At 41.6% G+C, this 72,089-nt stretch overlaps 3 protein-coding genes across 3 annotated transcripts; all 3 read right to left on the bottom strand.

Moving 5' to 3' along the window:
* Nucleotides 1-21,933: 21,933 nt before the first annotated feature.
* acadl (acyl-CoA dehydrogenase long chain) lies at nucleotides 21,934-27,550 on the bottom strand. Its single transcript, XM_028571937.1, has 11 exons — nucleotides 27,154-27,550; nucleotides 26,117-26,293; nucleotides 25,541-25,678; nucleotides 25,271-25,435; nucleotides 25,098-25,164; nucleotides 24,819-24,983; nucleotides 24,176-24,277; nucleotides 23,450-23,563; nucleotides 22,873-23,000; nucleotides 22,704-22,790; nucleotides 21,934-22,625 (listed from the first exon to the last, which is right to left on the bottom strand). The coding sequence occupies exons 1-11, from the start codon at nucleotides 27,240-27,242 to the stop codon at nucleotides 22,532-22,534; spliced, it is 1,326 nt and encodes a 441-aa protein (XP_028427738.1). The 5' UTR covers nucleotides 27,243-27,550; the 3' UTR covers nucleotides 21,934-22,531.
* A 2,205-nt stretch (nucleotides 27,551-29,755) lies between these two features.
* mylz3 (myosin, light polypeptide 3, skeletal muscle) lies at nucleotides 29,756-33,260 on the bottom strand. The gene is made up of 6 exons (XM_028571735.1): nucleotides 33,153-33,260; nucleotides 32,608-32,662; nucleotides 31,018-31,161; nucleotides 30,568-30,738; nucleotides 30,382-30,459; nucleotides 29,756-30,285 (listed from the first exon to the last, which is right to left on the bottom strand). The coding sequence occupies exons 1-6, from the start codon at nucleotides 33,231-33,233 to the stop codon at nucleotides 30,257-30,259; spliced, it is 558 nt and encodes a 185-aa protein (XP_028427536.1). The 5' UTR covers nucleotides 33,234-33,260; the 3' UTR covers nucleotides 29,756-30,256.
* A 3,675-nt stretch (nucleotides 33,261-36,935) lies between these two features.
* lancl1 (LanC antibiotic synthetase component C-like 1 (bacterial)) lies at nucleotides 36,936-46,357 on the bottom strand. The gene is made up of 10 exons (XM_028572321.1): nucleotides 46,229-46,357; nucleotides 45,722-45,856; nucleotides 45,506-45,623; nucleotides 42,460-42,670; nucleotides 41,445-41,592; nucleotides 40,855-41,001; nucleotides 40,318-40,500; nucleotides 39,408-39,584; nucleotides 38,034-38,106; nucleotides 36,936-37,722 (listed from the first exon to the last, which is right to left on the bottom strand). Exons 2-10 carry the CDS (start codon nucleotides 45,806-45,808, stop codon nucleotides 37,646-37,648), a joined length of 1,221 nt encoding a protein of 406 aa, XP_028428122.1. The 5' UTR covers nucleotides 45,809-45,856; nucleotides 46,229-46,357; the 3' UTR covers nucleotides 36,936-37,645.
* Nucleotides 46,358-72,089: the final 25,732 nt, after the last annotated feature.

The raw sequence follows: 72,089 nt of genomic DNA, 5'->3' as shown, positions 1-72,089 counted from the left end.
CACTAACTGCTGGACAGTATTAGCGTCCTTTGGCTCACTGTTGTAGTTTTCCATGTTTTTGGTTCACTCTTACCGCTCTATAGTGGTACTGAGGCAAGTGTTGATGCTCAAAACAACAGACTTCTGAATCTCTCCTTTAAGAAGGAAATAAATTGACCCGCTAAAGCAAACCAGTATGACCAGACTGATGTCAAGAGAAACCCCCTGACATGATCGCCAAACCTCACAGAGACCACTGAGGTTGAGGTGAGGCTGAATCATAAAGGAATACACTTCCCAAAACCAATTCAAAAATTAGAGGAAGAGAGGGAAGAGAGCAAGCCAGCCTTGCTGCTGCTTCCATCCCACATCACATCCTCCCTCAGTCCCATCATTAGCTTGTCTTGTTTGGGGGGAGGAGGGGGATGGGGGGGGGGTCATCAGAGCAAGACTGTAATCAACATGTCAGCGACGGGGACTGAATCAGGTTAAAAAAAGAAGAAGAAATTTGTTCCTTTAAAATGGCAGCAGAAAAATAACCCTGCTGTCAAACTGAATTATGAGATCATTTTCAATTTTGACAAACCAAGCATGGCATGGCGTTGCTGTTGGGAGTTTTGGGGGAAAGGAAAAAGAGATGGGAGATAAGGAGAAAGGACAATAAAGGGAAGGTTGGGTGGCACGGGCGGGAGAGAGTGGGAATCCAAGCGCAGAGAGGCGCAGACAGTCCTGTCAACGCCAGCCGCCTTTAGGGAGGCCAGCACTGATTACAGAGCAAGGCTTGGACCGGAGCTGCAGAGCCAGCTAGCACAGTTACTAACATCAAATCTCCCATCAGCCCCTGCTGCCAGAAAGCGGACTCTAGTCGAGCTAACGCCAATCTTCCGCTACCAACTGTCAACAAACACAGCGGCAGGCTGGACTCGCTGTCACCAGATTACACATTTTGTTTTCCCTGCGTTTGAGCAGGACATATGGACAGTTAAACATCAGACACCCACTTGTTAAAGAGTTCAGTGAAACCACCGTAGATGGAACAATGGCACCATTTTAAGATTTTACAGTTTGGAACATGACTTGAAGAAATATTGGACCAAAAAATGCCAACATTTTTCACACGAGTCAAATTTATTCATTCCCGTTTTATTCTCAAGGGTCACAATAAAACCTGATGTCTAATCCCAAATTAAAATGTAGGTCAATCACATTGCTGTATTGAAATTGGGGATGCAGGCTGATCGCTGTAGCTGTTTGACAACTCACTATGATCAGGATTAGCCGAATGGATCATCGTGGGCTGGTGCATAATCTGCGTGGACCTCTTCATCCAGATTTGGATGGGAGATTCATATCTAATTAAAAAAGTCTGGAGCACTCCTCTTTGTTATGTTATGTGAGAGAAACAATCAATGTTGTATCCCTAAGCCCACCAAATCATCCACAACTACAAGAATGAGTCCAATACGAAGCCTGTATAATACGGTTTGTAATGCACCTTTTTTTTTTTTTGCAGTGTGAATGACAACAGATTAAGCATCATCAGCCTCTTCTGGAAAACGATGTATCATCATATTCAAAAAAAGCTGTCTCCCAAACTGTCACCTCATCGGACCCCTCTAAAAGCATGACTCATGTTTTTTTTTTTTTTTTTTTTTTTTTTTAAATGCAGCAGCTTTAGCACAAGCTGGGTTTCACTGAGCGGACACTTTTATTGCAGGTGCTTGAGAACACAACTGCAGGGGCTTCAATGGTTCCTAAAACACAAATGCCATCAAAGCTGTAGTCTTGCATTGCCAGACCTATCTCCACAGCGCTACGGAGGAGGGTCTAGCTAGTCAACACAACATTCATGGATAGCAGGATAGGAGAAAAACGTGCTCTGGTTCATTGGCATTTCTTTAAACCAATCACCTTCATCTCGGGTGGCGCCATGTGCCGGACGCAGCCACGGTGCCTCTGCAAAATAGCCTCGGGAAGGAACTTGTTTTGGTGGAACGTGCGCGTAGGGAGGCGTGCTCTGGAATTAAAAAGACTGTCAAATGTAATAATAAAGATAAATATAATTTGATTGTCAGTTCTAGCTCGGAGGATGTTTCCCGAATCAAGCAGAGTTTAGAATGCCAACACAAAGAAAGCAGAAGGTGAGGGACATCCGGGCCCGAAAATGAGGGACATCCGGCGGAACCTCCGGCGGCACCGGAACTATGACGTAATTGAAAGGTTGTCAATATAGACTATCAAAGCTGTAATTCCAGCTCTGTTTTAGTTTGCCACCATATAACTTGAACTGCTGTGGTTTTATGAGAGAGCGGGGAGCAGTTCATATGAATACAGATATTGATTAAGGTTTAGGGTAAGTGCTTTGGGAAAGTTGAGACAAAAGAGCATGTAGCATCAGAGCAAATACCTTTACAGCATTTATAGAATTAAGAACATTTCTAGGATGGTCTCATCAACAATTTCAATACTGATATTGATTCATTTTGGCTGTTTGTTGGAAATAAATGAGTTGAAAGAACCTCTTTGGGAATCTTTTTTTCTAACATTTTATAGGTTAAACTAGGAGAATAAATTAAATATTGTGGAAGTGCTAATGCACTTCCATAAAGTTGTGTAACTTGGTGACTAGGTGACAGATTAAAAAACAATTGTAATAATTGATGCAGCAGAGGCCAAAATATTGAATCTTTCAGTCCATAGCATGAGTCAAAACTCCAATAAACACTGGATCCTACACTTCCCATAATGCAACTCAAGGCATCTTACATTAGACACCGTCTGTCTGGTAAACACCCACGTCTTTCAAACTCCACGTCGCCGGTTTGTAACATGTTTTCTCAAGAAATTTGAAATCTGAAACCCAAGTTCAAGATAACGCTGGTGACATCAATATCACAGGGGTTATTTTTCTCAGACTTGACAGTTTTAGAAATGAAGGTCTACTCAAAAAGTTCTTGTCAGTTTGCTTCCCGGAAAAAAAGAAATCTCATAAATACTCATGAATTCATGCTTTTTCCTCCTGAGTACAACATGATATAAATGTTAGCCTTACAGCCAGTGCCATGTTAATACTTTCACCCAGACATAGACTTAGTAATCACTCTAACTGGCAAACGCATGTTAATGACTAATGACGGGGTCACCACTGCAGCATCAGCAGGATCACAATCTCTTTCCAGGACAAGGACAATATCCAATTCCACACCACTGCTCTTTTTTGGCTTGAAATTGTAGAAAATACAGTGGCATCCGCTTGTTTTGTTGTTTGCTTTAAACAAATGGTAAATTAGATTTAAGACCATGGAAAATCTAATTAGCCCAAATCCGTGCTGATCCGTCTGTCTGTTGAAAGGTTGACAGCCACTCGTGTGTCTCAGGCTCAGTCAGTAATCATGTAATATTCATGTAATTTCATCAGGTTATTTATGATTATTAGATTAAGTAGCTTCCTTTGGTATGAGATCAATTTGGAGCTCACTTGTTTCGCATTTTGTTATTTTCCCAGAGCTTTCAATTTACTCAATAACTAAAAACTATTCAAAGATGCATGGTGCTGTCAAACTCTTTTACCACTGCTGTTGTTTGATCTGGTTGGGGACTCTGATGTCAGAGGTCACAGGTGAGTGGGTTCACAGTGGCTAGACAGAAGCTGATCCTCTCCATCCCCCGAAAGCCTTCTGCATATAGACACTACAGCATGAAAGCCAAAGTCCTACACCTTGTTCAAGCCCTGGGCACATAACAACAACCTGCTGATCATATCAGTCGCCGGCTCAAACTCTTCAGTTCAGTACAAAACTAAGCCTATATAAGCACTGTTTATACGGTCAACCACTTAACTGCATCAGAATTAGCCAGCATGATGGTTTCTGTGGCTCTCTGAGTCTTTCCGTAAACTTTAAACCTGGACGCAGCCTACTGTACATTACACTGTTATACGACTATGGTGTTTTCACAGCTTCAATGCTTAAAGCTACTGATTTTGCCAGTGACACTGTTGATTCAGTAGACTCAGCCTGAGGAAGAGTAGTTCACAAACTACTGAACCACCTTTAATCTCATGAAGAAATTAAGAAAAAAGTTGCTTTCAATTTAAAATATAGTGTCCTGTTAAAGGGGTCTTTGAGGACTTTGAACCTCCATCTGCTCATTCAGTTATTCACAAAGTGCATAGGCCAAATGTTTAAACGGTAAAAAGACAAATCTGTCCAGCATGTTGTTCATTGCTTCTGTCAAACTTCAGCCCAGGCCAATTTCCAAAATGTCAAGATTACTCTCCAGAAAGAGGGTGACAAAGTTAGACAATTTATTCACAGTCACACTAGAATGACTCTCAACTCCATTCACGTTTTCGGAAAAAAAGAGGCAGTTCACTCTTTAATATTGACAAAATTACCCGACAACCACCGGCCACTCATCATTATTCAGCGAGTGCGACTGTATCAAGGCTTGTGAAAAGCACTTCAGTGCATTAAAACCTCAGTGGTTTGTTAAAGTGCAGCTTTCCTTGTTTGCAACCGCCAAGATCAAATAGCAGGCTTCTCATTTGCCCAAAGTGAGCATCACACCATCTCAATCAGCAGCTTGCAATTCATAACATAACTCAAACACACAACACAACCAATTAACATAAAGTATGCACATGGGAATGTCATACACAGCCGGACCACCACTGGATAAAATATTGACTGTGATGGATGGAAGGTCATCCTTCCTCTCTACCACCCAGAAAGATGGCCTCTCAGGAGTGCATATTGTCTCATTACTTACATTCATATGCATGTATACAATGTGGAGGCGTACACACACACTCTCCCACACTGACAGGCTAAAGATGTGTATGTGTGTGTGTGTGTGTGGGTGTGCTACTCTTGGACAGTAATTCCTCTCTGATATAAGCAGAACAAAGGACATTCCTAAAATGTGAAATATGCCCTAAAGAGGCCTGATTTGAGAAGAAAGAAATAGACAGGAAGTGGAGACACTGTGCGTGCTTGTGTGTGTGTGTTTGTGTGTTTTACAGCAGAAGAAAGGCATAGGGGACTGATGCCACAACTGTGGGGGAATTCAGGGGTGAGAACGCAGTCAACTGTTTTTATGGACTTAAGTAAATTTGCGCCTGTCTGAGGGCGTGTGTATCATGGCGTATATATCAACTGGTTGTGTGCGTATGTGTGTGAACGCTCCAGCTCTCGTGTGCCTGGCTTTACACTAACCACAGGGTGTAGCCGTGGGCTTTGAAGTCGTCCATACACCCTGGGCTGAACTCAAACACAGGCTACTGTACAGTACAAGATCCCATATTACTCCATGGAAAAATCACTACATGCTTTTTACTCACAGGGAACACAGCCCTCTCTATTCCCCTTGGAAAACTTCACTGGGCTGAAAAAGCAGAAAAATAGCACAGAAGGGCACAGCGCAGGGCTGCAGCTAACAAGTATTTACAGTTTTCTATTAATAGATTCAACATTTAGTGTACACAATGTGGGGAAATAGTCTGACCAGCACACCTAAACTCAAAGTTATTTAAGTCACATTATGGAACTAGCAAATGTTTGACACACAATTAATTATCAAAATTAGGAATTGTCATAATTGTAGAACTGAGGGTTTTCAAAGTATGATACACACTACAGTTCTTTGGGGGATGCAAACAGAAATTGTAATGTTCGATGGCACTATTAATAGTACGCTAAATTATCTATTAGCTGTTCCTGTTTGTAATTTAATTTATATTAAAAGGTGCCACATGTATTTCATTACTTTGTGGTATGTCTGAGGTTCTACCATGGACTGTAACATTTTTTGTGGAAAAAATGCCTTGGTTACATTGTTTCAAGCTAGAATAGCGTGGTAAAGAAAGCCTACAGGAAGACTCAGCTCGATTTGTGCCAGTTCTCATTAATATTCATCGAGCTAAGCTGCTTGACTCTGATTGGCTAACAGCAAGCCAATGAGAGCCTGGCTATCAGCATCCTTGACCCAGCGCAACTGGACGAGCTCATGAATAGTAATGAGCTCAGGCAACACAACGTCAAGACAGCAGAGTTCAGCTTTGGAGACAAGAGGACATAAAAATGACAAAATAATGAGTTCTTCTGAGAGCCCATGTTTTTGAATCCTCTATGACCTCCTTGAAGAGGGGTGGGGGTGGTGCGCGATCACCTTAGGCTTGCGTCATGTGGATTCGCCAACAGTGGTGTTGTCATTGCTTAGAATTTCTCATGAGGGCGACAGAAACTACCCACCGTAGCTTTAATCATGGAGATTTTGATTCTAAAGAAAACTTAAAAGCATGATGATTCTCAGGCAAGTTCTGGGCTTATAAGTAGCATCTATTTTTCTAGGATTTTCAAGTAAATATTTGACGTTAATCGCTGCAATCCGTCTACTGTAATTGCCAAACTATACTGGACATGCACCTGTCCCTTTCACCTCAGTATCTTTGCCCTCCCTTCTTCCCCCACCGTTGCTCTTATGTTTGGATTGTATGATGAGTACCTATGTACCTGCAGGGTGTCTGAATGCAGCGAAGAAATAATTCATTAAGTAGAAGAGAGACTCCAAAGGCTAAAGATGTTGCGCTCACGCCTACAGAGTGCACTGAAACAGCAAGCCAAATTAAAGTGAGAATAAAACGATGGATCCAAAGTCCTAAAATAGCTAAATCAAATTTTGGCTTTCCCTTGGTGTTTAAGTTGAGCTGGAGAGTCTTTCATAATATCATGTTTTCAGTGCATCTTTGAAAGGGCAGGTGACCAGCAAGGAAAGGTAAACGGCTGTAATTTGTAGCAGGGATGCACCCGTTTCTGAGCCATTTCCTGTTGATAGGAGTTCTGAGCCTTGGCGTCCACATGCCATCTGCTCTAAATTAGCACCTACACAGGGAGTCAGATGCTGGGGTTTAGAGTCATGAAGCTCCAGCAGGAGGACAGCTAGAGATTACTAAAAAACAACCATAGCAGCAGGTGAATAAGGTGAGCTCTGTCATTAAGATGGAATACTAAATCACTTCCAGTTCTGGCTTTATGTGAGGAAGAATAAGCAAAAAGAATACTTTTCCTCCAGGACTCAATGCAGATGACGCAAGAGCGTTAGCAAGGCTTTTGGTTATTTAGGCTAGGCTACATGATATTTCAGTCCAGATGTTGGATTGTTTCTCCAGAGAAAGAGTGAGAAGCAGCTGATAAGCCCTGTCGAGTTGCTGTGGTGCTCAGGCTTGGATGAGAGAGGACACACGTGTCACTGAGACGTAGTGAAGAGCGGAAGTTTCTGGAAGTCATCAGAGACGGGCAGGGAGGAGGAGGAGAGGGGGAGAGGGGGGGTCAGCTGCACAGAACTTTTACTGCAGCGGAGGAGGATGTCACTCCCAACTCGCATGCACACACGGCCACACACTTAGTGATATCCAATACATACAAAATGCATTCCAATATAGTAAATTAACCCACAAACAAAACACACAAGATGCAAAAAGACGTCAGCAAGGCCCACATCCTGGGCTGGCATATCACTTGGCCCGGCATGCAAACACGCAGCCCGATGCTGCCAAGTGTAAACACCAATAAATTACAAACTCCCGAGTTGGAGTCAACAGCTGTCAAGTCTTATGGGGCAACTCTGTCATTCAGGCAAGGAATGGGAAACCACCCCGTCAGTAAAGCATCCAAAACAAGCAAGCCAACACTTTTTTCCTTCCCCCCTCCTTCCCCCCAAAACAAAACAAAAAATGAATGAGTCATGGTAAGACGCTTGGGAACAGAGATGATGTTGATTTTTGGCTGCTCTGAATGGGAAAAAAACTGCACTACAGAACTACTCCCATGACATATTAATAACAATGTGTTATGTTTTGACATCTTCTTTAAATTGAAAACAACATGTCAACTGCTCCTCAAGGATTATAACAAATAGTTTTGCATGTTTTAGCCAGATAACTGCATTTAACACCTCTATTCTTTTCCCCATTGAAAGCAGCTGTTAATTTCCATTCATTTCTGCACCGTACTAAAATAAACACTTTTTAATAAGCTTTTATGTTAACAGTTACTTCCAACACTTGTGTTCACTATCTTAGTCTAGAAATGTCAGTTGTATTAGCTACTATAAAGAAATCTACTGATTTAGTAAACTATTATACATGAAATGTACTTCTGCTGTGCGGATGGTGTGAAAAATCTACTCGAGCTATAGCTTGCACTTTCTGAGTGGAATAAAAACTTAAAAAGATGATGGAACCTCCTATATTTTCAGCATTATAAACAGACAGATGTGATACACAACAAATGCTGTGTGAACTTGTAAAAAAAGAAGAGGGGGGGGGCGCATCTTGTGTGTGCGATTGTAGGCTACGCAAGGCTTTAATATTATCCAGTCTGTAGCGAACCACGGAACTTGACAGTTTGTACCTTACTAACACCAGCTCTCGAATGTCTATCTAAGGCTTGGGGCCTTCAAAATAGTTTCCACAAATCGGGCTAAAACTCCCTTACACAAAAAAGGGAGGTTAATTCAAACTCTAAGACTCTGCCAATTAATTTTCATATGTACTGGAATTAATAGAAAACAATGGCTGCCTAGAATCACAGTAAATAAACATCCAAAACTGTAGAACTGTGCAGCGTGCGTTTGCAAATGTTCAGCAACAACCTACATTTGTAGTTAACGAGATAAAAAAAAAAAAACTCCAGCATGGTCCTTTACAATTGAACTACAACGAAGCAGGCAAGAAATGAAAAGCATCAGGTGCCAAGCCCAGGCCAGCTGACAGTTGAGTGTTGAGTGTTAATGTGGTCGGCATAACGTAACTTTTCAATCAACTCAAACAGACTGCCTTTTAAACTGCGCTTTAATAGCAAACACAATGTGCAATCCCTCTCCACCTTTTCCTCAGTGGACAGGAAGCATCTCGGCAGCGCTTTCACCTTGAGGTACTCTAAGTGCAGGCTTTTAGTGTAAGTGATACAGCAATATTGTGGTTAGAGTGAGAGGCGAGCCTGGATGGCATGCAGGGGGAGGCAAATAATATGAGCAGGCCTTTAACGCAGATGAGGGAGGCTGGGTGGGAAGGGGTTGGTTGCCTGGGAATCGCTCGCCAGTTTCCATTAAGACAAGAAGAAGGAGTGAAGAATGAAGCTGGAGTTATTAAAGAGCAGCATTCCAGGTATAATGTGCTGACATGGGGTTTGGTGTGGTGAAGCGATAATGGCTTCATGCACTTGAGGGACTCAAGGGTGAGGTCATCCTTCATTAACTTACTTTTACATGCTTGGAGCCAAATGGAGCTCAGGATGTGTCTCTCTGATTATTTCCGTGGCCTCCGTAAAGTCATATTTGCCATTGTGTCCCATGATAAAAAAAAAATGAAAGATCATGCCCAGTAAGGGTGTATTTGTCAGATCATTGTTAAAAGCCTAATGCATTGCTTCAGGCCTGCAATTAAATCACGACTGAAACTTCTCTTTGCCGATTTTCTTATTCGCGTAGAAATATTCAAAATGGGGCACTGAATGGTTTCATCCAGCCAATATTTTTACTGCACAGTTGGCGACGCTGTATAATATTAATGGACAGAGCGTGTGTGACATCACCCATTGGTTTGTGGAGATCTGCTATGAGTCGTCGAGTTTGCCGTTACGGGCGCAGCCGTCCTGGTTGCGGATGTGACGATTTTAGACCAGAGGGTGTAGTGAGGTTGGAGCCCTTACACTCTACGTTACGTTACACACTTTTGCTGGCGATCACATCATAGCCACGCCCTTAAACACCCCCTGCTTTATCGCCGATTTTAAAATCAACGAGATCATTCTGTGTTGCAGAAGACTTAAAACTAGCGATTGAGACCATAAACTCATTATGAAAATGTGAACTGAGGTAGTAATAAATCAAGTGAGAAGTGGGTCACTTTCTCATAGACTTCTACAGACGCCGACCTCCTTTTGCAACCGCGCGTTTCGCCCCCCCCAGCTGGAATTCAGATAGAATGCAGGTTTAAGGCACTTCCGCATTTGCAGCACTTGGCCGAACCGGATGCTTTGTCCATTAATATTATACAGTCTATGTGTGGGCTCCAGGTTTCTGTGGGGCTCCGGAGGCTGCTGCAATTGCTGCAGCGCTACTTTGTTTCCATGACGATGAGATGAGTCACTATGGATACGGCTCCATCAGGAAACAAAGTTAAATTAAGGAGGAAGACCCAATAGCTGCGATGGGGGAGCTTTATTGGCAGAGAGGTGATGCAGTGGGAAATAAAAAGCGTGGATCATGCAGCGGGAAATAAAAAGCGTGGTAAACACACACTTTAAAAGCAGTATCTCATATCTTTTAAAAGGAACCTGTTTTTTTTGTTTTTTTATTAACCTGCACAAATCTGGAACCTTTGAATTCTGACATTAAATCCATGAAGACGACTGAAATCTAAAACTACGCACGGCCAAGATTTCACATTCTTTTCGCGACCCAGAACTTGACAATTTTGCGAAAAAAAATAAATAAACATTCCTCTACAGATTCCACTAACGCCTTCATTTTCGAGGTCTTAAGGAAAACGTCACAAACGAAGCCGTGACACAAAAACAATGAATGGAAATCACACGTGAGGCAGAATCCAATCAATCAAAGCATCGCTAAGTGCCTGCAAAAGGGCTGAGCTGAACCACAGAGAGCTGGAAAAGGTCAAATAACAAAGAATGAAGGGAAGATGAAGGGTCCAAAGTCAGAAACCTTTTGCCTCAAATTGGGCTGACGCCTGACTCCCTGTCATGAGTCATTTGTTGTTGCTGCCCCGGTGGAAGTGATGACACAGCCAGAGTGACAGAAAAACAAACTGTACCCGAGTGCAGGTAAGTTCCATCCGTCAGAAAGGGACACCTAGCAGAGCTGCTGTCAGTGCAGCATCAGCATTTAGGATGCCGCCATCACCGGCTCTGCAGCAGTGACATCGTCTGAAATGCAACTGACTTGAGTGTCACTTTGGCATTACACACATTATGCGAACACACACACACACACACACCACCGAGAGGCAGAAATTCACATACAAAATAAAGCCACATGTAGACAGAATAATGCAGCGCAGGCCAAAGCAGACAGAGCTTTGTGTTTTCATTACTCAGATGTGGATGCAGATTACAGCGTCTTGAATCTGAAGCTCCGTCCCTTTGTGGTTTAGATCACAACTGGCTGTCTGTTGACGGGAATGCCGCCCCTGTGCAGGAAATAGCTGGGCTCGAGATACGGGCTACTGCAGACAAAATGCATTCCGTGTCTCCTGGTTTGAAATGCGTGGAGCTGTGCTGAATTAGTGCTGAGAATATGGGAGGTAAAGGCTGTCGGGAAGGGACTTTATTTTCCTGTTTGCTTCAGCTCCGTGTTGAGTTTTCATCTGATCTGAGATGGAAAAAAGCATACAAGTGGTATCTGAACTTTGGGGACATTTGTCACAGTTATCATCAGGGCAGTAATGTTTTCATTACAGAGTTATTTACACTTTTTTTCCATTATTATCTGTGGCTCAAGTTGGTGATCTGTCATATTACATGTTACAGCCTTGATCTAAGCTTCCCGACAATGCACTTTCATACATAATTCAAAAATGTTGGCTCCCCAATTAGCCTCTGAACCTCTACAGCCATTTTACAGCATGCTTTTTCAACTACATCATACAACTGCACCTACTTAATCCACGAGTCGAGTTGTTTCGCAGTAAGGAGTCTATATATATATATATATATATATATATATATATATATATAATAATCAAGAAATAATCTTATTCTAAATACAGCCTACAAGCATGAAAAGGGACTTCCAGCAGTGACTGCCAAAATATACTCTATTATGTCATCCCAGAGCTGCAAATCCAAGATCCCACACACACACTCACCAACTTGTCAACGTGCAACCACTCCGAAAAACATGCCTGAGATGCGTTCCCACTCAGAAGAGTGGGAGCTAAACTCCCAACAATTCTGAAGTTACTTTTTTTTCATTTGATTAGCCAGACTAGTGGCGATTTTGAACAGCCTACGACATTGCACCGGCAGTGATTAACTCATCTGCCTCTTTGACCAGGCGACGTGAGGGGTCATGCAGAAAAAGGGGTCTATCATTCTAAGGTCTATTGCCCCTGAATAAAAGCTTTAACTTCTTTAGATTCTTTCTTAGCCTTCTCTATGGACGGCCCCTGTTTGGAGAAAGACAAGGGGCAAGGGGAAGAAAGGGGCTAAGGGGTGAAGGGGGGGGGTAGTGTGCCTTGATTAGGCGGTAAAGGTGGCAATCAGCCTGGCAAGCCCTCAGGGCACAAGGAGCTCAGGGATTTTCCTCCCTACCCCGTAGCGACCGTGGCCTACCCCCTGAAGTAGAAAGCAGATGGCGGGGGATTAGCATCTGAATGTGGACATGCAGATCCACGGGGGTCTCCCTCTCCTCCTGCTTCCCCACAGGGTGTAGGTGAGATGTGGAAAAGAAGGCTTGGGAGAGACAAAATCGATAATTGGCGACCCACCGCGTGCGGACGAAAGAACTGCTGGTGGCTTTAAACCGTTGTGATTTTGCGAAGAGAAATGGCTAATTGCCGACTCTGAATATGCGACCTAGTTGTTTTTGCTACCGTCTTTTTATACGGATTTCTGTGCATTTTACTCAACGCTGTAATAAAACACAGAAACCTGCCTGCATAAAAAAAAAAGTAGTAGGAGATAGCAATCAGGGGCTCATGCTCCTGTAGACATGACCCCAGCAGAGATAACATCACACCACATACAGCTTTGAAGTTCTGTGCATGTCTGTAATGTTTGGACTCTCACTGCTTACATGTACAGTCAGAAAAAAAAAAAAAATGCTGGTCTCAACAATGAGCTGCAGCCAAGACTTCTGTATGAAGAATGCGAGGCAGTGTGAATGTAGAGCTAAAACACAAGAGGCCACGTTTGCTGTTCCCAAGAGACAAAGCAACTGAACAGATTTTACGGTACAATCTCTAAAACCTAAACAAAGAACTTTGAATATAAGGAAACTGGGGCCACACTTGCCATGGTATATGGTATGACTTCAATAATAAAGACTATGCATTAGGGGGTGTAAAAGCTTTATTACTATATCCAGAAGTTCCAATGTTTGCCATTATAAAAGGAGTACTTTGCCTTAATGACTTTAAACACACGCCATAGTGGTGTTATTAACTGCAAGGGGAATTATCAGTCATTGTTTTGAAATGTAATTCCAAATTATTACTCTGAGCCAGAGTTTTTTGTTTTTTTTCCAACAGCATGTTTATTCCTTAAGATTTACACTTTTTTTCTGCTGTATAAAATGCTAAATAAAAGTAAAACAGCTAATCATGGCTTGCCAAATTTGTACACATCTATAGATGGGCCAACTCCTTCAGTTTATCCCCGGTTTATCACCAGCTATTGTCAGCATTGAAAAGAAAGACTTTCCTTTTGCCAGAGGCCATTCACAAACATCTGTTGATGCTCCAAAATGAAGCCAATGGCTCCTTTTTTTTTCTACCAGGATTTATGTTCTTTAAATTTAATGAGGTGACTTGAGGCAGAGAAGTCTCCCACCCCCACCTCCACTCGTAGACAGATCCTTGGGGGATATATATGCCCTGTTGTACATGCACATCAACTCTTGTTTCTGCCATTTACTCAACACGATTGATCCCTTAAATGGTGCAAGAGGAGGAATGCTTTTAAAACAGGCACAAACCAACAAGGAGAGATTCCACATCTTTAGTCCCTTCTCTAACCCTCTGCTGTACGGTCAAAGGTTGCGTCCCAATTAGGGGATTCGCAGGTGAAAAGGAAGGTAAAGAAAAGGGAATGAAAGGAAAGTGTGGAAAAAGAAAAGAAGCACAAGGGAAGGGAACACAATAGGGGTAAAGGAGAACAGAAAAACGTGTTTTCTGGGCTCCTGCCTGTATCCTCTTACTACAGAGTGAGGTAGAGTGACACAGAGGGTCTCTACACACTGGTACTCAAAAGGGTCATTCCTTTGAGGGGCTGGTTTCCATGGCAAGGGTTGCCGTGGTGAGGGGAGGCCCTTGATGGTCCCAATGGGGGCAGTAGGCACAGTCAACCCTTGAAAACAACCCAGACAGTCCAGATAGGAGATACTTGTGAATGAGAAATACTCTACGGTGCATTATAAGGGGGGAGAGAAGCAAATTTCATATCTTTATCATTATTACTTTTGTATTATTGTTTCATTTGGAAATGTAAATGGTTTTCTGTCATTAGACTAATCAAACAACTAAGTAATTAAAAAGGTGGTTAACACAACTCGGAAAAGCCAAAGTCGGTACCCTGAGTTTATTATTGGATTAGCCCTTAATTATATCCTACATCTCTCTTCATCTTCCTCCGTCTGTTACATATCTAAGAGCGGATGTTAGATTTGCTGGTAAGTCCCTGTTCAGACGTACTCAGTGGCGGTCACAGTAAAACCCCTTCCTGGAAGCTGGCCAGGGGGGTCCACACACACTCAGCTGCTGTGTTCCAGCGATCCAGTTAAAAAACAGCCTTACAGGAACGTGATGTACCATCAATGTGCATCTGTTTCTACGTTTCACACTGGCTTTACAGAGCTGCTGTGTGTGAAGTTCCTATAAATCTGGGGGGGTGGGGGGTTCCATTCATCCAATACGACCCTGACAAGCAGATGCACACAGGAACAGAGATGGACACATAAGATATGGTCTGGTTTTGTTTAGGAAGCTCCAGGCCCTGAATCATTGGCAGACTTAATATTTACATGACATTAGATTCCTTAACCCTTGTGTTGTCTTCATGTCAACCATGAACTTGTTGTCCTTCCTGGTTCAAATTAAAAAAAAAAAAATTTTTCGCCAATTATTTGACGCTTTCAAAAAGGTTTTTTGTCACTTTTCTCAACACTATTTTAATTCATGATCAATAAACCTAATTTATATGACATTATACATACTTTTTGAGTTAAAAAAAGCAGAAATTATGAATTATTTTGACTAATTAAGATCAGAGGATGCAAAAGCACTACTTTAATTCTTGTGTTTACCAGAGATGTGCTCGTACGTTTCTTGGAAATAAGTCATTCAGCATGAAAAAAGCATAAAACATGACTAATCGACTAAAGAAATCTAAGTTGACTAAGACCAAAACAACCGATTAGTCGACTAATCGACTAAGAGGGAGCAGCCCTAATAACCACAGACTGGTACATATCAAAGTTTGGTCATGATGCTGTTTTGAAACCAATAAAAAAAACTTTTTTCAAATGCTATAAAATTGAATAAAACACAAGTTATCAATTAATTTTACCTGTGAACAATGTTGTATCTAGGTTCCATACAACGTACATGCATGCATCCATGTTATTTTGGGCAATTCGGTTGAAACAAACCCATATTTCTGATATAAAAAACTTTGAAAACGGGTCAAACTTGAACCGTGGGAAACACAAGCGTTACTGGATCATCTGAAAAACACACATTGATATGCAATTGAGAAAAAGAAAAGTTCAAAAAAAAGCATAAAGAAAGATATAGGGTCTGTATGTTCCAACAGTCCAGGGACTTCAACAATGACGCTCATTGATTCCTCCAGTACACTTCACCCGATGTTTTAGCCTACAATTGCTGCCAGTCCTCTGTTTGCAAAAGGATGGGGAGAACACAATCTAGCTGTTTAGCTTGAACATCTGGAAATCATAAAGGCTCGGCGCTTCATAGCTCATAGCCGTTATGCTAGGCTAACTAGAGGTCCCTGGCCCATTCAGGAAGACGCTAAGGCTCATTAGTGGTTTCTTCCCACCGTTGGCTCGGGTCAGGGTCCAAAAAACCAGAACCAGCCTCCAAAGTAACTGCTGTATGTAGTGCTGCCTTTATTACATGAGTTAGGCTACTATTAAGTCTTAAAATAGTTCTGTCTTTGATGGACAAGTGAGAAAAAGATTTTTTCCTCTTTCAAGAACTCACCTGTAGTTCAAAAACAAATTTTTCTCTGAAGTATCCTGACCACCAAAAACACACTGTTGGTGTCCGTCAATAAAAATGCATTTAATGGAAAGTTACTTTACACTTTTGACTGCAAGGTCAATAAAATCCAGCCAAGCTTTAGTGCTTTGCAAACATTAAAACAGATGCGGGACGCAGTTGGCTACACATAGAAACATACACAGTCATAATATTATCCAGAATATGTCAACAGCCCAGTTGCCTGCATTCTTGTGGGGCAATTAGGGGTGTGAAACAGACAACATCAAGTAAAAGCTGGACTATATGTCATAACCCGGCGAAGACAGAGACGCATAAACTTCCTGTAATAGCTCTGTGTGAACATCCAGCAAATGTTTTCCTTGGAATGTGCTTTCGGGCACTTTTCCACACAAACCGATCTAAATAAAGAAAGCTTTCTGGGGGAGGGAAATAAGTTTGAGGAACATAGATCAACATCGTGTGGGTTTGCTGTACTCGAGCCAAGTCAACCTTGTACACACTGTGGTCAGCAGCGTTGTATTCTTTGTCTCTCAGAAATAGACGTCTTCCCTGCTCACTCCTGGACTTCTACAGCCTCTCGTGTACAAACCCGCCATTATTGCGCTGACCTCATGGATTAGCTAACGTTGTTACGACACAACATCGGAAGCGGGAGCGATCAGAGAATATTATAGACGCCAATATCTGTGTGTAAGAATGCCCCGAATGAGTGTCCTCTCTGTCGAAGGGCATCATTCCGTAAGGAATGAAATGTGACAATGGCTGTCAGGGCTCGTTTGGGAGACTAGTTAGCCGTAGATGGAGATGTTACAAGGGCAAACAGGAGGCCTGAATGGTTACAGAGACTGTCCTGTACTGAGGAGGTCACAGAATGGATCTTAGCGCCAGATTAAAGGTTTTTTTAAAAATGCAATAAACTCAACACCTGTGTCCTCGACAATGAACTTCAAGAATCCTAATTTAAGACACACTGGGCTGCATTTTGACAGCTGTTTCAACATCATCTGGAGTCCAGATTGTAGGTGCTGTTTAAATGTGATACAATACAAATAACCACAGCGCTTAGCAGCAGATTTCTGCCACCTTAGCTGCTACCTAACAGCTTTCTCTGCCGGCGAGTAAATGTCCAACCGTCCTCTTTTGTTCCAGCATGTTGGTTTGCCCCGATGTCCCTTTAAGAGCCACATTCTTTTTCAAAGAGCCCTTGAGCAAGACACTGACACCTGGCCTGTTCAGTATTTGAAAGGAGACTTGGAAAAGTGCGTAATCAACTTGATTTCACCTTGGAAAATGGATGATGTTGGTGCACATATGATGGCAGCACAACACCTCAAACTGTCAATTATTTAGGTCCCATTCTTTGATTTACTCCCCATCGACAATGTTATTCTTCTACTGTATTTCCAACAAAAAGCACTGAAGTGTGCCAAGCGGTGTGTGTGGGTCTGCTCCACATGCAGGTCAGTGGGCCGTTTGGTTCCTCTTACGTATGCGAAATAGATTAGGGTTCCTCTCACAGTCAAGACTTAATCATGTGCCAAAGCACAGTTCTGCCAGATCCCATTGGACACTTGTAGTGCAAAAGGCCTCAGACGGTAGGAGCAGCAGGGGACAAAGATGCATCAAGTCCTCAAACACCTGTGACTGTGGCACTAGACCACAACAGTGTTCACCTACGTCACTGATGCTGAACCAGAGTGCACGCAAACACACACTAAAAAGATCCACATCACCACTTAAATACCGCCCCCGAATCCCATCATGGCTATCATTAAACCGAACGCTCTTCTTCGCAAACAAGCAAAACTGACATCAGACCATCAATCCACAAACAAATCCAGAAACTGATCTTTGCCAAACATTGTTCCAATACAAGTCCTTCCCAGGAGGAAGAAAGCACCAGCCAATACGGCGTGTCTTAATTTCAGTGGAGCGCAGAGTGGTTCTGTGGTTTCAGGATTTTGACGGCGCACCTAACCAGAATTGACGTTGGGAAATGTACTTAACGTTGCCGTGTGGTGCAGGGAGGTGGATTGGGTTTCCTAGTGGTTGGAAAAGCAGAAAGTGGCTAAATGTATGGCTCTCTCACACACACACACACACACACACACACACACACACACACACACACACACACACACACACACACACACACACACACACACACACACACACACACACACACACACACACACACACACACACTTATAACTCACATGTACACAGAAGGAGTACACCAGATTTAAATAAGTTGTATTTTTATAGCTTATGCAAGTAAACACACCAACCCAACCTGTTGCTACGAGATTAAGGTCATTTCAATTACTTTATCAGTGATTAGACACAGCCCAATCTGGCCTGAAAGAGGTTGGTCCTAAGAGGAGAAGTAGGTGAAACCTGATGCACATCTCGACTGTAATACACTTTGTCAACCTCCATTTGGCCCAAGCTAAGAAAATCATAATCTACGTACGTATGTATCTACGTGGATTCATGTTTCCAGTTTATGCCTTGGCAGGCCACACTGATATGAATATACTGTACGTGTGGTCATATACAGTATGTACATCTTTCTGCCTCTTTTATGCATTGTGTGAGATGTTAATTTACACCCACCAACCACCAAGTTTAGCCTTAAAGGTCCAATGTGTAGGAATTTCTCCCATCTAGCGTTGAGATCATATATCGTAATCAACTCTCTCTCAAAGTACGTATTACAGCTACGGTAGCCTTCACGCTTCAAAAAGCCGGTCTCTTGCTCTTTTCAATATCATTTTTCTTTTTGGATTTTAGGCGGAGCAGTATGTCCTGTATGTCCCTTACCGGCTAACGTATTTCAATATGGCGCATGAATATGGAGTGTCTACCCCAGTTCATGCGAATGCAAATGTAAAATTTCAAGCCAAAAGTATTACTTGGAATTGATGGTGGTGGTAAATAGTCATGAAAAATGACAAGTTTGTGAACGGACAGCACAGGTTTTGATAATGAACAACTAAACACGTTACACACTGGACCTTTAAATCAATAATCAATAAAAGTCAACATCACGCTGTAAAAGGACTCCTAACTTTAACAGAAAAGGCACTTGGCAAAGGTAGGACACATTTTAAAGGATTTTTTTCATTGGCACATAAGATAATAGTTAATGTACTCTTCAATCATGCCATTAAAACAAATTCCTTCTACTTTGTTATGAAATTAAATTTAAATAAAACAAGCAAACAGGGTGTACACGTTATTTCAACCATAAACCAAGAAGAAAGCTGACTGAATGCAGGAATGAGATGCAAAACATACCTGTTCTCAAGAGAAATCTACTTTCACCGCAACACCTAAATCTCATGAGGTGTGAGTCAAAACTGACCCTATTGTGAACCAAGAGAGACTGCATTCAAATTGTCATTATATACTGTATCTTATGGGTCTTATGAGACAGCAAGCGGAATGTGCCAATACAAAAACTGGAGGGCAGATTCTTTTTCAGAAAAGGAATGTTTTCACATCCAGACATTGGTAATCTACGGCTCCTCCTGCTTCTCCTCACCATGTAGAGGCTGAGAAGGAGGCAGGTTTGAAACAGAATTATGCTTGAAATGGAAGTCTGGACATTGGTAATCATTGTCTATGACTGCAAAATAAATAAATAAATAAATAAATAAATAAATAATATATATATATATATATATATATATATATATATATATATATATATATATATATATATATATATATAAATAAGACATTACAACCCATCAGGGCAGAGTTCCATTATAGCCATTTGGTTATTAGGAGGCTCACTGCTGTCATAACACAGGCTAATAACTGCAATCAATTTAACTTAACTACACAACATGAATGTTATTAAAATGAATGTGTTTAAATATGTACATCCAAGGTAAGCCATGGTACCTTTTGCTGATGCAAGCTGGTAATTGACTGCAAGGGCAATTGGCTGTGGCAGACAAGATGCCAAAAAACAAGCTGGGCTACTCCCATATCCACAAGGCATGACCATGGGCAAGACATGAGCCAATATACTGTATACAATGTACAGAGATGACTACGGTTAAAATAATCTACTCCTCCAAATGTTAAATTCCCTGCCCTTTCTTCACAGGTTAGCCTGCCCCCCCCCACCCCTGTAGGCTACTGCAGTGAATAGCTGAGGGGCAGCGCCGGTTTCAGCACCATACAGGCGTGGACCAGAACAAAAGGCGCAGGCTGCTGCAGCGGAGAGACGCGCACCAGGGACGCAGCAAGCAAAGACAGCAATAAATAACCGCAAATAAAAGACAATTTAACACATTTCTGCACGTGCAAAAACACCGGAATTGTACTCCAAAACCTTCACTAGAAAGCCACGCTAAGTTACAGACGTCATCTCGAGATCCTATTGCATCTTTTTCATATCTCTAAAATTCATACATTACTGTACATCACACCATGACGCGCTCTCTCTCTCACACACACACAACAGCAGCTGAGGATTAGTGGACAGCAATGCCAACATGAATAATATACACTTGACTTTTTTGTCTTTTTTCAAAGTAACTTTCACAGCTGCCGCTGTTCCATTAAAATAGCTGAAACTCTACGCTGATGCTGGTTTGTGCAATTCTAAAGCCTCATTTGCCAGTAAAAGATAAACAAAGAGCTACAGCTCTTACCTGGAGGTTCAGGCTGCTGAGTGAGCGGCACTAATACCCTTGTGTGAGAAGAGAGATGTAGTGACAATGAAAGCGGTATTGGGCCCTCTGATCCCTCCCATCGCAAATTAAGCTACCGTAAATGCAGCAGTGTGGGCGCAACGGAATCCTGTGGCTGCAACATGCATGACAGGGCAATCCCTTCTTGCGGTTTAAATGAAATGTGTGCGCAACGTGTTCTGAGTGCAAATAGGCAACAAATCCATGCACAGAGTTAGTCACAGAAATACTCTGACATGAAGCAGGGCAGAACAGCCAGCAGGTGCCGAGACAGTCACATGTCGAGTCATTTTTAAAGAGCTTTATTCTGCATCTCCATTATGGGCTGCTTTTGCTGAAAAGGGGGAAAAGCAATGTGTCCGCAGTGGAAATGAGTGCAGAGCTGAAGCACCGGGGTGTGGCTGTTGCTGAGGAAACACTGAGAAAGGGGGGGGGGAAGGGGATCAAGTGGATGCGATGCCAAGGAGAGAGTGGGAAGGAGGGGCAGGGAAAGGAAGGAGGGGGAAGACAGAGGAAGAGAACTATAAGGAGAAGATGAGAGAGAGAGAGAGAGAGAGAGAGAGGGGTGGAAGAAGCATCAGTGAGCAGTAGCTGCACTTCTGTCCCCCCCAGGTGAGGCGTGGTGGGAATGCTGTCTGCCACCTCAACTGGTACTGATGGGGGGCTTTCGAGCATCAGGGAGTCAAACTGGCATTTACAGGCACATTCACGCGACCCACAAATATGCAAATACACGGGAATGCAAGGGATTAACATGTCAATGTCAATATTATTTGTATAGCACCTTTAATAAACCCAAAGTGCATAACTGGTATATCTAATTTAAATGTGTTAGTATTGTATGCTGTGTGCCATTTCATCCTATGGAACTAGGAACGATCCGGTCACATTCAACAGTCTGCCTTTTGCCTGCCGTTTGTGCTGCAACGGAATCAAATGGACACCCGGTCAGTTGTTATTTCTCTACCAGCTTTGTCCATGTGTTTACCGCCACCTATTGGTGGAAATAAGACATTGCACAGGGGATGCTTTTTTTCTTTATTTACATTTCATCTCTAACCCTTTCTATCACGTCTCAGCTCAATTCACTCCCTTGCATACTCCTTTAAGGTGATGCAAAATAATAACTCATTTGTAATATCTCTCTCAGATTTTTTCAACGGTGTGCTGACACAATGGATTGCTGACAATAGTGCTTAAATTATTAAAACAAATAATGTGTAAACCTTCAATTCAATATGATTGACTCTGAATAACACTGGCCAGTTAAACATTGTGTACACTTTATTTCAAGTGGACAGCCAACAGTAGGACATTTTTAGTCATGTTTCTGATAAATAAATCTCTCCTGTAATTAAACTGTATATTGGACACAAACTACTTACACTTTCATTTACAACAAATCCTTTTTTTTTTTTAACTGTAATCTATTATTTTTAAATGCAATAAAGACAACACTTCAGTAAGTGGTAAATGGACAGAAAGACATAAAAATAGGTCATGATTTTACTACAGCTGTGAAATACAACATCATATTTCATTTAATGAAGCCTTTGATTTGTTAATCCACAAGTGCACTTTCTCATTTTTTTGTCAACCTGTCAATCAACTAATTTAACTTTTCATTTGTAAAAAGGAAGAAAGTGTAATTTCTTCTCTGAAGTGACAGTCTCGCTTTAATCCTTTGATTGATGTGACGAATTCAAGCATGATTAAACCTTCTGTAATACCTTCCCTGACTTTACTCGACGGTTTCTCTACTTTAACCCAGTTTCGGACACATTTTCAACTACAAAAAAACATCTGTGCAAACCAGCACACATTCCCCAGTGCTACTCCATCACAATAGCGTCCATATTTCTCAAGTCTGGCTGACAATGGTGCGAGCAATGAGCTCTTTCATGATCTCATTGGTGCCTCCATAGATGGGCTGAACACGGGAGTCTACAAACGCCCTGGAAAAGACAAGAGAGACCAGTTCAGCAACTTGTGGATGACTTTCCTCCCAGAAGTTATCCTGTTAAAACACTTACTTGGCGATGGGGTATTCCATCATGTAGCCCCAGCCTCCATGGAGCTGCAGGCACTGAGTGGCCACCGTGTTCTGGAGGTCAGAAGCCCTAGAGAGAACACAAAAGGCAAATAGTGGCAAAATGGCCTGTTTTTTTTTTAGATCAGAAGCTGCAAAAAGCACATTCTCACCAGTACTTGGCCATGGAAGCTGTGGCGGCGTCCAGGCGTTTCTCAGCGTGGAGCAGAAGGCAGTTATCTATGAATGCCCGGCCCACACATATCTGAGTCTTCAGCTCTGCCAGCTTGTGTTGCACAGTCTGCGGAGATGCAATGATATACTGATTCTCTTCAAGACAATCTGATTCTATTCGGTCTAATTGATTCTGTCTATTGTGCACGGAGGCACGTTTGTGTTGCGTGAGAGTATGTGTTGAGAGATGCTTATTTTCTGTATTTTGTGCTGCCTTTGTAAAGCTGCGGAACGGACAGAGTCCAAAACAAATTTCCCTTCGGGGACAATAAAGTATATATTATCTTATCTAAAGGCCAGCACATAAAAACCTAAAAATGAATTAGTTCTAAGTTTTGAGTGGTATGGTTTGTGTGTGTGTGATAAAGACATCAAAAAGCTGAATAAGACTGAGAAGTGGTCCAAAAACCTAAACCTGAAATTCTGAAAATCTTGGCTGCCAGTCACAGCTAAAACAAAACGGGCAAGTACACAAGACTACTTCTTAAAAAAAAAAAAAAACCTTGTTACACAGACCTGTAGATGAGCGATCGTCTTGCCGAAGGCCTTCCTCTGCATCACGTAGTTCCTGGTTTCCTCAAACATGAACTCGCAGCTCGCTATGGCCATGCCGGCAATCACGAGACGCTCCTTCGCCACCAAACGATAAAGGGATTAATCGTTAACTTAAGCAAACCGAAAGCAATTCATTGGTAACTCATATGACAGAGCACCTTGTGTGCAGTATCTAAGTAACTGAACGAACAGAACCAAGTACATGCGAGGGAAGATCAGTATCACTATATTCAAAAACATATTGATTGCCATTATATAAATCTATATTTGTGCTTTTGACACTATTATTACTATTATTATTTTGGGGATAATCACGCTCTCAGGTTTGGAACTACAGTTCCCATATTTGGGGGCTCTGAATAAGGTATTTACAGTTTCTGTTCGCTGTGTACCCAAGGATGTACAGACAACTATCCTTGAATTTCTTTGATACTGAGAAAATAAAAAAAAGAAGTGAAGAATCTCTGGCAAGTTCTGAAATACCTTTTTTTTTTTTTTTTTTTTGGAGGTTTATCATAATGGACATCAGAGATAATGATATTATTGGAAAGTGTAAGTCCCACTGAATCTTAAACTGAACCCCTTTAATTCTCCCAGTTTGAAAAAACCTTGTAATAAAAAAAGAAGGTATGAGAATGCTCGACAGTTCTTAAGTCAGTTCAACCTTTTTCCCTATGTTCCTTTCACCTGAGGAAGTTCGTTCATCAGGTAGTAGAAGCCCTTGTTGATTTGCCCCAAGAGGGCGTCAGCTGGGAGACGCACATCCTCAAAAAACAGTTCAGCTGTATCCTTTGAAAGAAGAAGAAGAAAAAAAAGTTGTAATAAGAATCACCAATGTCAATGTCAATCCTGTGCATGACACAAGATTGACACTAGCGGGATGGTAGAAGACGGATGCAGTGTTTCCTCTATGTTGATTTTGTATTCGCGGCCCGCCATTGGCAAAAGTTCTGCCGCCACGGTATCAGAAATAGGGCAGACGCACAACGAGGTCGCGGTTGCCTTTGAAATGATCCTGCCGACGTATGACGTGAGCGCATTGGCTGACCCTCACACTGCAATTTAACAACAAGTAGAACTATTCAGAGGTTACTGGGCCCGTCCAGTTTAACTCCACATACTGCTGTTGACGTGGTTCATTGTCAAAGCGTTGGCTTTCTTCCGAGTCGACTATTAAACGAACAGCTTGCACCAAAAACGTCACCGCGGTGGGTACGTTCTAATTGGACAACGTTCACCTTGTCAGTTCTGTCAGCTCACCGTCCTGATATCATACATTTGGAAACATTAAAAAAACACAATCTTCCCCCAAGCCATTGAGCTCCAGTACCTGGGCCTTCAGACCGATCTTGTCCAACTTGCGTCCTTTCTGGAAGCCCTTCATGCCATTCTCCACCAGGAACAGACTGATGCCATGCGCCGCCGACTTGGCCTCGCGGTTCGTCACGGCCACTACCACCACCAGGTCGGCCATCCAACCGTTTGTGATGAACACCTTGGAAGGGTGAGGAGCGGGGGAAAAAAAAAAGAAAAAGTTCAAGATGTGAAGTTGAGATGCAATGAAATGACTTGAGTGAATGAGGTTTTTTTTGCTCTTAGGACTCATTACCTTGTTGCCATTGAGGATCCAGTCGCTGCCATCCTTCTTAGCATACGTCTTCACACCTTGAAGATCACTGAGATAGATAATAAATAAAAAAAAAAGATGTCGGGGTCACCAAAGATACACCACATTGGTGCCATGCATGCTGATGTTCCATCTACACTTGAGTTCCGACCTACCTGCCTGCTCCTGGCTCCGTCATGGCGATAGCACTGATGCATTTCCCAGCAGTCATATCGGGTATGAAGCGTTCAATCTGTCCCTTGGTGCCATAGTTAGAGATGTAGGGCATGGCGATGTCGGAGTGTAGGCTGAAACCCGGCCCTGTGCAGTTGGAATACATTCTGGAAGACCAAAACAAAAACTCATTATAACATTTTTTTTTTTAAAAGTTAGTGTTTGATGTCAGATATGACTGGTTGTGTTTTTTTTTTAAAAAGAAAACTCACTGCTCCTCCCACGTGACAGCCACAGAAAAGAGGTCTGCTCCGATGCCACCATGCTCCTCTGGTATCATTACTCCCAGCATGCCTTGCTCACCAGCCTTCTCCCACACCTCCCGGCTCACCTGACCTGCCTTCTCCCACCTAGAACAAGGACAAAGGAATTGTAGTGAATGTCAGACTGACTGACATGTGATGTGCATTCTTCTTAGAAATGGCTCATGATATATTGTCTCTAGAAGTGTATTATTCAGCTTTTGTTTTCATTAAAGAAGGAAAAGAAAATCGCAAGACTTCTAGAATTGCAATAAATGAGAATCGCGATACAAATCGAATCAGCACCCATGTATCGTAAAATAATCGAATCAGGACAAAAGCGCACCGTCCAAGCCCTAGTAATTAATTACATTTTTGCGTCTCTCTGTGGTCGTTTTAAGTGTCTTCGGTGTCGTCTTGTGTCTCTTTGTAGTCGTCTGATTGACTTGGCAACAAGAAATGTTGACAGTGACTTTAAACAGAGGCTGAACCCTGGTAGCCCTGGTAGCCCTGGTAGCCCTGGACCTGTGCCATGCTTCCACTTACTCCTTGTGGTGTGGAATCACTTCCTCTTGATAGAAGCGGCGGACGCTTTGCCTGAAGATATCATGGTCCTCGTTGAAGATCCGGCGGGTCCCGATGTCCATCAGGGTCTTGGTGCTGGAGGTCTCTGGGCGGGTCGAGGGGACTTGCTGCCCGAGCTCCTGGGCCTGACTGTGCAGCCTGGGGAAGAATTACAGAATTCAACAAATCGAAGCCTACTCTTCTTGAAAGCCAACGATTGGCTGATTTGGCAACCCATGACAAGTGCATTCACTTTGGGAAAGCAGTAGCTGATTATGGGAAGTGTAATATTAAGTTTAAGATGCTACCATTAGCTTGGCAGTAGGGCTGAACTAAAGGCATATTCTTATTATCAACTACTTTCTCCGTTAATCGTGAAATGTTTAAAAATTACAGAAAAAAAAATGAAATAAGCTAATTGGAACTTTCCAAAGCCCAGTGTAATGTCATCAAATGTCTTGTTTTGTCCAACCAACAGGTTATTATTAGACAAAGATAATATAAGAAAAACAGCAAATCTTCACAGCTGGAACTTGAAAAATTACTAAAAGATGAATAAGTAGTTTATTTGTACGTACTTCTACCAGAATAATGTTAAAAAAACAAAACAATAAGCGACCATTAAAATGTTGACATTGAATATTACAACCTTTGCTAATCTAGTGTGCTTTTATTTTATTTATTTTTTTACAGTCTCCATTTCCGCCTATTTGTTACAATTTTCAAAATAAAGCTCCATCTATTTAACAGGCTGCTTACCAAGGAAAGTGTGTCAAAGGTTGTTGCGACCTAGAGGCGAACCTCTGCTACAGACAACTACGAGTCGATTACAACAGAAAAAATATACTATTTCCCAATATAATGGACTACAAATACTTCATATAACTAATTCATAAATCAAACTGTGTAGAAATTTCGTATATGCTATAACGTTAGACATTTTTCGATCTTGGTTGGCCATTATTGTATATTTCCACCTCAAAAATTATATTATTATTATTGTATACATAAATTATTACCTTGCAGCAGCTACGGAAACCGCCTGTCCTCGCCCAGAGACATTTTTCAGCCCAGAAAGACAAGCTTTGCTAACTTTTTTAACAAACATTCTCGACAAAGGCAGGCAAAATCCAAACTCACACGTACAAACGTACAAGCACAGACTATAAGGTACAAAGATCGTCTGTGTGAGAATCACAAGGGAGGATGGATTACTGTAGTCGGTCACTGGCTCCTCCTCTGAGCAGTACGTTTTTTACCATAGCCGTATGCTTAACATGTAGCAATTAAACACGTTTTTAGTTCAGTGCGTCGATACTATCGTTTTGTGTTTGTTTGTGTACTATTTTTGTTCAAACAAACTTGAAATGGGACTTTGAAGGAGGAGAAGGTTTGTTCATGACAACAGCACACGTGTGGTACCTCTCGCCGATTCCTTCTCTCTGCGCAGATAGCTTTCTTCTTCTTCTACACCCTGTAGACTCGCTTAACTCCTACCACCTATTGGTAGGATGATCCAATTGTTGCAGACACCCTTGTAGTATTTTAGCCTACAGTAATTATTGTTTTTAACTAACGCTGCTAAAATACATGTACAATTAGTACAAATAATCACATGTCCACATTTAAAATCTATAGGCCTATGAATGAAAAGAAAGTCTGACAGCATGTATTCAGCAATATCATAAAAAATAAAAAAAGAGAAATGGTCTGGCTAATAAGACATAATCAATATAAACAAATAACCATATATTGTTTGGTAAAGAAATAATGTGGTATTTTATCCAACCGAAATAAGAGGGTTTAATCTTTAGATCTTATTTTGGCATAGGCAGACATCTAATAGCCTATGTAACATAATTGAAAATGTTTTAGAATAAAAAATTGAAAAGAAAAACTTTAACTGCCTTTTTTCACAATGTTTGTGGTGGCAGAAAATGATTTAAATACAAATTATTAAAATTACATGATGTGTGTAGAAGTAAGCACACAGCCTCTCTATGCCACAAGGGGGCAACTTTGAACCTGTTTGCCCCAGGCTGTCTTGTGTAAGATATTTGCACAGGTAGGTCAATAGTTACATAGGACGGTCTGGCAAATGCTAATAGTTACATTAGTGTGTGTGTGTGTGTGTGTGTGTGTGTGTGTGTGTGTGTGTGTGGTTGGGGGGTTGATTTCTTGTTCCTTGTACTGTGTGTGCTTCAAAAGGACACAAAAAGTCTAGCTGTAAGTGAGAAATAAGACCTGCAGAGTTGGTCAGCACAGTTTTGTAATTCAACACATGCCTAAATGATTTGCTATATATCTCATACACTCAGGAGATGTTGGACACCTTGTATACTAGACGTATTTTCGACAGGCCCAGACGATATGTGCTGACCAGCTGGACCCCCATCTTCAAACTGCGCTTCAACAGATCACTGGAGCTGGATATCACTGGATATATATATATATATATATATATATATATATATATATATATATATATATAGCAATTGGATCTTTTTAAAAACACTTCAAAAGAAAAGAAAAAAACATTTAATCAGAATAAAAGATTTACAATATCCTAAGTCCTCAGTTTTATCATTATATAGGGAGTTGTGTTGAAGGGAAGGGAGGTTCCAGCCTGGGTGAATGCAACATATGGGGAAATTTGAGACTGTCCTGGCTTCTAAGTAGAGTGAGCAGAGAGCAGTTAAAATAAAATAAAATTGTATATATATTTGTAACACTCGCTTCTTTCTGTCCTGCCGCTCTTCCCTCACAGGTGTCAGCATTCCTCTGCGGTGCAGTAAGGGAGCAATCTGCTGTTTTTAGGATGGGTGACATATCATCCATCACTCTCAAATATAAATCCTGCATACCCTATACACTATATATGGACATACATATATATATATATATATATATATATATATATATATATATATATATATATATATATATATATATATATATATATATATATATATATATATACATATATATATTTCTTTGGGCTATTTGTATTGTAACAGAAACAGCTTAACTTCAACTGTCTTTGTTTTCCTTGTTTGTATCTATTTATGCACTGTACACACCTACAGCACACCCCTGTATGTTTAATGTGTAAAGACCATTATTATGCCCTCAAGTGCCCGCAGCACTAAAAAGGCACAAGGTATTATAAAGGATTCCAGTCATCCTGCACACAATCTCTTCTCCCATCTTCCATCGGGAAGATGTTTGCAGAGCATCCAAACGCGCACAACATGTTTTAGGGTTAGTTTTTACCCCCAGGTAATAAGGTTATTGAACGATAGCACAACAGGAAGGAGGGCTGTGGTCTGAACTTAGTCACTCATGTATATTTTGTTGGATATTTTATAATGTTTTAATGCTATTATGTTTTTAAAATTGTTATTATTGACTGGTGCTGAGAGAGTGCTAAGGCACATTGTGTTTCATTGCTGTGGTACTTCGTACCAATATGCATATGACAATAAACTTGAACTTGAACTTGAACTTGAAGTTCTTATTTGTCTTTGAAAAGTCACACCACTACAATGTACCTATCCTAAAGCATAGCTACAACTGCATGTATGTGGGCAATAACAAAAAAAAATCAACAATCAACCCGGATTGGATGTACGTTGGAAAAGTTTATTCTGAAATGAACAGAGTGACGATAAACAAAAACTTTTCAGGGAAGTGGGAGACTTTTGGCTGTCTATCCACGACCGTTCTCCAGCACCTTTGGCACTGCTGGGCCAGTGATGGCGTGACTGAATGAGGTGGCGGTGGGAGGTGAGGGATCTACCCTCACTTGATGAGCGGTCACCCCTTCTCCCCCGTTCCTCACCCCATTGCGGCAAAGTGGAGACGAGCCCCCGGGTGGAGTAGAGGCCATGCGGTGTGCGGTCTACAATGGAGAGTTGATGGTGGTGTCCCAAGAGAGGAGGGGTTTTGGGACGAAATGGAAAGGAAAACAAAATAAACAACAAGATGGGTTTGCTTCAACATCCCTTGTACATAGTCCTTGTCTTTCCTTGGTTGGTCTTTGTTACAGTGTAGATGTTTAGAACACTGTCAGGCTGTCTGTAGGTGAGCTACAGTTTCTTCAGCACTCCTACTGCTGGCCTCTTACACAGACATGATGTGCTTGACGAAAGCTGGAGAAAGACAAACCCACATGTTTAAATATTTGGCATACATTTCTTTTCTTTTTTTAATAAAAAGACACTGAATGCTGGGAAATCGAAGCTTACCCTCATAGTGGATGCTGCCGTTCTCGTCCTCCTGGCCGGTCATAAGGGCCTCAATCTCTGGCTCAGACATCTTCTCTCCTGTAGACGCACAAGGATCCGTGTCACTCTCTCCACGCGCTCACATACTACACGCGCCAAGCAGACTATATTTGTGCTGCTTCTATATTTGGGGAACTTGAGACTCACCCAGGGTGGACAGCACGATACGCAGCTCAGCGCCCATGACTGTGCCGTTGCCCTCTTTGTCGAAGACGCGGAGACCCTCAACGTAGTCGTCGTAGCTACCCTTTGGCGCGGCGTCGACCTGCTTCAGCATGGGCAGGAAAGCCTCGAAGTTGATCCTCTTGTTGGCCATGTCTTTTGAAAAGAAAATGTCACATGAACGGCATAAGTCAGCACAGACCACGCGTTTGTGTTGATCTCATTCAATGTTTCAGGGTTACAGAAAACCAGCTGTTGACCACAGCCTTAAATCTACGCTTAGGTGAGTTCTACCTACTTGAATACTCTCTCTTCTTGTGCTGCTATTACAGTAGGCTATATTTTAGCATTTATCTTTATATCAGAATTGTCTTTTAAGCCTATAAGCTTTGTGAATGATTGTCTGCATTTTGCAAGGCTGTCATGGGGTCTCACCATCGGCAGATGGGTTGCCCAGAATCTTTGCAACGTCCTTGTTGGTTGGGTTCTGGCCCAGAGCACGCATGATGTCGGCCACCTGGTTGTAGGCCACCTGGTTGTCACCGACTCTGTCGAAGAGGCCAAAAGACTCCTTGAAGTCTGTCCAAGAGAGCAAAAGAGAGAACTTTGAGTTCCAAAGTAATGACACAAGTCGGTCAAAAGAAACAAAAAAAATATACATGATGTCCTCACAATACACTTGAAATGGGCCTATGGTAGCATAAGGGGCTTTGGGAAGAAAAGAAAAAAAACTAAATGGCAAAATAGTGTAATCCTTTTTATGTTGATTTGTCTGGTAAGACACCAATGTTCTCTTTTTGTGTAGATCCATCGCCTTTGGGTTTTCTATTCTTAATTGTACAGGGTTCTCAGTCAGATGTGGCAGCTGTGTGGCGCCACACTGTGCCGGAGGATCAGCGGCAGCAGAAGCCACATACTTTCGTCATTGTTCCCAGATTATTGGAAGCGACAGCTGTAGCCCAAGCAGAGAAAAAATGAAGCTACAGAGTGGGGCCTAAACAAAGGTTGGCTATCTCTATGAATTCTACCGGGAAGCCAACTCAAAGTGACCTTTTTTCTAAGATTCATGTTCTGAACAGCAGCAGCAGGAACAGCTGTACCCGTCCTACCCCCCCCCTCCCCACACCACCCCTCCTCCCACCACACTTCTGACCCTTCTCCATTCCTGCCTCCGCTTGCATTTGGGAGGCATTTAGGGAGCAAACTGATACACCCCTGAAACGCCATATAGAGGCATGGCCCAAAGGCCCTGCTCGAGTTGAACATAGGAATGCTGACTGTGTTGTAATCAACACTTTGTCTTGCGTGTCCTGAATGTATTCCACTGTAGTATAAATGTACCAGAATGTGCAGAAGCAGCACTTCTTTCCTTTTTTTTTGGGTGCAAAGCTTGTGGGATTAATACATGCTTATTAACTTGACACAAAGCACGTCGGCCCTCTAACTCTAAGACGCGCTATTTGGAAATTACTACTATCTATCACTTCTAAAAGAAATACATCAGAACATTATCCCTGCAACCTGACCCACAAGCCACAACAAATGTCTCCCACCCAACATAGGGTAATGTTTATAGAGGACATATCTAACTTGGGGATGGTGCTATTAGATCGCAGTTTGAATTCCTCTTGTAACAGGATGCTGCCAGGCCTGCATCTTAAACCTTGACCTGGGGATTAACACCTCTGCTGTGTAAGGGACACAAGACTGGGCTATGTCGTCTTAGAATAGACTCATCTCAAATTGTCCTTGCCAACAGGACAAGTCCGTGGAATAGCATGTGCTATGGCGGTCTTTAGTATGTAACTTTCTTCTTCCCTTCTTAAAAATTTGAGGAGATAATAAAGCCAAAAGGATTCAACAAGTTTGTTTATTGTGACAAAAAAAAAACAATCCCTTGTTTTGGGGACTTAATCTAGTAAATGTCACCCCCCGCATGATGATGAGAGAGCAGTATTCTCACAACCCATTTTTCACATGCCAAGTTATTCGGATGAGGATGGAGCTCCCCGTTTCTTCACTTACCCTCAATCTGGTCGGGCGAGAACTCCGATGCGGCGGGTGCTGCAGCTGGTTCGGCCTGAAAATACACAAAAATACAAATACACACAAACAAGAAGGCACATTTATGAATGCATACGAACAGCGAAATGAGTATAAACAGACAAAATCCAGTTTATTTATGATTTACTACCAATGCTAAATGTAAGAATTTATTTCTGTAAACAGGCCAAAACTGGACTAAATACACATGATGCGCGGTTAAATTATAGATTATCGGCATTTGGACATAAGCCTAATTAAATGTGGATGTATTTTAAATCAGTGGTCCTGGGCCCAAAGTAACAACTCTCAACTTTTGTTCTCACAATTTATCTTGATTACTCCTCCCTATCACAATTTCAGTGATTCCAATTAAGTCCCAATTTTGAGCTTATTTTGAAAAGATGGTATCCAAATCCAAATGCCACACAGAATTTTCCCTGGTAGAAATAAAAAAAATTAAAAATAAAAAGTCTCCATTGGCACCGCCCCATCATAAAAGTTCCAAAACACAGATATGTACACACCATTTTGGAGAGTAGCAGCTGGAGTAGCGGAAAGAAAGAGAAGCAAACCCGAAGTCCCAAGACAGAGTGGTCCTGAGCCATGGTCAAAGCCCCCCTCTTATTTATTCCGGGCATGTTACGTCACGTATGCTAATAGGGCGGATCAGATGACATGTTGGGACATCTTTTAACTTTCTTAGGGCAAACGGAAAGGAGAGCTGTGCGCCCTCTGCAGTGGGAGCAGGCCTTTAGAAGGGGACAGGGATATTTTTAGAAGGCCAAATAAATGCGTCAACGTGCATCTTGTCTCAACATTTTGAAACTGTTTAAAAAAAAAAGAAATACTTATTTCTATTAAGAAAAAAATGCTTTTATTGACTTGGTATCTAAAGGTGACTTATTTGGGAGGATACACTGTTGAACTGTGACATGGTGTAGGCTGAAAACTCAGCTACCTACAGTAGTGGCCAATTTCAGAGGGGCTCCAAGCCCAGAGAGCTCCTTTACAAGGTGGTATTTTTAAACAGTCAGAGTGCTCCTCCTCTTATGGTTAAATAACAGCAGGGCAAAAAGAAACTGTTTGGAAAGTGGATTTCATTCACGCAGGTCCAATTTGACCCGTTCTCAAAACTTCTACATCAGAAATATGGGTTTCTTTTTAACCAAACTGCTCAAAATATTAAGTACAATTGCAAGTACTGGATTACTACTTTCATTGAATTGTGGGTATTCAATTTTATAGCATTAGCAAAAATTGAAACGGTTTCAGAACCTGAATAAACTTTGACATACACACGTCTGTGATTCTCCACCAACATACGTTCCTCCATTAGTCAAAATCATTCATTTCAAAATGATGTATAATCTCCTATAAATGAGATTTATTGACCATGAATTCCATGAAAAGTTGGTGTTAGTGGAAAAATAGCATTGAAAACGTGCAAAAAAGTGAAAAGAACATTGAAAAAAGTGACAAAAACGTCAGAAAATGTGTAAAAAATGAATAAAAAAGGTCACAAAAAGTGTTAATTTTGACAAGTGCATGGTCGACCAGAAAACACAAGGGTTAAAAAAAAGGCAACTTTGAGTGGCAGTTCATATAAGAACAGAATTTCATACACTTTCCCAAAACACTACTGCATGACGTTTATGGACATTACCTTTCCTTAAAAACTCAGAAATGAAAGAATCAATGCGCCAGATTATCTGCAATATTTAAAGGAATACGCCACCGTTTGTTGAAATAGGGCTTATCACGGTCTAACCTGGCTTTAGATAGGTGGGCTAACGCATTTTTTGTCTCAGTGCAAGTAATTACGTTGTTTTTTTTGTCTTTTGTTGGCTCACTTTTACTCACAACATGCTAACCGGCAACATAGGATTCCATTCACTATGCTAAGCTAACTAGCGGCGGCGCTGCCGGTGTTGCAGCGGACTAAAACAATGCATGCACAAAAAATGCGTTGGCCCACCTATCTACAGCTAGGGGAGACCGTGATAAGCCCTATTTCAACAAACAGTGGCGTATCCCTTTAAGAAACACAGACTTCCCAAGCTAATGTAGTTACATTGAGCACTATAATGCATTGGAGTGAAATGGAGGTTGTAAAGCGATAACAATTGGTTAAGTTACCCAGAAGTAAGGACTTATGTAGGTTAAATGACCCGAGCGCAGTCGCTTTTCCATCTCCACCAGAGCTCTCCATGGTGCTGATGCCAATATCAAAAATGAATCCATTATTAATGCAGTAGATGCATAAAACACAACAGCAACATGTGCTATAAAACAAATTCACCGGAGTTACTATCTTTCTGGGTAACAGTCCCACGCAAAAATAAAAATAAATGGGGAAAATTGACAATTTTGTTATACTTTGCGGAACCAAATAAAAAACTTTAAGTACTGAATAACTTCTAACAGAAAGTTAATTCTTTAAAAATGATCGACTTTGTTGTTCCCCAATGTTAGGGTGCAATGCTTCTTGTCATTATTTTACAATTATTTGTTAAAACTGCAAAACATTAACCATAAAATGATGCATGTCTTTTAATCTGCGTATACATTCATACGCTGACCCATAACTTCTCACTGTGTTAAAAGGTTAAAGTAGTATGAGATGCAGTCTACATCCCAAATATCTAGCTCTGCACTTGCTACACAAGCTTCGGATGGCCACTGTATATTTGTTTTTCTTCCAATAATTAATGGAGGACTGTACTTGATTTCGTGCAATGTACAGTTAGTGTCTTTTATAGACTGGAAATCTTTAAATGCTAACTTAAAAAAAATGTCAAATTGAGAGCCTTTGGTTTGGGAAGAAAAGCTTTTTTTTCAAACGAAAGCCGAGAGGAAGAGCAAGTGCAAATACACATACAGGCAACGTGCACAGGATTAGAGGAGCTCACTACCAGTGTTAATAGCTTCTGTATACATGCTGTCAGACTGGAATAACCTTAATGGTTACGTCCTGTAGCTAAATAACAGAAAAATAGTTGGGAGGACATTTGTGAGACTGAGTGAAAACCACAGTGAAAGGCATGTCCGCGAGACCACGACCATGGACAGATGAGCTCTATTTTTACCCCCATTCCTGCTGTAGGTGTTCAGTTTCTCCTTACGCTGGGCCAGCTCTGTGGAGAAAAGGGGGGGTGGAGAAAATAAACGCTACCACTCGTCAAAACTCTCTGGTACACTAACCCCCCCCTCATACAGCAAACCCTCCAAGACCCATGCTGGTGTCATGTCAAAAAGAAGCACGGGCAGTGGGCTTAAAAAAGAGTGGTGGCATTGTGTCGTCGCATTGGTCAGAAGTAGTGTACATGAGCCTTATTTGGAATAGAGACTAGACCCCGAGCCAAGTGGCCCGAGGAGGATGGGACGGAGGATTTTCGGCACCTTTGTGGCTTCTTTTTGCAAGCTATATGCCTTAAACCTTAAAAGGAATACGCCACCGTTTGTTGAAATAGGGCTTATCATGTCTACCCTGGCTGTAGATAGGTGGGCCAACTCATTTTTTTTGTCTCAGTGCAAGTAATTAGGTTGTTTTTTTTTTGTCTTTTGCTGGCTCACTTTAACTCACAACATGCTAACCGGCAACATAGGATTCCATTAATTACGCTAAGCTAACTAGCAGCGGCGCTGCACCGGACTATAAAAATGCATGCAAAAAATGCGTTGGCCCACCTATCTACAGCCAGGGGAGACAGTGATAAGCCCTATGTCAACAAACGGTGGCGTATCTCTAACTTCTCGTCCGTTGTTGTTCTTTCTACGAGAGTATTTTCAACTTCTACATCCATGATCTTGAACCGCAGAGTAGCTCCAAAACGATCTGCTTCCCGTTCACACTGGCACGCGCGTGGCCAGCAAACGGGTCCATGAAATGCGTCGTCAGACGTGTCAATACGAACAAAGATCAGTTCTGCTGCTGGAGCTAAAACTCTTGTGCCGAACGAGATGAGTTTTTGTGTCAAAACGCAGCTTAAAAATGAAAACGTAGCAGTGTAGATGTAACCCAAGTGTTTACAATGACATCTACCTTACATAAGTCAAAGCAGACAACACCATGGGCATTTCATACCACATTTTAAGCAGTATCAATAGATCTACTGAATATGTAACCTGATTAGCATAACATTTGACTGTCAAATAACCTTTTCATGAAGCGACAAGGTGAATGTGCTTAATTTGCCAGGTGGAGGTCAATTGTCACATTAACTCTCTGCTGCCCCCTTGTGGCTTTTCCTTGCCGCATCACTTTCCCCAAAACAAAAAGCAGGAGGCACTGAAATTCACTACAGAGCGACAGCTGTAAAAAGACACATGATTTATTGCTCAGACAGTGCAAAGGACAGGCAACAGTTTACACTCTGGGGGGTTAATCCCCTAACACATGGCACAGCTTGTACTGCATTATATTTAGTGCATTGTTACTAGCTTTGCTGTTGACTCTGAAAAAAAGAAAACAGAATAGCAAACCAAAGCATCCATTTCCTTATCAACATGTCAAGCTTACAGAAGAATAGAAATACACAGTTGTTAAGTGTTAACAAAACACCATTTCGTTTTACCACAATTTTTATTTGATGTTTTGACAGCCATGAAAGCAAATTTGTCCTCCCTTTTTGTTGAAACTGTCAAGAGAAGTCACAATCTGAGCAACAGCCACAGTTTTTAAAGCAAGAATTTAATTTATACACAAAAAAAAAATAATAATAAAGGAAACCAAAAAAGCGAGGCAAGCTCTCACCTTTGACATTTCTTTTGAGACAATTATGTAGTTGAGATGCGAGTATAGGATTTATCCTGTTAATAACATGTAAAGTTCCCGGGAGAGAAGAGCAGGAAAAACATGGCACAATGTCGTGTTGTTTGTGAATGTAGTGTGTTCATGCATGCGTGTGTGTGTGTGTGTGTATGCGTGCGTGTTGACAGAGAGGAAAAAAGTGTGGGGTGTTCTCCTTGTTATATTTGCCCACAGTGTGGGTGGGGAGGACTACCTGTGGACAAACGTTTACACCTCAAAGGCTGGGAACCTCGCTTTCATTGGCTGCAGAATGTCGGCCAAGAAGTAGATGGTGCCGGCCATGCCTGCGAACACAACGCGACGTGGTGAGTTTACAGCTACGCTAACAAATGTCACAGACACAATATGGTGCATCAGTTAAGTGCAAAATTATGCAATGTTGCAACTGTGAAAGTGTCAAATAGCATGGTGACATTCAGTGTGCCAAATGCAGGAAGACGGCATTAGCAGAGACAGATCCAGTGGCCACCGATACAGATGGACATCAACAACAAAACTACTGAGTAGGTCCTCACGTCTTTTTTTTTGTGCCAAACCACGCATTATAATAACAGGATTCTTTTTATTGCAAGTGGGACATGTGATCACATATTACCTTCAAAAAGGGAGAAGGGAGTGTCGGGTGTTCGGCATCCATGTTTGCCGTAGTTCATGCACCAGTCGGCAAACTGGAAAGAGAGACAGAGGGAGACAGAGAGACAGGCTGTGTCATAATAACATTCCTAGCACAACAGTGGGACTGGACCTGAACCGTCTCAGGAGGAGCAGAGCAGTTCAACAACTGCTAAAAATTGCGCTCCTCTCAGTGAAATCCTAGTATCTGTCGAGCCATGAGATTAGGACCACAATGTCTCTCTGTTGCACTGGAACTGTTGGCTCTGTGTAAATTATAGTGTGGTCTAGACCTACTCTTACCTGTAAAGGGGCTTGAGATAACTCTTGTTACCATTCAATACTGTAAATGAAATTGAATTGTTGCACTGGGAGCTCGAAACAGAGCTTCGGCAGGACATCTGAAGAGTCTATTTCCATCCGCTACAAATAGATTCATATTCATGGCGGTACACGTTGGACTCGTGCCACCTGGAGCGCATCCAAAAAAAATAAATAAAAGAGCTCGCTACCAGCCCTGCTCGGGCCTGCTACGACGCCAACTCCCACCGACAGCTACCAACTTATTGTCAATAAACATAAAAGGCCCTGCCTCTCGCATGCCCTCCGTTTCTCCGATCATTTTCGAATTGAAGGCTGGCGAGGGGCCAACTGTGCTAAGATGGGTTGGCCTTTTGAGCAGACTTTAAAATGACTTTCACATCTCGCATCAAAAGTCAGAGAGAGCCGAGGAAAGACAACATGAAGCGTCTAAAAAAAGAAATATAAAATGACCTCTTCTGTTTCTGATGGCATTCTACGGTACATACATCATCTTTTAGAGTATTAGCGGAGTAAGGAGGCCTTCAAGGAGTACGGAAGCATTCAAATCCATAGACCAGTTGAAGAACTTGAGTGATTTGATCAAAATTGTATGTCTTAATAGGCTTTAGTTAATCAATCAATCTATATTTTAATCCTCTCAAATATGTTGTTTGAGTACTGTATTTTTTCTCCATAAGATCGCGGAGAAAACATGTTTTTCTTAAAACAAGGGTTGATTTCATGCAGCCTTCTAGCTTCTACAGGAACAGAAACTTCCGTTTTACAACGACGTAGCTCTGGGTCAGTCCGCCTCGGCTGGCTTATACGTCATGGCTTGATAATCTAAATCCTTATATAGAAAAATCAAATGTGATTTTTGCTTCCTGAACCACACTGTTGAGCCCCTATTCCTCTCTAAAACTTGGAAAGTAATTAAGATGGATCCACTGCGGGAGTTCCACGATTCATATTTGCAGTTGTTTGGTCCCTAAAATGGCTACTGCACTGTGTGAATGATAGTAAAAACGGATTACAGTCTGTTATGTGCTCTCACCATGCAGGCTCTGTAAAGGTGCTTGGGGTCCTGCGTTAGCCGGTAGAGGGCCAGGAAGGTGTAGGCGTTTCCCGCCGCACCGTGACACAGCCCGTAGCCTTTCTTCAGCAAGCCACAATGCCACACCACCTCGCCACACTGCAGGGCATCCTCCAGGTACTGGGGTACTCCGAAGGCCTGCGACAAAAGGGAGAAAAAGAAAAAAAGGAAGTGAAATTAAAATGTAAGGGTGGGTAGGGCTAGAAAAGGTCTCTCCTTTTTAAAACATGGAAATCCTTACAGTATTTCAATCATTTACAATATCCACTTGCTGAGCATTTTGTTTTTGTTGGTTCTCTTCGTTGTATGTTCTAATTTGTCTTATATTTCTTTGTCAACATCAAACATTCAAAATAAACTTAATCAAGCATGTTTCACAAAAAAGGAAGAAATTATGACCAAGAAAGTCATAAAAAAAAAAAAAAAAAAAGTCCAGGCACTCAAGGATGGTACAAAAATTGATTAAAAAAAAAGGCCTTTAATGAACATGGGCAAGACATAAAAAAAGGTGAATGAGCATGTTTGTTCAAAACGTCACCGTTATTTCAAAATAGGAAATGGAGGCATTCTCTAAACTCTTATGAATCACCTGACATTACACGCAGCTAAATACATTTCATACAGTACATTGCCTTTGAGATTTAAAAAACAGAAATTGACTAAACTTCACCACAAGATGGCCCTATGACTCTGTCGACGAGCTCTCTTCTTATTCTCTAAACGACTGGACTCCATAGCTGCATCTCACGGCCCTCATTTTACAGCTCCTCGACTGAACCGGAAGCTGTTGTGTCCCTCCTCTGTGAAGGCCATCTCAAAGCTCTTATTTACATTTATTCAAAAGAACTCTCCCAATTCCCTCGGTGCGTACCTTGTATGCCTGCAGGAGCATGTAGACCACCCCTGGGGATCCGTGGCACCAGTGCACCAGCAGGTCGCGATCGTCTCCGATACAGGGAGGGTAGTTGCCTGTGGGGAACTTGAGACGGCAGACGTGGTCGACGCTGGGCTTCACCAGCCTGTGGACGTACTCCTCCACGCAGACGAAGCCGGGCTGCGAGGGAGAGATCGCACCGCGTTTACAGATAACCGAGGAGTAAGAGGTGGAAGAATTAAAAACGTGGGGCAATTTTGGTAGTTGGACAACAGAAGCCTGATAGGCACAACCATATCACACTGGGCTGATTAAAGTGCTGGAACGAGTAGCTCTTTGGTCGAGAAGTCATTTCATAAATTCATCAACAACAATTGGAGTGCTCTATCAAGCAAAATTGCCAAAGACACTTCTGGCTTCTCAATGGTTGAGTATTTACTTCTTTACTTCCTTTGTTTTAAAAATGTCATCTTGGGCTCCGGCAACCTGGGATGGGCCTGTTGAGGTTTGCATAGGTTCAGAGAGCAGTTTTACCTGCATGAGGTAGTAGTAGATGCCTGCGAGGCCGTGGGCGGCGCCGACGTACTGCTCCTGGTACCACTCGAACATCAGGGGGCTGTGGTTCTGGACCCTGAACTTCCTGCTGAGCTGCTCGCCTGACACCAGCACGGACTCGCTGATCTGAGGACGGAAACAACACATCCCGCCTCACAAAACACACCTAACCTGTACAAGAGCGAGCAGATAAGCAGCCAGCAGTAAATCTAACGTTGACGTTGAAGAAGCAGGATGAGAACATGAAGAAAAAAAGAAAGAAAAAAAAGTCTCCTGAAAAGTATTACTTCTCATAATTCTGTTCCACATTTAAAATTGAAGTTTTTAACATTTTCATTCCCAACTCCTTCATCCAATTTGGTTCAATGTCCTCTTTTGTCTATGGTTACTGTATAAAAGATCTTTGTATGTACCATTAAGGACAGTACTGCCTAAGAAGTCATGGATGATCAGTCAGCCAGTCCTGGATTTAAAATAAATTAAAAATAAGAAAGTCCTTCTGTACCACCTCACATTACGGTGCTTGGAAGTGCAATTTCTGTCCGACTGTGCCCCGTTTCTGACCTTACCTGCTGGATGTACTGCAGTGGGATCCTGTCTTGCCCAAGCTGCTGGTTGATGAAGACGAGGGAGTAGAGGTAACCCATCCGCCCATAGAGCAGCTCATCAGGCAGCCCGCCTACACCTTTCACCACATTCTGGTGAAACTGCAGCAGTCTGGGAGAGTAGCACAGGAGACACTGTGTTCACGGATCGGGAGTACCTTGTGTCGCGAGTGACTGACTATTGTGATAGGTCAAGATCAAAATGGACTCAGCCTCGTTAATTTAGATTAACCAGTATTACTTTATTTATTTATACATCGTGAATGAACTATCCATGATGACCCATTACGGTGCACAATTAATAGGATAATAAATGTGAGCACAATCCTACCTCTGGATCAGGAGCGATATTCACCCATTGTGTTTGGAGTAATGCTCGGGTTCATCCAATCAAGTGGCCACAGATAAACAGTCTGACCAATCACAAGCATTTAGTTTAAGCAGCATGTTCCCAAACACTGTTGCAGCGACATGTGAGCGCATTTCACTACACTGGAAAACAAGACCGATTGTTCAAAAAGAAAAAAAATGAAATTGCATGCTCTAATAGCATCATTATTTCTATAGAAACTATATTTAAGAAAATACACTGGTGCAAAAAAAGAAATGTATGTTGCATTATTTGATCTATAAGCGTGATCATATTTTATATATATAGAAAATTGTAGCTAAAAATTCCGCAGCTCTATATGTCCATATTTAGCCGAGTAATAATACCTTTGCAAACTACATAAACTGCATAAGTACCTAAAGTGCAAAACCACCACCAAATTTAATAGATTTCTCTGTCTGCAGAATACTATGGCAAAGAAAAGCTAAGACTCTGATATCTTTCTTAAATGTGACACAATGTGATCAGGATAAATTCATCGCAAGCCTGTTATACGGAACATAAGAGATTACATATCTAAGAAAGCATAACTGTCTAAACAAATACCTAAAATAACCCATATGGCATATATAGGTATTCCCGACTGACCTGTTGATGCACTCATCAGTCTCTTGCACCCTCTGCAGGCGGTGGTAGACCACAGCAGCGATAGCCAGGGGCCCTGCATCTCCACATAGGAAGGTGACGTCATGGCGTCGGGTCAAGCACTTCAGACTGCGGCTCACATATTCCAGAGCTCTCTGAAGCAAGGAGGTGTCCCTGAACACGTTGTGGAGGTGCAGGTAGAGCAGAGCAATGCCTGCGGACGGACGGATACACGTTATCGTCGGAAACCGACTTGGAAAAGGTGGCCGTTTGCAAAACCGTAACTGAAGAAAGGCGTCATTTGGATTACCTACAGAATCTAACCTAATCTTGGAATACGTGCACAACGCCGAAGAATGGAAGAGTATCGACTGAAACGCAAATAGTATGAAATCAAAGGAGAGGCGAAACAATAGGTCAATTAATCAGTTGAAACAAAATGCAAGTATTTTCATTATGGATTCATATTTTCAATAATTTCTTTAAAATAAAAAAATACAAAATGTGGATTTCTAATCCGCGTGGATGTTAAATGAGGTCGACTGAAGCAATAACTTCCTCAATGTGGGCTAGCTTGACAGAGAAAGACAAATTTGGAGCTGCAAACCTGTTCTTCCTGCATCCAGTGACGTGACAGGGATGTAGTTGGAGGCAAGGAAGAACTACAGGCTATTCAGCTTGGATTTCAGCTCCACGTAGCGTGCTCTGGATGGCGCTCTAGATTAGAGCTGTAATCTAACAAGGCCACAGCCCGACAGAATTCGGCCCGAGCCCGACAAGTACATTTTGATTGACAGCTTTTTAAAAGCCTGAACCCGTTGACAGCCCGACATTATTCGAATGTGCACACCGCTCTTTTGCCTTTTGTCAAGAATGAGTCATTCATACATTTTTTAACATAATTTATTCATGACTAACGTAGGCTGTAGGCCACTTGGAAGTTGGAACAAAGAAATAAAATAAGTCCTCCAGAGGCCAGCCTCCGTTTCACCTCCTCAGCATCCATTTTTGCTGTAATCGAAACGCATCACCTGACCGCTCATTTACCACGCAACCCAGAGCACAAGCCCGAGCCCGTGTAAAATGATAGAAATTAAGACCGAACCTGTCGGGTCCCGGCAAAGATCTTCAGCTCTACTCTCGAAAACAGAACTTTCTTGTTTTCTTGCCTTGTACTGTATTGCTCTGCGTTTCCAACAGCTAAAAATGGCATGCCAAAAATGTGAGTGCTGATGATGATATGGACGAGGATACATTTTACAGCGTCTTGGCTGACTCGGATATTCAGCCATATTTATTCGAGCCAGAGTATACGGCCAAAAAAATGCAGCAGAGAGAGGCCGAGGCTGCGTCAGGGTGGATGTGCCCGGCGGGGACCCTCCAGAACCGGAGCTGAAGGACAAACACAGACTGGTGGTGCCTTTGCTCATTTTGCTCTTCCAATGCCGAACAGAAATGGAATCATTCTGCTGCATAGGCAGCTGTTGTTGTTGTTAAGTGTGCTGGAGATATTCTTCAGGAACTCAAACTGGAAAAGACGACCAAGAGCAGCAGGGCCAAGAGGGCAGATGATGAGTGAGAGTTTATGTCACCCAAGGCTATAGTAAGCCATTTTGTTAAGATGCCTTTTAGCAAATGCTGAGTGAACTTGAGTTGTTTTATTGTGAAAGGTAAAAATGGAAGTAGTGAAGCTGTAATGGCTGCCATTACAAAAAGAGTTGTTGCCGTCTTGGTTAAGATTGGGCATCGAGAACCGATTCCTACTTGGAATAGTTTCAAAAATTGCGATTCCAGTGGAATTCCAATCGTTTCTTTATTGGAATTGTTTGGAAAATTTGGTTTTAAATCTAATCATGGGTTCCAAATTTAACATGCGCAAGTTTGGGTTTCCGTAGCAGCCAGGCACTTGTTGTGTGCGGCCCTCTAGTGTGGCTTTATTTTTACGCTGAAAAAGCCCGGTAAAGGGGCAGCCTCTAGCTCACCCAGTAAGAGTGTTCGCCCTATGTTGGCTGAGTCCTGCAGCGGCCCGGGTTCAAATCCGACCTGTGGCCCTTTGCGAAATGCAACCTGGCACATGTAGGCACGGCTCTGCGAGCTGGAAAACTCCGCTTTTCAGTCAACATGGCACGCAGTTATGTGATGTAACCACAGTGCACGGAGTCAGCACCGTGCCAGTGTTCACTGGACTGTTAAACTTTTTTTTTTTTTTTTTTTACTTTTAATACTATAATGTTTATCAGTAGCCATTCATATGGTAACTTATGTGGCATTTGGCCTTGTGTGCTCCAATTAATTTGGCATACAGTTTAGGAAGACGGAAATAACAGGACTAACAGTAAAGTGAATCTATTAGATTATTTGTGCTGTGGGCCATCTTGTTTATTATCTTAATACGCTAGGGCAGCTAGGCTAAATGTAGCGGCTAATGTAAATGCACTCCGTTGTACATGTTATGTACGTCTTTAAAAATGAAATAAATGTCAGACTGACACGTTATGTGCATTCTTTTTAGAAAACAGTTTTAAGAAATGCCTCATGGTATATTGTCTAACTTTTGTTTTTGTTAAAAACAGAAAAGAAAATCGCAATACTTCTAGAATCGCAATACAAACCGAATCGGTACCCATGTATCATGAAAGAATTGAATAAGTACAAAAGCATTACGACCGAGCCCTAGAATTTAAATCATGGCTTTTGAGAAGTAAAGATAAATATTTGGAAAAGAAAAGAAACTAAAAGGTGTTAAATTTGAGAATGAAATTTTTGTGTGGTGTTCCATTACCTTGTAGGACTATGGTTTCTCAATAGGGAAATTTGTTTGTACTGTTCAGTTATTTGCTAAATAGTCTTAAAAACTAACATGAAAAAGAACTGATAAGATCTTGAACCTGCCTGAAAAAAAATACAAATAAAATCATATAACTGGTTTGCCATATTGCCCACCACTAGATTAGTATGGCCCTTGGTTTGTTAAATAAATTATCAACTGTAAAGAAAAATCAAAACATTATTAAAACATTTTCATGCAGGCATGTAATGGTGTTATCACCTGCCCAGCCGGTGTAACTGGTGCAATCTCTTGGGTCAGCAGACTTCAGGCCATTTTCCATGACCGCTAAAAGCTCACTGATCTTGCTGCTCAGTCGCTGGGCAAACTCTGCTGTGAGCTAAAGGCACAGAAAATGTTAAATAATGAGGGTTAGCGTATTGTAATGAAATTAATTGCATCCACACACGTACGCAATACACATCCTTTGTACATTACCTTTCCTTGACAGTCAAACAACGCCTGTGTGGACGCAGGGTTTCCATCATAGTCATGGTATGGATTCCTCCAGGCTCTTGTGTCCATTTTCACAGCTTTGGCTCAGCTAAATATCTGGGCCAGAAAAACAATAATCTGCAGAGAGATGAGGCAATGTAAGGCGCAGGAGACACAAGACTCGACGCGAGTGTAATAGAAGGCTAAAAATAGTAAGCAATCGATCTTATAGCGAAATATCAAGCCACACAACGCAGTAAGCCTCTTCTGTAGAGGTACATACACCCACACACGCATAAAATAATGACAGCTTAGCCCGCTATAGCTTCTGGCTAGCTAAGCTACGCCGCTAAGGCTAACGGCTAACACTCGCTTGTGCAACTACTGTCGTAATAGCATAAATTAACACATTATAACGTCAATGAATTGGAGCTATGTTATTTCTATTCAAAGTCAAGAATTACGGTAAGGTTAAAGTGTAGGATTCAAACATCGATTAGGTACAGTTACCTCCGCTATTAGTCGTGCACTATTGATGCCAAAGCTTCTTCGTCTTTATATTTTCCTGAGGGGGGACTGTAGCATTAGCTTTCGCGCTACTGCCTCCTAATGCTACGCAGGTGTTACTACAGCTAACAAAAATGGATGCTGTGGTAGTGGGAAAAGTCCTCTAAACACAAAGACACAAAGACACAAAGTACAGAAAAAAATGTCAATAAATAAAAAAATAACCCACCATCCCCACCAGACAAAAAGGGAGATGCATTTTAATACTAGAGTGATGAATACAAAATACAAAACAAGTCTCTCATATATTGAAGCAGGTCCTCTGAAGTGTCTCAGTCCACTTACTTACTTCCTGGAGCGTTACATTGTTGTCTGTCTGTCTTCATCGGGTGGTTCATTAGAAGTTTGTGCAGTAGTCAGTCATGGAGATAGTTTGTCAAGACGTGCAGCTGTTAAGCTATCATCCATTTTAATTTTAAGATTTATGTTCTATGTTAACGTAAAAGGGAGCTTCAACAACTCAGCAGCAAACTACATCATCCAATGAAACATGAAAGCCCTGGAAAAAGCCATTAAGTGGACCTTGATTTATCTTGTTTTTTTCCCCAAAAAAAACCCTTTAAGAATGAACTTACATGTCTTCAAATCTCCAAATCAGAGTTATTCTTTTTCACTATCAAGCCTTTACCCAACATTTTAAGGAAAACTAGTATGGAGTCCCAGATTCACTTATATATATAAAAATATTTTTTAAATATTCTAAAAAAAAAACACAATACACTGGGGTATGCTGATATGGTCTAATACTCCATACACTGTGGTATTTCATCTAACAATGCATCATGTTTTATCAGTTTATTTCTATATTTTGAATGTCAAACTATATTTTTTTTGCAACATAACTAACATGCCAGAGACCATAAACATATAAAGCCTAAGGGAAAAGCACAAAGGCCTTCTTGCATTTCCGAGTAATTTCATTTTTAAACTGTGTACCCGCTCAATGAGACACAGTATTACATTGCCATTTTATAAATGAATGTAATAACACAGTTAGAGACGGATATGGGAAAGATTGCTTTGATCAAAGGTTGAGCTGAAATGACCCGATTTAACAAATCACAGACAAAAATGGTGAAACAGAAATCAAATGGTGATGTATGCCCTCATGTATTTAGGGACTGCTCGACATGGAGGTCTTGTGTGCAAACAGAGCTCGACCTGCGTCAGTAGCTGACTTCAGTGCACAATGTTCCCCCGTGCAGCCGTGAATGACTTTATCACACAGGTGTCTAATCTCAGACATTAGGCCGTCAACATGAACGTTTCCAAAGGTTGCACAATCAATCAGGCTTTTTATTTCCCTCGCTGTGGCGGCGGTGCACTTGCATAAACTGCTGCAGCGCACATGTCTATGCTGAAATGTCCCTGTGGTCTGGTTTATGTTGGACAAACTAAAAGAGCTTCAAAGATTCTCACATCGGAATACAAAAACGTGGATTTATGCTATCACTACACATTGTACACGGGCTAACCATGGCTGTGTGGCATCATTAAAGTTCTGGGGGAACAGAACATATTTTACCCTCTCCTCCTAGGTGGTGACATTATTAATTCACTGCCATGAAAACATGTCATTCATGTGGATGGTGATGATAGTTACTGTAGTTGCAAAGAACATGGGGCTGGTATTGATTGGCAGACTGCTGAGTCTCAGTGCTGGTGTTCCACATTCCCACTTATTGCAGAGATGGAAGCTGCTACCAGCCCTGTAATCTCCCCCTTTGAATGTTCAGCCCTATGAACGGCACAATGTGGAGAAAGACTACATTGTTGTGGCAGCAAGACATTGCACATTCAAAAGAGAGAGAGCGTGCAATGGGATACGTCCTCTGAAGGGCTGTGATTACTGTTCTCTCTCTTTGTTAATATGCCTCGGTCGTTTCCTCTTTCTTCCCATGTTTCATCCTTCTGATTCTCTCTGGTTTTAGTTGGCTTTCTGCTCCAGACTTAGTTAAACATCATCAAAACAGAGTCCTAATTAAACTACGCTATAGACTGAATATGTAGTCTGACTTCAATAGGTTCCCACAAGAGTACTGACATGTTTTTATACAGACAAGCCTTTGTGACTCAATGGATGAAAGCTTTAGAAACAATATTAATTATTGAAGTTTAAGTTCCCAGCCTATTTTGAATTGTTTTTCTTAATTTTTCTTTTGCTTACTTCGAGTTGTCCAAACCTTGAACGCTCATCCTGACTGTATGCAACAGAAACGTTGAGTTGCTTAAATGCGGGCTGTGTTGTCCTTTGATGCTCCCAATATTAATGATGTGTGCAACCTTGTCTTTGAGAAGTGCAAATTAAGCTGACACTTAGATTGACCAAAGCACCAGATTTGCTACAGTCATCACTGTCACTCTTCTGTTACCTTCCTGTTTCTTTTGTGTGTGTGTGTGTTTGTATATGCTCCATTCTTTCCCTTCAGTTAGCAGAACTTGGCCGCCTGTCATTTCCATATCAATTGACCGAGCTGCAGGTGAAGGCTAGTCAATTCTGCACAAAGTATAGCATATACCTCGGGATTGTTTTACCTTGCCTTGAGGGACGGCGAATGGAAATGCGGCTCAGAATGCAACACGATTCAGAAGGAGACCTTTGGGCTCAATTAGAGCTTCTTGTTGAAAGACACATCATTGACCTGAATCTCCCTCTCACTGTGCCACTGGGAAAACCAGCTCCACGGAGAATAGAAATATTAATTAGAGGAGATATTGATTATTGTTTTTTTTTCTTTTTGCCAACAAATGCTTAACCCTTGTGTTGTCTTCCCGTCAACCAACAAGCAACTCTTTCCGGGTCAAATTCTGGGTCAAATTTTAAAATGAAAACTTTTTGGTCAACGTCTTTTTCGACACTTTTGTCCCCCCCCCCCCCAGATGTTTTTGGCACTTTTTTCAGCACTTTTTCCGATGTTTTTGACAATTTCTTTCAACGTTCTTTTATACATTTTTTTTTTTCAAATGACATAAAATTGAATACAACACCTAAATTCAATGAAAATAATGAACTGATAATTTACTTCACTAGTTGTATGGAACCATCCATGTTTTTCTTTTATTTATTTTTTTAACAATTTGGTTGAAAGAAACCCAAATTTGTGATATAGAAACGTTTTGAAAATGGGTCAAATTTGACCCGAGGACAACATGAGGGTTAAAATAGTCCCCAACAAGTGTACCCAGCTGTTTTGGGAAATCAATTCCCCTTTTAAAGAAAATGAAACTATATATATGTGTGTGTATGTATATATATATATATATATATATACAGTATATATATTTTTTTAAGATAATTTTTTGGGCACTTTAGGCCTTTATTTGACAGGACAGCTGAAGACATGAAAGGGGCGAGAGAGGGGGAATGAGATGCAGCAAAGGGCTGCAAGTCAGAGTCGAACCCCGGTCCGCTGCATCGAGGAGTAAATCTCTATACCAACTGAGCTATCTGGGCGCCCTAAAATGAAATTATATTTTTGAGCCGTTTAAAAAAATGTAAGGCTTAGGAACAAATAGGCTTGCGTCCATTGAGAGACGGACTAATAATGCATTGTTGGTTTTTGTCTTTTCATTTGTTGCATTGACGCCATACTTTAAAATCCACAATGGAGTAGTATTGAGTACACAGTACATGGGAACTAAAGCCATAGAAACACTTCTTAATAGTGTTGCCATGGTAATGGAGGTATAGCAAACGAAAGTTACACAAAATGTCATACTCACCCAATGAATGATCACGTGAATACAATCTGACAAAGCAAACTTTGGATCATTTGGGACTTCTTTGCCCCTAAAACCATCTCCCCCCTCTCTGCCTCTCCCACCCACCACATCCGTGTTGACCCTTGAGATTCACATGGCCGGTTTGCTGCTAGAGTGTGTGAAGGCTGCCAGAGGAGAGTCTCAGCAGACTCCATTCTGTGATGCTCAAAGCCGATCACTTGACCCCCCAGTCGTAGCCTGCACCATATTTTTCTACTCCCTCTGCATGTCAAAAAAACAAACAAACTTTTCATTTGGATATTCTTCCCGCTACAAAATGTGGTATGTTAGAACATTTATCTTTTTATGACTAGCCGGGTAATATATACTGATATCTGCTGTGCTCTGTCCTTTCAGGGAACTTGCTTTTGAAATAAATCTTGTTGTCTGCCGAGGTATGGCCTGCAATTTCACCTCTGCTTGATCATATAGGTGTGGATACAGCTCCCAGAGAGGAGCTGACACAGCAACTGGGAGCTTTTCCTTTCACCCCCTTCCATTTGCACCCTCAACAGTTATTTAGCCATGCCAAATGACACAATCAAAACCCTGAATTTGGAGAAAAGTGGGGGGAGGGAGAAAAAAAGATTCTCTCCTTCCCCACCAACTGGACAGGATCCATTTTGGTCCCGGACAATGGCCTGACAGCTGAGACAAAGAACATCCTGGTCTCTGCCATGGCCCCCATCTGTGGCGATGCTAAAAATGCATGCAGCCTGGTGTTGCCATACCAGTCAACCGTCTGGGAGAGGAGGGGCGGGGGGGACAACAGAGAGGTGACACACACATAGACACATACAACCTGAAGCAGCAGAAGGAGAGGGAAAAAGACTGAAACAACGAAGAGAGAGAGATGAGTGAAGGTAGTCCACAAGAAATAGATAAGGGAGCACATAGCAGGGGGGGGGAGAGGGAGGGTGCTACCCTCACTGTAATATTGCTATTGTGGGATAGAGACATAAGCAGTGTACATGAGTCACACCAATGGTACTAAACCTTCTCAGCTCATCCAGTACATGACAAGCAAACACTGAAATGGGCCTGTACTGTAAATCTCTTTTGATCTGATCCCATTTAGAAGCTCTATAGATTGAAAGGAGAAGCTTATGGACTGTAAATGCACATTAGCACACATAATAAAAACAATAACACGTTAAAGGGTCACGTACAGTGCTTTAGGTGTTTACTGTTCATAGACTTTAAGGATGAGACTGCCAGCATGGGTCATTATGGTATTTCACGCATACCATTTATGCACTGTGACATGCACTTTTTATAACATCTAAACATTGACAAACTCTAGGACTTTTTGGCAAAAAATGCAACATCACATAATCTTCTTCTTCTATTTGTCTTCTATTCAGATGTACATTGTGCATATATAGGAAATATATATTTGTAAAACAGGTAATAAGCTATCTTTGGACAATAAATTCTTAACAAATCTGTCCACTTACTGTACATTCTCCAGCTTTTACAGCATCATCTCATGTCTTCCAACAGCAGAGGGAGTTTGCTCAGTTGTCATGGAGATGGTTGTCAGTCACCACGAGACAAGCATGTGGGGATGAAGGCCACGGGGTATGGTTGAAAGCTCCAGACAATTTCCAGTTGTGCTAAGAACTTTTTTCTTCTTCTTCTTCTCCAAACCATTTCCGAGCTTAATTAGCGGTATATTGAAAATACTGGCTTATTCATCATATTGCATTATACATCTGCTATAGGCCTGTTATATAATACATCCACATACATGGCAATGTGTTGATTTGAGAAAAATAATCTTTGTTGAAGTGAAAGTTTGCTATTGAAAAAAAAAGAGATTTGTAAATATTGAAAATGATCGCTAACAGCAGCAATTGTTGGCAGTTTTAATACCAAAAAATTTAACCTAGTTGGTACGACTGTTTGAAAGCCAGAGCTTACATTAACACTACCATCAAACACAGCTTTACTCAAAGTGAATCGGATGCAGACAAAGAAAGCTGATTACGAGCAACACACACACTTTTACATCTCTCTCTTCCCCCAGTCCTTCCACAGCAATCCCCCCTCTCTCTTTCTCTCTCACCCTGAAATTGAGTTATGAACATTTGATCAGGGTCTTAATCTAAAAAGCGCTCGTCTCTTCTTGCACTTTAACAGCAGTCTGCATGACAGGGAATGGGATAATCAGGGAGGCATTTATTTTGTGGACAAAAGGAGCTGTGGCAGAATGGCGTTGTTTTCCCTGTCAACACCCTCATCATGGCTCTCCCTGTGCTGCACTTGGGCTTGGGAAACATGTTTACCGCTCGCTCACACACACACACACACACACACACACACACACACACACACACACACACACACACACACACACACACACACACACAAAGGAAAGGTGGGCCATCGCCACTTGATAGCAGTTGACGGTTGTGACCACACAGTTTTGTAAATTGCATATACATAAGATGATGAAATGGTCAACACCTTCGCAGTTCCAGCTGCTATTCAGACAAATAAAAGTGACGTTTTGCTGCAATTCTGTTAAGCACCGCTAGGTGGACTCCTTGCAATGACTTGGCCATGCTTGATGAGTTTACCCTCACGTACCTGCTGGCACACTGTGTGATTGGTTTCTTCATCATTGCTATGACTGTGGAAATCGATTCCCATCTTCCCAAAAAATTTGAGTCTATTGTTTGCAATGACAACAACTCCACATTTGATTTTCTTTTCTTTTCCCTTCCAGCAGTATGCACCCCACGCACAGCCACGCTGAGCGCCTCCTCTCGCCCCCCCCTCCCTAATGGTTGATCCTCAGCAATAGGGACTGTTTAGCTTTCCTAATTAGAGAGCAAATGCTAAGCACTTGCACAGCCTCCCTGAGTGGACTTAACAAACAGGCACCTCATTAAAAAAACAGGCACAACTCTGATTGTGCAGAGCCATGAGACCCCCTCCCACCACAACCGCCATGCTACCGGTCCACCCATGCTTTACTCCGCTCACTCAGCACCCATGAAGGTCTCCAGCGTGGAGAGAGGCACAGATAAGCTCTTACAAGACAGCTAGAGAAGGGGTTGAAATTAGGATTCCGTTCTGTCCGGAGAGTTCCCACTGCTTATAAAACACACACAGAAAAGGCATGTAGTAAGCTAAAAGAAAAAAAAGAAAAAGAGAGACGAAATCAAGAAATCAAGCAGGGATGTGGAGGGTAACTTGTCAAAGGGGAAAAACAGGGAGAGGAGGGAGAGGGGAAGGAGGTTACAGAGGAGTAAAGGAGGGGGTTGAGGTGGCTCTGCAGTGCTGCTGGAGTTCAACGCTGGAAAGATAAAAGATGGAAGAAAATCAAATAGTTGGTCAGGAACAGACTGAGGTGGTGAACGCAACAGTAGATTATAACAAAAAAAACACCAGATTTGTGATGTGTCATAGTAAGTTTGTGTGTGTGCAGGTGAGGTGCCATTGTGTGTGTGTGTGTGTGTAGGTAAGGATGGTAGCAGTAACAGCAGACATGAATATTTCTCTACATATTCATGTCTAAATAAGCAACCAAGCTTGTCAAAGCTAATCAAAGCTTGCTTAATCAACGCATCAATGCGAACCAGTAGAGATGTCAGAATACTGAAATGTATGGAGACAAACATCAATCTATGGCGACGGAAGTCGGACCAGTATACCCAGCAACTGGCAGCCTTGAAATCCGGCAGAGAATAGCTGAGCTTCTGAAGTGAGAAGAGACGATTGAATGACATGGACTGATCTCATGAAGTGGCGTATGTACGACACGCCAATTTGTATGCCATTTTGGCGTGTTATCAAGACGCATAATCGCTTTTTAGCGCGTTTAACAACGCAGTTTGGCCGCCATTGACCTACATTACGTGTGAATTTTCACCGTAGCGAGTAGTATGAAGTGACGTAAGTCAGCGGAGGGATGTTGGTTGGGGTGGTGGATGGGTAAAACACAGGACTTTTTTTAAAGCCTTCCCCAATGTTTCTTTCCTAAACCCAACCGTTTATCGTTTACCTAAGCGTGTGACGTTGGTCACAGTCGTGTTTTGTCGTTTTTTTTCGTGTTTTTGCCGTTTTTTTTTAGTGTTTTTGTCGGATTGTTTTTATTACTAAAGCCTTCCCCAATGTTCTTTTCCTAAACCCAACCTTTATTGACGTTGTTCTTGCGATAGAACGCCATGTTCTCGCGATAACACGCAACGCAACGACGCCAAGTGGCATGTATGTTAATGCACAGTCATGATGCCAAGTTGGAGTGACAAGAACGCAGCATCTGCCAAATATAAAAGGTGTGTAAAACCAGGACTAGATTTTCTTCATTCTTGTTTGTCATGAAACAAATTCTTGCAGATATACAAACTTTTTTACCTTCAATCACACGCACAGTTGTTAACATGCACATGTATATATATCAGGCATGTAGGTACTCTAGTTGGGCTGACTTGGGCAGTCACACACTAATAATCTTCCCTCGTTTCAAAAGACTGATGACATGATTGAGAGGCGGCACACGATTCTAATCACCTCCCGTCTCCTCCCCCACAGAGTTGAAGTTCTCGCCTCACCGCAGGGAAGCCCGATCAGACACTTAGGCTAACAGGTACAACTACCAGAAACCCCTCTGTGAATTAGGAGACACACTGAGCACGTCTCATTCAAAATCACATTAGCCCACCGCTTGAAAACATCACAGTGAAGTAAAAATCAAAGCCAGTTTACTTTTGTTTGCCATAAATTGTGCATCTGATTTTGTAGGTTTAACAACCGCACTGGGAATAACAATGTGGCTTTGATTTTTGACTTTGTATTTAACCAAATTAATGCCATTTACATCTTTGGAGCTGACAAATCATTTTTGCACTGCCTCTGCCAAAAGATTACCTGTCAACACACCCTTATAAACAGTGTGTTCACTTGTTATTAAAGTTAATTGTCATTTTCTGAAGATGTCACTTGTTTGTCTGTTCAGCCACAGTGACTTGCTCTGTTAGAGAAAGTAAATGTGCTAAAGAAGGTATTACATATACCTTTTTGTAAAGGATTGAAATATATTTTGCTTGTATTTATGTTTGTGTAATCTGTCTATATGTCTGTCCATCCGCGAGTGTGCCCCTCCTTTCATCCATTTGAATCCATCCATCCATTTATCCTCCTTTTCATCATATCTATCCATCATTTAACATCCATCCATGTATCTCCTTCCCATCCATCCATCTATCCATCTATGCATTCATCTGTCAAACTTCCATCCATCTATGCACCTACCGATCTGTCGTCTCTCCAAGTTTCTCCAGGATCTACCAGACACCAGTGTTAAGAACAGGAAAGGCCAGAGCTGGGCACACTGCGCTGTAGCTTGAATCACTATTTTGCTATTAGTCTGCAGACCAGTGACTAAGCCAGAGTAACAGAAGTGTGTTTTTGAAAAAGCCTGTGTCCTGTTGCAGGCGCATGAATCACGCTGCGCTGCCATGCAGACTGCCTTTTGCCTCCTCCTCTGCTCCGTGCCTCCCATCCTCTCTGGTCCATCTCTCCCTCGAATCCCCTCTCCTTTCTCCTCCATCCATGCTTAAAATCTTTCAAGCGCAGATGTGAGCTGACAGTGGTTATTTCTCATCACGCCACAGCGGTTCTATGTGTCAAAAGCGCTCAATATCGAATAGAAGAGTACAGGGTCATTATGAATCCCAACACCTTAGAGGGGCAGACAAAGGCCCCGGCCACCCCGGGACCTGCTGATACTGTCGTGTTTTATACTCGTCCCGCACTCAAGAGTTTGTGTGCGCATGCATCTGTGTGTCCAAGAGAGGGTTCACAAGGTTATGACCACCAGCTAGCCAGGCCTAGCACTTTGCCCTGTTTATAGCTGGAGAGTCAGTGTTGTGGCCCTTGGCATTGAACAGCACAAAAGGGCCACAGCACAGTGCATTAAGAGAGCATGGCCTGTGTGCTTCCCAGTGATGTTAAGGCTGACTGCACAGCTGAAATCATAGGCAGAGAATCGTCATAGCAAATAGTTACTGGAAGTGCTGATAAAGCAGGGGAAGCACCATTATACGAAAAAAATGAACAGCAAAGTAAAAGTGCAACCGAACAAATGCAAAAAAAACCAAAAAAAAAACAACCCTAGATAAAATGAAAGACTTAGATACATATGATGCTAATTTTGCCGGCCTGTTGAGACACACCGCTCTGCAAAATCCCAACCAACCACAACCGGCCGCACCTCACAAATGAGCATTTAGTGTCTCTCGTAGATAGAAATACAGCTGTGTTTGGAATACTTCCTTGGCTGATCCGCCCAAGAAAGTATTTAGCATTACAAACAGTGTTTACCCTTGCCTCTGTGCTTAAACCAGGACACAGGCACAATTATAATATAAAACTAAAAACAAGGATTCTTCAAGGGAAGTTTGGATTGGAAAGTCAAATTGAGCGGTTCATTTTGATTCATTAAGGCCTCAGCCAAGCAGAAAAAAACTGTTTATTTTGGGGGCAAAAGCAAGGGCTTACGCAGTAGATACACAATGGGTTGTATGGGATGATGCATTTATCCATCTACTTATTGCATATGGAAGCAACTTTAGTGGAAAATTAGGATTTCTTTATGCTTATATTGCTCCAAAACAGAATTTTCTGTAAATTCATTCAATTTATTGGGAAAGTTAAGCAAACACATTTTAAGAATTTATCTCCTCTCATCTGGTAACGTGTAACAAATTAACTGATACGCACACACACACACACACACACACACACACACACACACACACACACACACACACTACTCCACATAAAGCACATGCTTCCTTCCAAGTAAAAAACGATTCACTAAGCAGTATACCCAACGCCAGCACACAAGTGCTATCAATGTCCCGATTCCAATTTGGAGCCGCTTCTGCACACAAAGACTCTCTGCTTATGATACATGTCGGCCTCGCTGACTGGAGATCTAATATCCACTGTGAGTCATTGGTGGAGGGAAAAACAGCTGCCGTTTTCTTTCTATTTGGCTGCAGGTACATTGAAGTGCATTAAATTCCCATTAGGGGACCATAGGTCTGTGTTTTTTTTTTACCCGTGGTGGCTGACTAATGGGAGAACCAGGCCAGGATAAATCTGTCATGGTTTAGCTGCACCAATGGCCACAGTAGCTTGGCCCTGGCGAATGAAGCCACAATAGGGCCCCAGCTTTGCTCAAAGACCGCTATTGATCTGCGAGTGGCTGGGAATCAGAGGAACGTGGAGGGAATCATAAGGCTGGCAGTGCACTCTCTGCCTTGGCTCCCCACAATGTCTCCCCTGCAAAGAGAGGGACCCCCTGCTAGTAGTCCAGGCTCCAGCTAGTGGAGCTTCTGCCTTGGAGCCTGGAAGCCAAGGACCCTCTTTATGTAATGTGCCACCAGGGTTGTTTTTTTAAACCAGAATCTGTGGATTGAAGAATAGGCTTCTGGTGTTAATTAGAGCTGTTATGGTTTCAGTGTTTTGTGTCTGCACTTTCTGTAACTTTCTGTTCCCCGTTGTGTTGATGTACTCTGTTCTGTGTCTTGTGTGTTTTGGTTTGTTCCTGTGTTCTCTGTTATCCCTTGTGTTGCCTAATGTCAAGTGTCTGTATTTAGGTTATGTCATGTTTTGTCTGTTTGTTCAGCTTCCTGTTTTATTTTGATAGTTTGGTCTTGTCATGTCTAGCTTTGCTTTCTGTTTCCCGCCTTTGTTGATTGTCCTGCCCCGCCCTGATGTGCTTCACCTGTTGTCTCACCTGTGTCTGATTTACCCATCACCTCATGTATTTAGCCTCTGTGTTCCCCTCGTCTTGTGTCAGATCGTTTTGTAGTCATGCCCTTGTGTTTCCTCCCTGTGCCTTGTGTTTGTGCCTGCGTCAGTTTGCTCCTGCCTATGTTTTTCCCGTCAGTTTATTTTTTGTAAGTTTTCCAGTCTTTGTACTGCCGCTTTTTGTTTTTATTAAATCCTCCACTTAAACGTTTGCCTGCCTGCCTGCTCTCTCTGCATTTTGGGTCCTCTACTTCCCTCACCTGTAACAAGAGCAGTCGTTTGACAGTTGTTAATCATGTTATTTCCAAGTGTATTCAAGTTAATTTTCAGAAAATATACTCTGCGACATAGTCCATATTTAAAGCCACTGAGGGGCTGCATAAAAATCCAGTGAACACAGCACACTTCATGCAGCTTTCAGTGGCATATCAAGCCTGTACTGTGAGTTAAGGTTTTAAAGTTTGGCGGCAGAGGGTGGGCAACATTAAGCTGGGTGCCAGATGGTTTGTTAACACTGAACCATCTGAGGAGCCATCACTGGAAACGGTTTGGAAAAGGGCAGGCACTTTCAAATAACACCCGGCAGGTTATTGGTTGAACCATCTTACTGTCAGGTCCGCCATTGTTGTTTGTTGAACGAATCCACGGCCGTCGCTCATACGCCTAAAGTACGCCCGTAGCTGCCTGTAGCTGTAGCTCCTCCCCGGACGCCGATTGGTTCGGTCGGCTGCTGTTTGGACACAAACATTCATTCACTTGAAGCCTGACAAGATAGATTTCCACGTGATATGTGATCCTGCGAGTCTTGCTTGATCTTGTGATTTCGAATCCAGCTGCCGTGCAGAGTAAAGGCATCGTGTCATCTCTCATTAATGTGCTTCAATTAGTGAAATGAAATGTTTCCCCAACAAAGATAAACAGCATGAAGACGTGCAGATATAAAACTGCAAAATGCTTTTAAATTACTCCTGTAAAAGTCCAATGGCTGCTTATTATAGTAAGCAAATTGCCCAGTATTTGAGAGGTTTTGTTGTATGTAAATCCTAACACACCCTGAACCCATTTTTAGAACAGTAGAATAAATCGATTTTTATTGCAGAAGCTTGAACAAAAACCAAACATGTATTGTTAAAACATAGGTATTACATTAGCTAATAACCTTTTTTTTACACTTAAAAAATAATACCATTAGGTGGTAAGGAGTAGCAGCGCAAGTCCATCTCTGTGGGAGTTTTTCTTTCTTCACAAGCACCAACTTACCCAATTATGCATTTTTACAAACACGTTGAACAAACACATAACAAATCACATCAAGGGCCAGACATGTAGAGATTATTGACATGTGTTTATTTAAGAGAAAAAGTCAAGTACTTGTCTCATATACTTCTCACTTACATTTTGGGCCTCATTAAGCCCCAAAAAAGTTAGGCAAAGAGGTTCCTCAGCCAGCGACGAATACGTTGAGAAAAGCGCCAAAAAAGATAGAAAAGGCTGAAAAAAAGTGTCAAAATTGTCTGAAAAAGTGACAATATCATCAGAAAGTGACAAAAACATTGTATAAAGCGCCAAACACTTCAGAGAAAGTGGCAAAACATTGAGTAAAGCATTCAAAACGTTAAAACAAAATGCCTAAAGCATTGAAAAAAATGCATAAACCGCCGTAAAAGGCGTCAAAATTGTTGAAAGAAAGCACCAAAAATGTAAACAAATAAAATAAAAGCACCAAAAACTTTGAAAAAAGCGACAAAAACTAGGTGGGCCAAATTTATAGTGAACCTAAATTGAAATACGGGCCCTCGGTCTTTGAGTTTGACACGTGTGGTCTAAATGGATTAACCAAGGAGCCTCACATTCAACACGGTGTTCTTTGAAGAGGATCGCAATTGTGCAAAAAAAAAAAAATAAATCATAATTAGAGGTAACAGATTGTTTGGAAAACATGCCTATACTGTATGCTTTCTTGTCGAAAGAGTTAAATGGGAGGATTGCTACCACCCTCACATCACTACTGTACATCCCAGCTTAGCGTGAAGACTGAAAACGGGGAAAACCTTGAACGTAGCTGACAAAAATCAGCCTAACTGCACACCTGAAGCTCCTGAATACCTACAGTCAAAAGAATGTTTTGGTTTGCAGAGGATAGCCACCAAAGGGGATTGCAGCCCACACTTCAACACAGCCCTGTCCCTATACTCATGTCTTTGTCCATGACGGAGCGGTTGGATATCCCGTCTACCATGTGAGAACACAGCCAGTGAAGTGCTGGTGAAAGGGATTCATACTGATACAAAAGCAACCTCGAGGAGCCTTATCTCTGCTGTCAGACCGAGCCATTGTCCATGGATGTACTTCCCTGAGAGGCAGAACGGGTGACATACAGTATATATCACAACAAAAGCACTGGAAACAAAGGCAGAGATTCAGGGTCCAAAAATGGTATTAAGGTGGAAAAAGATCAACTGAAATGATGCCCAAAAGGTCGTCGTAGTCAATTTAAGACTTTCTAAAAAAAGGTTTCTGGGATAACGTGTGAGGACGAACTGGAGTCATGACATGTATAATTTAGTTCACTTGTTTTTTTTTTGGCCCACAAATTGCTTATATTCAGAGCAGGACCAATCTGTCATAGTTCACGGATCTTATTCAAGGAATCGCTTTCAGCAGTTATCCTTCATCTCTCTTCTTCCTAATCGCTTTTATTTTCGGGTTCCAGAAGGTAATGTTTCAGGAATCAAATCAGCTCTTGAAACTACCGCAAAACCTTGGAAGTTGTAAATATATTTTTCACCAACTTAAGAAAAAAGTCTATGTTAATTGTGTATGTAAGAGATAGCCTCAATACACCATAATATTAGCTACTACAAGTTTGAGCTGTGTAGAGTCTTTGAATTCTCTGCAAAAAAATATGTCTTTGTAGAACATACTCAGTTAATTCAGATTATTATTATTTTATCCAGACATACTGATGCCTGGATGGTAAGACAATAATCAATTTCTGTGTTAAGTTAAAAACCCCTATTTGCCAGGAAGAACAAAACAAAAACTGAGGTTGTTGTTGAAGAGATAATATGATTTCTTTGGAAGATTTCTTTCAGCGGATTTGGAGTCTGGAAAAAAAAACTCACATACACACGCACACGGATGAAGAGTTCACAATAACAAATATCTACAGATTGACAGACACGGATGCACAAAACATCTTTTCCAAGCTCTTATCTGCTTTTAGAGAGCGGTGTCCCAGGCTGACTCTATCCCTGTCATTGTCCCTGCTTATTTAATTGAGGACATTTTCCAACTTCAACTTTCAAAGACTTTATTTCTTCTTTCAAAAACTTCTTTCGTGTAAAGCTCACAGCCACAGATGCTTCACTGAGCTCAACAATAAAGTCCAGCACAGCAACAAAAAAAACCTCTCTATACCTGCTCTCAGACCCGAGGCTCAATTAAATGTCAGCTCAAAGCACTGCAATATTTCCCAAAGTCGACACCCTGTATGCTACAGGTGTTTTGATAAGTTTATTGAAAGGATAAAAAAAAAAAAGACTGCCCTAAAAACAGCCAAGGGTAAAAAAACTACCAATTACAGTCTGGAGGATGTGAATATGTGGCACACAATCAGATCCTGGAACATGCACTGGACCAGAAAGTAATTCTTATTTAATGCACCTGAAATAAAATTTCACAATTCTTGCACCTACAACAGAGGCATGATATAATGGAGACAACAAAGGAACGATAATGCAATAACTGACTTGACTGTAAGCTCGAAAGCACATACTGTAAGTGTCCTTAAGTATGTGGATGTTGATTGTTGACCGGCTTTGTCTACCTCTAAATGTTTGTTTTTTTTAAAACTATGTTACGTAAGTGACTTAAGTATGTGTTGTTCTTTAAGTACGTTACGTAAGTTCTAATAAGTCAACAGTGACTTTTGGTTTGACACGGGACACGAACAGCAGTCTCCTGAGCCAAAGTTCTGCGTTTTGTTTCTGACTTCGTCCATATGCAGACTTTGAGCGCGTTTAGTTGTATGAGAACGTCATTTTTTTAGGAGACAGGGCTGGTTTCCTCATATTAACTAATGCAAAGACAACAAAATAGTAGTAGAAAGTATCATGCAGCCACTGATGGACACACACACACACACACACACACACACACACACACACACACACACACACACACACACACACACACACACACACACACACACACACACACACACACACACACACACACACACAGCCCACCCGCCTTCCACACAAACAGTGAATAAAAAAAATCTACCAGAGCATGCAGAGGCACTGAATTACTTTCTCTTTCAGGGATTAAACTCGATACAAAGCATGTTAACAATGGCTGTCATCTTCTGTTGAATTAAAGTGTGATTTAAAATTACCCCCACCACTTTCCTGCCTGGTCACCCCGACATACAAAAACACCATACCTTCAAACTCTTCTGTAAAACTACTAAAGACTTCATTGTGTTCGCGTGACAAACAATGAGCAGAGGTATCGACTGTCTGTAATTTAGTCTCATGTATTCAGTCCATCTCTTTTGTGAATCTATGTTCTTTTCAAGGGGATGTTAATGGGACTTGTAATTGTACGTTTGGCAGTTATCACACAAAACCGCTCTCATTGTGTGCGATCATCTGTGAAGCGCAATGCAATTAGTTACATTTAAAGAAAAAAAAAAGCTCTTGTGTTAGGAATCCCATTGCAAATCTCTACAGGAAAAATAAAAGATTTGAATAAAAATAAGCAAATCTGTGGAAAAAAGTGGGTTTGTAAGATATGTATTTGTATGATAATGAAATTATGTGCTGTATAGAGCACGGAGGGCCAGAGTGTTTCATATTTTGCCAGTTTATCTTATATTTAACTCTCTTTGGGGTTTCGTATATTGGAAACGTTGTTCTCTTCTGGTTCACTCCATCAGATTTGATTATAAAATGACTTCTGCCTTTCCCTTTCTGCCCTCTGCTTGGAAAATATTTCCCTGCAGATTTTCACTTACAGTACGTGCTGATTTCAAGTACCAGGAGCTCGCGGCTAACTTTTTTTTTTCTTCTTTCATCCCAATAGTGTTTCTGTCAGACTGCTGTGTCTTTTTGTTTTTCTCTTCGTGATGGGCCTCCCTCTTCGTGATTGCACTCAATAATGGCTGGTTAGCAGCCTGGTTTGGGGCCCGTGTTGGGTCGGTGATTATCATGTCTCACGCTGGGTCTGCTGATGGCGGGAGAACCCCTCCACCTCAGAATCCCTGTCACCTTGCTCGGCCGCAGCTCCACACTGATTATTCCACGCTGAGTCGCCGCTGGTGGGGCCATCGTCCTGCTGAGGCCTCAGCGTCGGGCGGAGGAATATCTCTACCTGGTTTACGTGTTTGTGCTCACCTTGAGTGTTTTGAAGCGGGTGTGTGCTTCTGAGGTTCTGTCCCTGATTACACTCCGATCTGGCTTTCATGTCGGGAAAATTGGTTGGCCTGGCTTGCGGACACAGCCTCACGTGGGAAGGAGGGAGGCTGAAATAAATGTATTGTGTTCAGCAGCTGCACCAATCAGAGGAAGGTTAAAGGAGCCTGGCGTGATGTCGGGAGTGAGCACAAAGGAGGAAAATTCAGAATATGGCAAATAGTAGTTTAAAGTGGGATGTGAATTATGGCAAATTGCAGGCTGAATTTTTTTGCCCAGTTTATCCAAATTCAAGCATGAATTATGTCATTTGCAGGACCCCTTTTGGAGCAATTCAAAGCATGACTACTACTCTTTACACAGTCAAATATTCCACACATGCTCAAATCTGAAAATACATTTGAAAATAAAACATTCTGATGCCCCTCCACACAGTTTATTCCGCAAATTCAACAAGGTATAATAATGGAATTATTTATAGGAGAATTGTGGTAGCAGTGTTAAGCCACTGGTATTTGCTTTTTGCTTTCATGCTGCTCATCTTCTTATCCACTCTTTTTGGAGCTGCTGAATACCCAGCATGTTATTTAGGGTATGAATGGTGTTTTAATCACCCATAAAATGATGGTTAAGGGACAATTGGGAAATGCATCCACAATGGATACAAACCAAGGATTGAAAGAGCCCCGTTGCACTGGCCGACATGCTCCTTACCATGAACATTGCCACTTTTGAGTCGATCTCACACCACCCTGCTTCTGTAAATACTCACGAGTGCAATAGTATTATTCCACAGGTGGAAATAGTCCCGCCAACAAATGCACTATTTCCTCCTGTTTGAGTAATATTTGCTACAGTGCCGAGCTGTTTGAGGAAAATACTCAGTCATTTGGTATCTAGTCTTTGCATCCTCCCCCACTTTCTATAATTTTTTTTTAAATGACTGCTACAGAATAAGCTTCCAGGTTACATTGTGCGTTCCTGATATTTTCATTTCTGTATGTTACTAACTCAATTTTAAAGACTCCACGCTATTAAGGATTCAAAAAGCAATCTCACACTTTGGCAAATATTTGAAATTTTTTGGCTCTCAAGTCTCTCTTCCTGTAGGCTAGGAAGTGTAAATACTTGAATTTCATTCGGGCGAAGAGCATACATTTGTGCATTTATGGCTGACAAAATGCTGTTTTTAAATAAAAGTCTTATCTAGTGCAGCTGTAAAGAGGAGACAAAACTAAACAAATTGAGGTAATTCAGTCAGTCGGAGCCCAAGGCAGTGGGCTACTCCCTGCGGCTGTGACACCAGTATTAGACAGACAGAGTGGAGGCTTGCCGCCCCACTGGGCCCATATGACAGGGCTGTAACTCCTCCATCCCATTCCAGGCAGGCCCTACTGTTAGGCATCCTAATTGAATCCCAGCACCGAGCACACGGCTCTATACATTAGAGTTTTGTCAGCAAGGCCTGGGATAGTGGCATAGCCGCTTCACTGCCTTATAATAGGGCTGTTACCTATACCAGCCACATACAGTATATAGATACCATATGTGTGCATGCATGTGTGGAAGGTGCATACAAGTAAGAGAAAGACTTGATGCCAAACATGAAGTACAGTAAAAAAAGATGCTTACTGTAAAATGGACACCATTTTCCTCTCCTTTTTCCCCCATCTTCACTGCTTATTTTTCTCTGCAGCCACTTGTCTCTATTTCACCTTATTGTTCCCTGTGTCTGCATGGATCCACACTGTTCTTTGCCAGAAAGCACAAAACAGACACAGAGTCAAAGGCACCGTTTTGATTCTGCGGAAAGAGTTACATCTTATTTTCTTCTCTATTACACTTTTCAAAGGCAGGTCCAATCATTGTTGCTTGGACGCAGACGCCTGCGGGGTGATTTTTACTTCAAAACCTGTGGAGGCGGCATATTCCAGACTCGCACCGAGGGGTCTGAGGGGTATTTTAGAGTGCAGAGACATGTATTTAAATTAGACATGGCTTTTAATTATTTTGTTGCAGTCTAATTTCCTAGCTGAGGGCAGTCAATTCCTTGCTGAGGTTGCATTTCCATAATTCCCCAGCATCTCCAAGACGGCACAGTTTCAAAGTCCTCAGATGATGCGCCGCATATATTATTTGAAATTGAAATGTCAGCTTTAAAGGTCCCACCTGTGTTCCCTTGTGATGTACAGTACAGTGACCGTTTCCTATTAGAAAAAGCAACACTTGAAATCCAAATAATGTTCAGATTTAATCATAACTATCCAATAAACATGAAAGCAGATAGCTCCAGGCGAAAACATTCCACAGTTGGTTTCGATGAAATGTTACCGAGATTGGTGAACCATCAAAATGAGGTTGTATTATGCACAGTGATTGTACTAATGTGTTCTTTTTTAAGGTTTGTGTAGCCTAAAGGTATTTGCTATCCCCAGTCCTCAGGATGCTAAGAAGCATATAGTCTAAATAGTGAAGGTGGAAGCCCCAGGGTCCTCCTTTATCCTCCTCTATTGATTTCAGATGCTCTTCTACTTATCTCCTCCCCCCAGTTAAGTAAAAAATATTATTAGTCGTGCTCACAAGCAATGTCTCTACGTAAATTAAGACAGCTTGGAAAAAATGTCAGAAAAAGTCAATGGTGCTCAAAGTCTATTCCAAAGGAAGGTTGATGCCTTACACAATTGTACAGCGAAAGGAATTTTACTTACAGGAATTGTAAAAATATAAATAAATTAATTAATCTTGACATAAGGGCTTTTAAAGGTTTGTAGGATGACTAACTTTAAGGTAGTGAAAGTTTCTGGTTGGCTAAATCAAGCCCCCCCTTCAAGTGGCTCAAATATAGGACATCCATTTTCAGAGCCATATATTTTTTGGCCGGTTTTATGCTTTTGCCTCATCATTTTCTGTGGATCACAAGCCTGACTGAGCATGCTGGCAGTAAACTACAGCTTTAAAATGCAGGAGAAAGAGCCAGCAAGACGCTGGCTAATGGGGCATATACATAGATGAAAGGTAAAAACGACAAAGAAAGAAAGACGCTTCCTTTAAATTGTAAGATGAAAAACAAATGTAAAGAAACTATGTACATTCCATATACTTTAAATGATCCTCTTCTTGCTGTTATAAAATAATTGTCTGCAAGATGTACAGTACTTGGCATTTTAAAGAGAATTTACTATCTTGTAAATCATTTTTGCGACCCTTTAGATATGCATACGGGGCCCAACTCTGACTAAAAGTGATATCAGCAGTTGTAATACTGACTGAGATACATACAGTATTTCTCCTGTAAATAAGCAAGATTGGTGAAAAAACATCGCCACCATCAATCAAAGAACTTGGCAAAGGGCAGGGCTTAGCAGGAAATTGCCCATAACTCAAATTCTAGTTGCGCAATTCTGCGGGACTTATTAAATTGTTGCATCAATTGTATTGTTGAAAGAAATGTGCACTTGAGCTCATCCCTTTTTCAATATAGAATTAAACCAGCTGAAGTGACTTTCTCCGCTTTGTAAAGACTGAAACTTGACTTTTGGCGATTAGCCTGCTTTCTAAGGCCGGATGTGGCTCAGGTGGTAGAGCAGTGGTCTACCTATTGGAAGGTTGAGTATAGTGTGTGTATAGTGCCTGTAATATGTATAAGCGCTTTGGGTAGTTGTTTGGACTTGAAAATGTATATATACTGTAAATACAGTCCATTTGAATTATTCTGTTAGCTGCGAAAGAGTTTGAGCCTACAAATTGGACTGCTTGTGACTATATTATATAGTAAGTTTTTCTTTGCATTTTATATTGTGTTTTTTTATAAGTGCTTTAAAGCTATAGTGCGTAGTTTCTGCCGCCCCCATGTGGAATTCTAAGTAATGACAACAAATCATGATACAAGGCATACCGCGCACCTCTTTGGATTAAATGGGCGGATCAAAGACAATTAATACCAGGCCTGACCGAGCAACATTGTTTAATATCTTCAATATTGAATATGAGTACAGATTACAATTCTAGAAGTTTCAAATAGCGCACTCTTCTGTGTTGTACGCTTCGTCCCCAATACTGAAAACCAGTTGAGTTTTTATGACTTTAACAGTGAGACTGAAGCATCAGTGAGCAGACTTAAACAGAGTCAGCATGGACTTTCCGCTCTCTAATCATTCTGCTGACAAAAGAGAATATCTGCTAATGCCTCCCCCCCCCCCACAGTCCTTTGATCTATTGTACAAATTAATCTAGAGATGTGTGTTGAAACAGATCAATTTAGCTGAGAGATTTCACCTTCTGATAGGATCCAAAAGAGTGTGTGGACTTTGAGCTGAGTTTTAATGCAAGTCCGTTTTGAGTGCCGTTGGTTGCGCTCGCAGCTTGGTTCATCAGCGGAAGGTAATCATCCAAATAATGGATTTCCTAAGGCAAAGAGAGACTTCAAGAGATTGTTATGTTTTGATTCTATCTAGAGTCCACCTTTTTTCCACATGATATCCCTTCTGTATTCACTATCTGATCAGAATCCACCTTTTACAATGATTAAAACGATGGGAGGGATTGAATGAGTGATAAAAAGGAAAAGAGGTGAGGAAATTGTAAGATGATCTAGATGAGAAAAGCCATTACATAATAGTCAATATGATACAGTTCTGCCATCACCTTTGTGCATGGAAGACCTACAAAACGAACGCAGCGGCCCACAATGTCAATGTTAGCTAGACGCTAGTCTCGCATTGCCAGTAGCTAACGTTAGATGCTGGCTATGTTGACAGTCCAAAAAAATTAAAATAGCCCCACATCATTACATACTCTTCACCATACCTAGAGATTGGCATGGGGTACTTTCCATAAGATCATCTCTCAATGCAAATCAAACCAGCTATTAGGCTAACCAACATAAAACCATGCCAATCTCTAGGTATGGTGAAGGGTATGTGATGGTGAGGGGCTATTTTAATTCCAAAGGCCAAGGGAACTTTATCAGGATGCATAGTATCCTGGATCCATGAAATAACAATAACAATTAAAAATAATCTGCCTGCCTCTATGGGAATTTATTTTAAGGAAGAACATTTATTTATTTACCATACATTATTCATTCACAAAGAAAATTGGTGTCCTTAAAAGGTTGAATTTTTTTTTTTCCTAATTATTTTAATTAAGGCATTGAGATCAATTTCCAAAATGTGATTTTTTTTATTCCTCTTTTTAGTCAACTTTAGCATGGGTTCTTCAATCTGATGGAGAGATGTGTGGCTCGGGTACATGGAGCTAGTCGGAAAAGTCTACACGCATGGGATGAAGCTTACACCTTGGTTAAAGAAAGAGTGCAGCATAAATGTATTTGACTAATTTGTATCACGGCAGGTATTATATCTGTATGTTTGTATTGTTTCCTTTCCTTTTGTTTCTATTAGTTCTTGGGGAGGTCGAGATATCAGGGACAGGGGGCGGCAAGAGGGGGGGTCGCCATGAGATGGGGGGAGGGTGGGGATGTTTGTTCTGTATTTGTGAGGTATGAGGTTATGTGATGTTTTTAAAAGCCTAAACCTGTACTTATTATTGAAAGTTTACCTGTTTATTATCAATAAAAAAATTGATCTAAAAAAGAAAAGTATTATTTCACTTAAAGTTGGTCAAAATAAAATACACTCTGCAGGGAAGTAAGTCCAAGTTTTATGATGTATGGGGACCGTTTTTATGTTATTTTGATAACTTGAAGAATATAAAAGACTGGGATGATCAATCTTAGAAATTAGGTTAGACCTCTGGTTTAGGACAATCTTCTCTGTCTGTGATAGGATTATGACTTTAGGTGTAGCTCTTTTTGCACAAGGTGTACTGTATAATGTTTCATAATTAGTTCATGGTTTCAAATATATTTTTTTCCTTTTTTGTAACAACAACAAGAGGATGTTAGGGAGGGTTGCTTGTGGGTTTTGGGGGATCTGTTTTTGTTGTGTACTTCTCTGTTAAATACCAATAAAAAGAACTAGAAAAAAAAGATTACAAGACAACCAGTACGTTATACATATACAAGACATACAATTACTTTTCCTTAACTGTTGCTGTGACTTCTCTCTTTGGCCACCAACCTTGCTCTGAAAGCCGCAATCAAGCTTACTAATAGAAACGCCAACAAGAAATGGTGCAGGCCCCGAAATGGCCTGAAGATAAGTGAAAAGAGAGGAAGATAAAGACTGGGAAAGTAAAGTGAAAGTCAGCTATAGAGAGTCCGGCGCTGAGTCTAAGGGGGCATCCACAGGAGGATATGAGGAAGGTGAAGAGCCGCTCTGATCACGCTTAATTCCTGTTTTTATTGGCCCTGCCAGGGAGGGAAGCCGTTCTTACACACTGAGAATCATCGCGTGGGGAGAGAAAGGCTGTGCACACAACAGACAGGGACAGTAAATGAGAAAGACTCAGGCTCAGCTGCAACCGCTCTCTCTCCACATCTATACCTCCCTCACGTCTTCCCTCTGTTCACTACTACTAGAAATGTTTAGCTATTCAAATAAACGTTCAATTATTCACAGTCTCAAGCACTTCACATTACTGTTGAGCATTTTCCAAAGCACATCACTGCGTTTGAAACTGTTGTTTTGTTTTCAGCGCTTCACTGTCAGATTCCTTTCGATTTGCGGATTGTATGAAAATCTACTTGTAGAGATCTGAAACCTGCTTAAGATACATGTCTGCTTTTTATTATTATCAAGGGGACAGCATGGGAATGCAGTGTCTTCTTTTCAAATCAGTCTTTACTTGCAGCAGAAGTGTCACCACACAATGTTAACTTATGAGCAGACGTAATTTTTAATACGATGAGTCAGTATCTCTCTCAAGTAAGTTTCAAGACTCTGGAAATTGATTTTCGAGACATGAATGCAAACCAGTGCCTGCCTGGAACGCATGGAAATCAGACATCCACATTTGAAATAGGGAAATATCTTGCCTTGGAAATGTTCAATAGTAATGGGAAGTGCGTGATTTTGAGTAAAAGGGCTAAAATATGCAAACATATTGCTGTCCTTTAAAGCAAAAACTCAGTCGTGGGCCAATCAGTACATTTACATATTGTCACCTCAATGTCCATTTCATAGCAGTTCAGTAGAATATTTCAGCCATTATAGTGTCCTTAAACCTCTTAAAAAAATTTTATTGCAGAGGTATTTTGCCACATGAAGATCATGTTATATGATCAAAAGCCCCAGAGCAGTTTCTAACTGGATCACGAGGTGAGATCCAAGGCCAAGAATACACTTTGAAACTCAAGTTTTCATACAGTTTTGCACTTCTATCATAATCATAATTTTGAAGCCTTTCCTTCTTGCTGCAATACATTGCCAGTGTTGGGAGAATAATACTCACGGAAAAAGCCATGAGTATTATTTCCTGTTGTTGTATTCGATGGTTGAGATGACTGCAGAGACAGACACATTTGCGACATGGACATTATTTTCAGGAGTTATTACGCTGCGTTGAAGCGAGGTGCTTTGCATATTCATATTAATTATACAAAATATTATGAATAATCTATGATGTATTAAAGTAGATAAAGAGGAGACTTTATTGATCCGGTGGTGAAATTTACAAGCTAGATGCCAAGTCAAACTTCCGCCGTTATTTTGGTGAAAGTAACTCAAAAGTGATGCAAAAATAGTATAAAGCATTACAATTCAGAGAAAGTAATATTGTAATATATCTTATTACTCTCAAATGAAAGTAACTAGTAATCTGTAATGTCTTACATTTTGGAAGAACTTGCCCAACACTGTACATTGCAAAAAAAACAGTATGGGGTTGAACAATTGAGGATTCACTGTGTAAGGTCTTTTTGTTATTTTGTCAACTGGCCTGAACACACACAGTAAACATTACACCTTCCTCTCCTTTCCCAAACACTGTGGTTATCTCTACCTCCTCACCAGTCTGGTCACGACTCCCCCCACCCACCACCCTCCCTCTCATCCCGCCTTGGGCTCACATTGTGTATTCATTAGCATTAAAGAGTCCCTGGCTTGTCTCGCCATTAGGCCGCATTACTCCGCTCTGTGCTTTCTGACATTGGTTACGCTCCTATCGCTAATCTGCTCGGCACCGATGCAGGATTTCCTTGCGGGGGGCTCTCCTCAACTTGCCTGCGAGGTAGACAGACACACACTCGCATAAACCACACACACGTAAACATTCGATTACATTCAAGGGGATGTCTACGCTTCATAGAGATGCGTCCGGAACCAATGATTGCTGCTTCTCCGACTTGCCCACCGTGGCTGAGACCAATCGGAGCAGACCAGATTAACTCCTATTTCTGGGCTGGAGGATTGGGGAGGGCACGGGGAAATCCAGTGATGAATATTGAATCGCGGTGCTTATGAAGAAGAGGGAAAAGTACAAACAACAACTCAAGCAAGTTGTCATCAGTGACTGTGGCTCTCTATAGATTTGCTTAAGTCTGTCCTTTACATGGTGAGGCTTGCATCACTCAGACCACCCAAGACCCAGAAAAGCTGCACCATCGAATCGAACCTGGAACCATCGAATGTTATCAAAATAGTTGTCAACTAATTCCCTGTCGATCAACTCATCGTTTCAGCTCTAGATGGAATCCAAAGTGAATCAAATAATAACTGCAATGTTGCGGCTGTAAGCAGTCCAACAAAGTGATGCTGCGAGGGACTAATCACTGAGGACCCGATGTACGTACATTTGCGAAAGTAGCGTTATCAGCGCCATGGCCAACCCACAGAAAGCGCATGCTGCGATACATCAGCTTACGTCGTATTTAACGCATTCATCGGGTAATCGGCGCCTTTTCTCCGCCCACTATACCGTAAATTGCGCTCCACCTGTATGGTCCAAGCAGCGCA

The sequence above is a fragment of the Perca flavescens genome, chromosome 24 (genome assembly GCF_004354835.1).
Source record: "Perca flavescens isolate YP-PL-M2 chromosome 24, PFLA_1.0, whole genome shotgun sequence".
In the NCBI taxonomy this organism is placed as follows: domain Eukaryota; kingdom Metazoa; phylum Chordata; class Actinopteri; order Perciformes; family Percidae; genus Perca; species Perca flavescens.
Note: the sequence above shows the minus strand (reverse complement) of the source record. Positions and strands in the feature narration are given on the sequence as shown.

Excerpts from the sequence above, each read along its gene's own strand:
- mylz3 (XM_028571735.1), bottom strand. The coding sequence starts at position 33,233 with ATGGCTCAGGACCACTCTGTCTTGGGACTTCGGGTTTGCTTCTCTTTC. Across the intron at positions 30,739-31,017 it reads GGGCAACCCATCTGCCGATG|ACATGGCCAACAAGAGGATC; the intron begins GTGAGACCCCAT and ends TCTTTTCAAAAG. Across the intron at positions 30,286-30,381 it reads CGGCAGCATCCACTATGAGG|CTTTCGTCAAGCACATCATG; the intron begins GTAAGCTTCGAT and ends GTCTTTCTCCAG.
- acadl (XM_028571937.1), bottom strand. The coding sequence starts at position 27,242 with ATGTTTGTTAAAAAAGTTAGCAAAGCTTGTCTTTCTGGGCTGAAAAAT. Across the intron at positions 25,436-25,540 it reads GCTGTCACGTGGGAGGAGCA|AATGTATTCCAACTGCACAG; the intron begins GTGAGTTTTCTT and ends TTGGTCTTCCAG. Across the intron at positions 22,791-22,872 it reads GCTTCCATGGCCAAGTACTG|GGCTTCTGACCTCCAGAACA; the intron begins GTGAGAATGTGC and ends TGTTCTCTCTAG.
- lancl1 (XM_028572321.1), bottom strand. The coding sequence starts at position 45,808 with ATGGACACAAGAGCCTGGAGGAATCCATACCATGACTATGATGGAAAC. Across the intron at positions 41,002-41,444 it reads CACTGCAGTACATCCAGCAG|ATCAGCGAGTCCGTGCTGGT; the intron begins GTAAGGTCAGAA and ends TTCCGTCCTCAG. Across the intron at positions 40,501-40,854 it reads TCTACTACTACCTCATGCAG|CCCGGCTTCGTCTGCGTGGA; the intron begins GTAAAACTGCTC and ends TCTCCCTCGCAG.